Source organism: Lutjanus erythropterus, chromosome 19, assembly GCF_056507025.1.
Source record: "Lutjanus erythropterus isolate fLutEry1 chromosome 19, fLutEry1.hap2, whole genome shotgun sequence".
In the NCBI taxonomy this organism is placed as follows: domain Eukaryota; kingdom Metazoa; phylum Chordata; class Actinopteri; order Lutjaniformes; family Lutjanidae; genus Lutjanus; species Lutjanus erythropterus.
This window is the reverse complement of record NC_139335.1, coordinates 7,612,322-7,673,269: the sequence shown is the minus strand read 5'-3', so window position 1 is coordinate 7,673,269 and position 60,948 is coordinate 7,612,322. Positions and strand designations below refer to the sequence as shown.

Here is a 60,948-nt window from a genome sequence, read left to right as displayed (position 1 = left end):
TTTCATGCAGGAACTATTTTCTTTCCACGGTAATATCTACCAGAACTACTTTCTTTTTACAAGAAAAAATAAATTAAACTGCTCACAAGGTCCGCACATTATCTTGAGTAACTGAGTCATAATTTCTGGAAAGAGACATTGCCGTCGAGGTTTTCACATGTATTTGTGGTGCTTTTAGCTCCACAAGCCAAGTGAAGGGATGAGACAAAGAAATTTAGGATGACAGAATAGAAGGAGGGGGGTGAGGGGATGTAGGGATGGAGGTCATGAATGGATGGATGGGTATGATGTTGTCGGCTGGTGGCTGGAAAACAGGTGGGAACCAGGGGAGTTGAGATCCTGGGTGGGATTACTGTGTCTTTATGAGCTCTGATGATGAAAACACAGAGTTTGAGGGGAATGATATGAATCAAAGCCAAAGGGGAAGGAAATGAATGAGGTGTGCTTCAGTATTTTTGTGCAGAAATTAGATGAAGCGTGGAACCAGAGTCCATACAGAGGGTTCTACCAAGAGGCCTTTTATATTATGGCACAAAAAAAATCCTTGACAACCCCCTGATGAAAAAGTTTTCAACAATCCTTGAAGAACTCTTTCTTCTAAAAAGGTTCTTTGGGTGGGTTCTTAATGGAAACCTTCATCTTGCAAAGAACCCAATCTACCCTCTGGGTAGAACCTCAGTCCTTCAGGATGAACCCTTTTGTAACCCTTATTTCTAAGAGTGTAGTCAGATACTAGTCTTTATACATTTTATACTGTACGTCCTTGTATCTGTGGTACATCATGTAACTGATTACTAAATGCCAGAAGGTATCATTAATTTACCTGATGGAACTAGAAGCAGTTCTGGAGTTACAACAGCAGAATTAAACGGGCTCACTGAGCAGCTTTGACTTAAAAAAATGTAGTAACCCTGTGGGAAAATAAAAAAGGGAACATCCAGCTTTTATACCAATCACTCATGACCTCAAAGAGAAAATCAGCTCTCTGTTTGCGAGTTGTGAGCTGCTCTATATTTGGACTTAAAACGAGCCCCCGCCCACGACCGTGACTCCCGATTAGTCTAAATGAATCCTGGCAGAGTTGTAAAAATTGCCCCAATCATGCGCCTCAGACGCACGGGAAGGCGTGCCTCACATTGCGCTTAAATTTAAGTCTGTGCAGCGGCGAAATGCACAGTTCGCTTTGGATTTACACCCAGACAGTGCCCTCCAGACAGGAGCACAAGGTTTGTTGGATGATCCTACTCGGCTGACATTTTCACATCGATGTTTTGCTGATTCGAACCTTTTTTGGACGGAATTGTGCCACAGTGGAGCTTTCTGATGCGCATCAAGGGACGATCCAGACTCGAGCTTTAACCGTTTCCTGAATGCTTGCCTTTGCATGACATGAGCGAAATATAAACAGCTGGTGTGTCTGCGTGTGTGTTTAGAAACTGTTTGATCAACCTATGCGCTTGCAACTGGTGTGTGGAGAGCAAATGGCCATAAGGCGTCCACCTCGCAGCGCGCACAAACCCCTGTGATGTGGATCTGTCACACTTTGTCAGGCTTCTGTATGGGTGCAGCCGGATATTTCCCAGGACGCAGTTTGAGGAGTTAAAAGTTCTTTTTTATTATCATTACTGTTGTTGAACGACTCTTTCCATCACGGTTTCAATGATGACTGAGAACAATGAGATGGAGAGCGAGTCGCAGCTCCAGCGCTCTCCAAGCACCATGTCCATCCAACCGATGGCATCCAAGGCAAGTAGCACAGTTTTACCCAGAGCAGACTCACCTCACATACACTTCACACTCGAGTCTCTGTGACGAGGAGAATTAAGACACTCAGATTCAAACAGTCAACTTTGCAGAACAGTTTTCCTTCTCGTGCATGGTAAAATGACTGCAGACTGAATAAGTAAAGAGATTCTTCTGGGGTTTTTTTTTTTACCTGCAGTTGTGCTTTTTTTTTTACCTTGAAATTCTGCATTGTATTTTTCCTGTAATATTCCACCGGTTTATGTAATGCTGATGACAACACTTCACAATTGCAGTTGTACTCATCATGACTGCGTCACTAGGTGTAACCTCACACGTAAGGTCTGATGTCACTCTGTCTCCCCCTTTCTCTATGCCTCTCCAAATCCTCTTCCTGCACACACACACACAAATTGGATTTATGAAATGAGTTTTTAACCGGTTATGAAACAGTCTCAACTAATTCTGATGCCTTTATGTGACCTACATAAGCAAACGAGAGAAGATTGTTGTTGTTTTTTGTATATAGTTAATCTAAATGTCTGTCACCTGGCTGGATTCTCAGATCAGATGAGACAAGCCTGTGTTTACATTTTCCCAGGACAAATGACAGTGAGTGGTACCTTAACCAGCTAAAAAAAGAAGCAGGAGAAGATTTTATTAAAGGAGAAATTTGTAATTTATCATAAAATTTCCATGATATTTAAGAAAGAGCTGAAATGACAACAATTCTACAGTCTGGTGTCCTTTGAAATTTCTATTCTAATCCATAACTTGAGTTATTGTTCACCTGTTTCACATTTATTAGAGTTAAAATTAATGTTGAATGTTTGCCGATTGTCTGTTTTTATGTCATCAAAAAACCATTAATAATCTTTTAGAAGGAGCAGATGTTTATAGCGTTTAAACTGAGCAAAATGTTAATGGAGTTTGGCAGGCTGGGAGATCCAGTGCACTCAAACTGTCTTTTTGGAACAGTGGGCTTTTGTTTTCAGGATCTGTTTTCGCTTTAAATCGACAGACAACTGACCTCTAAAAACAGCAGATCGACTTTCAGTGTAGGACTCGTCATCGCTTGTCAGTTTTAAAATATAATTTTCTGCCTGTCTTGCGCTCCTGCAGCCTGCCTGAGCTTCCTCGAGTCTAGGATTTCAAACTCTAATATACCATCTGTGGCTCCAACTCACTATTTAAAATGCAGTACACATTTTTGGATGTGCAATGGCTACATATCGCTCCTTTCACACTACATTTTGTGGTTTAGGGTGGAGGAAACACTACCTTTTTTGTCCACAGGGGCCTCCAAAATCAACAAAATAGAAAAGTTCCTTGTAGCAGTTTTAAATATAGAGCTTACACAGAAGAATGGTCACAAGGAATGTGTATCAGATATGTGTTTGTTATTTTCTTTTCAGTGCTTACTGATGAAGTATTTTTCCCACACAGCTGCACTCACAACCTTTTCTTCTACGCTGCAGGAAAGTTTATATTGCAGTAAGCATAAATGGCCACATTTATTTATACATGCATTTTGTACCTAATATGCAGAGCTAGATCCTTTTACTGTACAGTATACAGGCCTGCCTGAGCCTCAAGTGTCCTTACAAAGTGTCCTTATGATTCCATTTAATTTGTTGACATGAATGTATAAACAAAGATTTCAAGGGCCGGCCTCCAAGTGCAGGAGCTGTGAAAGCTCTCTCAATGCCTGCTTTTTAATGGAACGCTTTCAGGACCCTTGATTCATTGGGCCCAAACACTTGATAGAAATTTCCCTCAGAAGAGTTGGAGTCTTTGTCTCAACCTCATGCCTCCTGTCGCCGCCCACACACACACTATGGACATGTTTGAAATGAAGTGACAGTCAGACGCTTCACCAGCAGATTGTCTCTGTGCTTTGTCTAAATATTTCATGTGAGAAGAAGCATGGAAGTAGGCATTGTTGTGAACCATTTTATCACCACTCTCTCTTTAGTGTGGTCCACTCCAGTTCTCCTCTCCTCACCAGCTGCTACCAAAGATATTGGACGATACTCTGTGCCAAGCAGGACTGATTGGTATTCATGTGATTCATTGGCTGCTCCGGCTTCACCACATCAAAACCTTTTATGCCACAAACTAATCAGGCCGGCCATTCAATCACCAGCCTGGTTCCTCACCTCCCCTCTGCTCTCCCATCGATTGAAGCTGGGCTGGTTGAATTCCAAGACTCTGAGTAAGAATAGATTTCACTTTAACCTCCAGCCCTCGTGCTCCTGGTGCGGCTCATAGATGTTTGATATTCAGAAGAAGGTTAATTGTATAATCTTTTCAACTTCCTCTAAGTGCTTGGGATTCAAGAGCCCTCTTCCACTGGAGGTTTGTGACATATAGGCATCTATTAAGGAATCTCATATCGAAGTTAAAGGAGCAATATGTGACAATTGCATGTCCAAGGCTGCAGGAACACTGCAGGAGTGCAAGACAAGCACAACATTATTAGCTGTTGGAAAATTCATTTTCCAGATCCATTATAAAACAAACATACAATAACACATCACAGTATAGCAAACCATAGTGTAAAACCAGTGCCACGAGTTCTGTATCCCTCCAAACACACACACATTAAAGATGCAGGGAGAAAAGATGACGTAAAATAACAGAAAATAGAAAATAGTAAAGTAGACAGTACGCTGCAGTGAAACAGCCATGGGCCACCTCTCAGGGCATAAATTATGTTTTCTTCAGGAGCACATTAATCAACCTGATTAATCCACTCAGTAATATTAAGGGGATCCTCGTGATTCCACATAGATGCAGTTGTAATGATAGCCTAACAAGACATTTTATCCTCTCGGAGGTGAGTGTCAGATCACTCAAGTCTCCCAGCATTGTGATCACACCACAGTCTAAGCTCAGAGCAAGACCGCACCGTAGGTATGAACGTCTCTAGTCTCTAGTTTACAGCGGGGGTGGAGAGGGGATAAATCGGTTTCAATGCAGCTCTGTCTCTCGGGTGTGAAATATGCTCTATTTATAAATTTGGAATTGCAGAGCTTATACCTGGTATTGACAGATATTCTCTGTGACGTCCCTGCAACATTGTAATTTGACAATCACAAGTAAAAACGACGTCTGTCGATGTAAAGTTAAGCCTGTTATCCTGAGAACAAAAGCTCACTGCTCTGAAAATAAACACTGGAGTTGGAGTTAAGTGACTGCCTGTCTTACTGCCTGCCAGACTCCATTAACATTTTGCTTAATTTAACTGTTATAAACATCTTCTCCATCTACAATATTATTAATGAGCTATTGCAACTCATAAACAGACACTTAGTCATTCAGCGACCATTCTGCATTAATTTGAACTCTAATCAATGTGAAATGGGCACACAGAAACACAAATTACAGACCAGAATAGCACAGCTGCAGTGTTGAGTTGAGAAGCCAGTATTTCAACTTAGCATGTTTCCTTAATCTCTGATGACACATCATGGTCATATTTCTCCTTTATTGTCAGCTTATCTCTGCTATGCACATGTGTGGACACATTAGATTCAAAATCTTACATGTTAGTATTCCACCCTTATCTATTTTACCCACCAAATCAAGACCATTCCTAAAATTGAAATTAAAATAAAAACGCCACAGGGTGCTTTTTTTTAAAAGGAATCTAATCAGACACATAGCCATGAGTCTATGGTGGTTTTAATTAGATAAGGAAGAAAGGGAGTGACTCTGATAACAGACAGACAGCTCAAATCCACCAGCAGCAGAATTCCCACAAAGATGGATATCAGAAATCAGGAACAGAGGAAAACAGTGCCAGAGGATTAGGAGGAAAGGAAGCATGGACTTTCTCCCCGGCTCCCAACAATGTACTGTGGTTTACTGCCAAGGCAGGGACAAAAACGTGAGTGGTAGAGCAGCACTCAGCAGCCAATAGAGTCCCTCTTTGGGCTGTTGATGCTTTGGGAGCTTTTTCTATGATGGAAGTGCACAGGTGAACCTTTTTCTCTCCAAAACGTGCAAACAGGACAGTCTGACCAGAGAGATACGAACACTTAGAATAATACCAGACATGTTTTGAGAGATTGGCCGATTTGTCATCTTTGCCCGTGGTGTGACAAGAACACCACAAATCACCCATGTGTCCCCTGTAGTGTCTTCGCCCAATCTTCTTTGCTCACTGTGAGCACTTGAGCACACACACAGCCAGCTGAGTGATAAGAGGTGACTGGCATCGCCTACAGTCTGAAAATGAGAACTTGTCGCAGCTCCAAAGCTAAATGACAAGTAATCATACGCTATACAGTCTGTGGCCAAGTCCAGCTGTTTTGTGAAGGAGATATTTCACTCTAACACATGAACACAATGTGTTGGCTGAAGGTGGGTTATTCCAGAGGTAAATTGGTTTAGAATTTTTTTTAAGTGTTTTTTTTTCTACTCTTTCTGTCACTTTTATTAGATATCCACAAGCACACAGTGTAAGCAGACAAAGGAGAGATAAAGAGAGGTCCTCGACTGGAAATGGGTGCAATCATATGCTATTAGAGCTGAGGCAATAATTTAATATCATCATTTATAGTGTTTCGGTAAATCATATTGTGATAATATGGTTGTAATGGTTATAAATTTACAAAACTGCTGTGCAATTTTATTATTCCATGCTCGCTTTAACCTTCAAAATGAGCTTTTAGTTCTGTCTGATATAATGCATAACTGTTCACTGCAACACCAGATTGAATATTATATTTGTATGTGATTTTTGCATGTGTTTGTTCGGGGCTGGACAATATATTGATATTTTATTGATAAGGAGATAGGAAACTGAATATCGTCTTAGATTTTGGATATTGTGATGTGGCATGAGTGTTGTCTTTTTCTGGTTTTAAAGGCATCATTACTCTAAAAGTGATGTCATTTTCGTCGTGTTCCACATGACTGCTGATGTTGTTAATATTGTTAATACTGATATTGAGATATTTGGTCAAAAATATTGTCATGTTTAATTTTGTCACATCACCCAGCCCTAATTTACAGCATGTTATTGAAGAGAAAACATATATATTAAGATATAAAACATGATAGGTTGTAGGTCTAGTCAATTCCAGAAGCATTTTGACCTGCACCCATTGATTAACGCCCCTTGGATATCGAACATGAAGTGCTGCCTGGCTAAAGGAGCGGGCTACAGAGGTGTGGAAACCTCCCTTCTCCACTTTCAAACTTGCAGTCTTCACTCCAAAATGACACTGACTTCACACACCGAAAGTCCCCAAATTTTGATGTCTGGAATCACGCTTCAACTTTAAGATGCCCAGAAAAATGGAAACTTGAACATCTACAATTTTATGACACCATTTGCTGAACCATGAACAAACAGCCTGTTAAACATGACAACCTATTAAATATTTATGAAGAATGCTTTATTAGAAGTTGACATGCATTTTTGAATCATGTTTGTTAATGGTGCAATGGTTCAACACGTTTTCTGTGCAGCATCACAGTCCTGCGCCGGGCTCTCTCAATCAGAGCAGATGAGTGCTGGCATAACAGCTCCAGATAGAGCACACGTCTCAATTACAGCTAATCTAATCATCTGTCAGTGCGTGAGCCTAAAAAGCATTCCCGTTAGCTTCCATTTAAACATTAGCTGAGAGCGTCATACTTCCGTGTGACGCCGCGGCCAGTTTGGGTCAACAGTACACACAGACTCCTTCATGTGCATCACAAGAATTTCTGTAACAGATCAGATGCAGATATTGATAAAGATGAACCGAGATCTTGGTTCCCTGGTTTTGACGTATGATCAAATCCCACATGTACTATTGATCCCCTGCAATTTCATGACAATGCCTGTCAAGTGCAGAGGGAACTGCTTCAATCTTCTTTCATTTATCTACCAACTTTACTTCTGACAAGCACCAAACAATGGCTTTCTTCTACAGAAAAACGCTTCTCCCAAAAGAAACATTTGGGTTTGATTTAGCTGTTTATCTCTTAACAAATTATTGATCCAAATCACAAATGACTCACAATGCCACGAAAAATGCATGACATTGCCCAGATTTACCCGCACACCTGCACCGTCAATATTCTTCAAGCGGCCACAATCACGCTGCTGCAGATTTTCACTGAGCCGCCTCAGAGGACCCGTAAAAGCCCATAATTCTCACATCTTCGATCCGTATACCGTCATCCAGTCATCGTCACATGTAGCCAAACACAAAAGTCCAAAATCAATGCTCCATAGAGGGACAGCGGGGTTTGAGCACACATAATTCAACTATGAAGCTTTTATTTCATCCGAATCTGTGGCTCTGCCTCCCTCCATCAGAATGTAATGGCCAGGCTGAGATATATATATAGGGATGCTCCAGCCTGTCCGGAGGTCAAGACCGAACAGCAGAGGCTCGATCCCACTGGGAATGTGGCCATAAACACAGCTTGAGGCCATATTATTGCTGTACTGTGGACTATTTTAAATGGTTCACCCAGTAAAAAACATCTCAAGTGGAAAAGATTGACCAGTTGCTCCAGCTGTGTCTCCGGGAATGTAAAGGTCAAAATATATAATCTCTTGAGCTGTAACAGTGGTTTTGTGAAAAGGTCATGGTGTGGGCTGCATCACCCAATTTTTGTATCTCTAAAACCAACAATCAAACAGTCGCATTACTTTGTGCAGAGAGTAGCCAGGTGTGCATAGGTGTTACCTCAGAGAGATACAGTAAGTGCTAATTCTTCTCTCCTATTTCTTATTATTCTCACTTCTGCCAAGCGCCATGTTCTCTCCTGAATAGTGCCTCTCACCTTTGTGTTGTCAACATCAAAACAGTGCAGCAGAAACTGGGGAAATATCAGCCACTTGCAACAGATGCACACCTCCGCTCCACAGTTTCAAAGTTTAAAACAGTGCCAAAGCTAGTCTTCAATAAAGTGCATGTATGTGACCTATAAATGGAATATTTTACTTCCAGCCTGTTAAAATTCTCCCAGGCTTCCTTTAAGGCTAGTCGCGCTATAAAAAAAGCGTGCACAATTAGGTTTTTTTGTCACGGCGAACGTCACCGTGTCCGACCTTGTTCTCAGTGAGGATATTTCAGACTTAAGAAGGATAACCGTGCTGTGAAAGACACAGTTTCCTGGCTTGATCCAATTCTAGGTCATCAGCGGGATACGTGGTTACAGAGGAAATGATCGTCCTCAGGTACATGATGTATTTAGGGATGCAATTATTTACACCTTCACTGTGCGGCTTCAATTATTTTGGGTAGGCGATGTGAAACAGAAAAAAGGAGACAGCTGCAATTGAACAGAAGTAAAGGGAAAAACTGAAGGTTTTATTTCAAAAGAATAAAAAATAGCAAGAACCTCAGGGAAAGAGCAAAAAATAACACATATCATAAATCTCTGAGCGAATGAGGGTAGTATAGTTAGTGTTATGTGGGTGTTGTGACGTTTTTTTTTTTAATCTTTGTATTTTGTTTTGTATGTTTGTTTCTTTTCCAAGTTTTTTTTTTATGTTCCTTGCATTTGTGGGGGTCTTTTTGTAACTTTTTTTTCTATTTTGTGTCGGAGCATTTCCAGTTGTCTTGTTAACTTTCCTGATTTTTTTAAATGTAACCTAACTGTGACCAACTTCTTGAATGGTATGTACATTAGGGATGTAATAATACCAAAAATTCCCGGTACGATAACACCATGATAAAAAAAAGTCTGCAGTATGATAGTTATTGAAAACAGAAAGAAAATACCAAATTGAAATTAATTATTAAATGATAAATCTGATGTGTACATCATTTTTGCTTGTTCACTTTTCTTTAAATTTGAAATGCTTCTTCTTTTTTCTTTCTTTCTTTAATAAAATAAAATAAAAGTAGCCAGACTTAAGCTTGTGCAAAAAATTGGCATTTATTGTCTTTTGCAGTTAATATTTAAATTATGTTTGTGTGACTGCAAAACAAAAACATTGCAGCAGTAAGTAGGATTCTTTATATAAAATAAAAAATAAAAGAAAATAATTAATCATATAATATCATCGTAGATATCTTCACAATCTAGTACAGTATTGATAAATTGTTTTGTAATATTGTGATATTTGATGTATTGTTACAACTTTAATGTACATGTGTACAGTATTCATTGTTTGACTATGGTCTGTTGAAAACTCAAATAAGTAAAGCACACTCAGTTTTGGTTATCATTACATGGAGGGTTTTGGACCGGTTTCATGTCCAAACACTTCCCCTGTTGGCTAAAGTTATTATGCCGGCAGCCTGGAAGATTCCCACTTTGAAAACGAGATAAGAGATGCATAATCACAGGCTGCTTCCATCCTTCTGTACTTTATCACACGTGCACGAACACACACAGCAAACAGTCATTCGTGCACCTCTTTCCCCCCTCTCTCTGTGATTGTTTAACGGAGGAGGAACTTTGTGTGAAATGGATTACAACCACTTCCCTCACCACAGTGCAATCCTGCACCCACATTCAGCTAACCCTGCCATGCTGTTTTGTCCTGATAACTCATCATCCACCCATTTTCACTCACCCAATCGCTGTTCACACATAACACCCCCAAGCACAACACAATGGCTGTTGGACTCCAACCTCCCCTGTCTGTTTCTGAATGAGCAACATGGTGACAAACAAATACATTTCCTCCCCTAGCCGGCGAAACACAAATACAGACAGCCAGTTATCTTCTCAGCTACTTGTAGCCTTCCAGTGTCCACTATTTCAGCAGTTCACACGTCTCTCTGTAGTGTCACATCAATAAACATCACAGCAGTGAAGGTGCTACATTAATTAATGAAGACCTTGGCCCGCTTCCGCCTCCCTCCTCGACTTACTCTCCTGCTCACGTCATTCAAATCTGTGTCACAGAGAGCGAAGAGGTACTTAATGAGATGTGAAGTGAACTTAAAAGTGTGGGTGGTTTAAAGAGATACTGGGAGATTAACTCAGTGGTAATCCTTGTAGTTTTTGAAATTCCACATGTACCTTGTAGATCCGTTCTCACTCCCAGAACATCAAATACCAACGCTTTGTCACACCCCTCAGTATCTCATACAGATGCACAAGATATCCTTTTTTGATCCTGTTTGACTTGTGCTATGACTGTCAATTTGAAATTATACAGGTCATGAAAGTTTTAGCATTGTCATAGTTTACTTTTTGTTTAAAACTGCTGTGAACTACATTTCTCACCAACTCTTAACATAACCGTCCCTTCTAATGTTATGTTACATGATGCCTAACCCTAAACCTGTATGCCTCGCGAACCACTCAAGTTACAATTTACATCCATGTTTTTGTGAGGTCAAGAGGGACCTCTGACCGCCTTAATCTAGTCAGTTCATCCTTGAGTCCAGGTGGATGCTCGTACCAAATCTGAAGATATTTTGTCCAGGTGTTTCTCAGATGCTATGTTCACAAAAATGGGGCAGATGTGAGGTCACAGTGAACTTGACCTTTGACTTTTTACCACCAAACCTAGAGTCCAAATGAACATTTGTGTCAAGTTTGAATAGATCCCATCAAAGCGTTTTTGAGATATCGTGTTCACAGGAATGGGATGGACAGACAACCCGAAAACATAATGCCTGCAACATAAAAATCAACTTGATTTTATTTTATTTGTTTTATTTTTTTCAGCTTTTTCCTTTATCCCTCCAATTTGCTGAGGCCCCTCTGGCAGCACCCACTTTGAAAATCATGGAGCTAACAGACCTGATTTTATCAACTGCTGTCTCCAAAGTCACAAATGAACTTTTAGTTTAGTAATAAGACAACCATGACATACTTTATTTTCCCCTTTGGGAAACTTACCTTGGGTTTCACTGTACTGTAAAGCCCTAATTACAGAAATAAAACTAATAAATATACAGCACAAATCAATTCAAGAACTGTCAACGGGTGCAGAATGTATTGAAACCACACACACATCCACATAACACACACAACAATCTCATCCACTTTGGACTGAATGATTCAGTCAATTTATATGACAAACATCTATAGTACATGCCGGGGGAACGTTGAAGACATACTGCACATTCCCTGCAGGTAACAACACCTTTTATGTTAACTGGCATATGACTGAATGGTAGAGCTATTTTATTTTACACTGAGGAATTCAGAATCTTCTAGCAGAGAGTGAAAAGTGGAAATCAGTCAAAGATTTGAGTCAGACTGACAGTTTTCTCACCCTGCTTGAATCATTCAAACTTATAAACCCTCTATGAGGTTCAATATAGAGAGAGTAGCACCATATTGTGCTCCCACGTCTATAATAGCAGTATATTGTGCTGCATTAGTCCACCGTTGCTCGTCTTCCTCAGTGGAATCTGGTGAAAGGACATCTGTAATAGAGATTTACAGGTAGCATATGGAGTGTGCAAACCTGCCCTCAGTTGCACACATTTTGTTTCTCATGCTCCTCCATGTGTCCCTCACAACAACATACACGCACACACACACTCAAATAGACAAACTGTTTTCATATCTTATTCCCAGACGCGCAGAGCTGTAAACAGCATGTCCCTGTAAAGTGATTATGTTCGCCGTTGAACAGAGCGAGCGTGGACAGGCAGACAGACAAAGTGTGCACACAGAGTGTCTGTTGCCTACTGATTATCTGTCTGCGTGTCTGTCTGTGTTGATCCATTCTTCCCCTATGACACGACCACGCCCTCACACTGTTCTCCCGCTGCCATTGCATGTCAGGGTAACAAATGGCCGCCTATCCCCCGGGAAACTAGCATCATCATCTGTACACAGAGCCGGAGGGAAATGTCAGGAAACATGCATTTATCTAGCCAATCAATGCTTGATGGCTACAGAGAGCAGAGCTTACAGATGTGTCCGCCGCTGATGTTACATTTCAGCTGTTGAAATGCAGCAACCATCAATTCTTTAAGGCTGTTTGGTCACTATAACTTTCAAGATCCAAGCATAGCTGTTAAAGTCAATATACATTTGAGAGGATACATGAAAATTGTAATTTGGACTAGTCAATTCATCTAAAGGTAGGAAAACACCCCAAAAAACATTACATTTAGCCCAAACTGGGAACTAAAGAGGGGATAGACAAGGGGCTAAATACACTGGAGGTTCATTAGGGGCGGATGGAAACAATTGACAACTGCAGAATAAAATGAGAAATACTAACAATGACAAAAACATGACAACAGCCTGATAAATATGTAAACTTTTCAGCAGCAGCCTGCTCTCCTTGCAGGTTAACATCCAGATGCCTTTGCTGCATTTGTTTATGTATTGCTATGGCCCAGTGGTTGAAGTAGTGGGTGTTGTACATTAAAAATGATTAATAATTAGATTAAGCGACTAGTGTATCTGGTGCTGACTAGTGAGGATGGTGACATTTAATCGACTAGACCACATTTAAATTTTCATTTGTCATTGTCATGATAAATGCGGTGATTTATCAGAGGTGATTTGTACATTCCCTAACTGTAAAAATGTGTATCCTATTCCTATACACCAAATAAATTTTTTTTCGCATTTTCATTTAAATTTTGCCTGTGGCTGATCTCTCCAGGCTAGCTATAGATGCTAAATGAAAAGGAGAAAAATACAGAATCTAATAGTTGTGGTTCCAGACAGACTTTTGTTTTGGCCAAAAAAAAAGTCTCTTTTGATAGTGAAGGTTGCTGACACGTGGAGTAGATGACACACACGTGCCTCGTTGTAACTATGCGACTTTGCCCTGGGAGGAGGGATGCATCGGCCCTGTATGTTGAGTGAAAACCTGCGGCAGGATCAATCAGGCCGGCAGACTCCATCAGATTAAGAGCCCTGAAGATAGGCTGTTGATAAATGATCATGCTGTGTAAACTGTCTTGTTTCGGTTTATCAAAATAGCCCCCCTGCCACCACTACAGAGGAGATAGCATTTCCTCCCAGCAGTCCTGAATGTACAGCCGTGGGTGTTCTCAAAGAGGAAAAGACTTATCTTGTTTAACCATGGGCCAAATGCACAAGCTGCCCCGTTAAATGTGACAGTACGAAGGATATGCTTGATTTCACTGAAGGGAACATACAGATAGCTTTGCTATTAATGTGTTCTTTCCTTATGAGGTGATATTGCATTTCATGACTCACCCTCTTTCCCCATGGTGTGCAGATCAGAGCAGAGTGTTGTGTTTATGAATGCCGGAATATTGCCTGTGCTGTCCTGAGGGTGTATTGGACATTTGTTATTGCTCCCAAATGTGGCGCAGCATTCTTGCTTATCTTGTGTTTATTCTTAGTGTACCCTCTTTCTCTGTGTCTCTGTCCATGTGTGTGTGCAGCTCGAGAGACTAAAACGCTCGCTGTCCTTCAAGACCATCATGCGCAGCAAAAGTGTGGAGAACTTCTTCCAAAGGTCCTACAGTGACGCTCGCCTGCCCCCGGATTTCATTACTGACCCGCCGCCTCCTTCTCCTCCGCTGCTGCCTGGCTCTCCCCTCGTCGGCGACCGCTCACCGTCCATTTCGCCATCTCTCAGCCCCAACCCCTCCATCTCCTCCCACTCCCCCTCTCTCAGCCTTTCCCCATCACTGCCCGCCAAGCCTCCCCGGCCTCAGATTAACCACAGTTTCCAGGACCATGTCTTTCGCAAGCCCACCAACTGCCAGCACTGCAAGCACATGATAGTGGGTAAGGTGGTCAATCTGCTCCGTGGATTCTCTTTGCTTTTTTTTTGGCTGCATTTTCACAGGATTTCTGGCCTCTCTGTCTTTGTTTGTGTGGCATCCCATAAACTGAAGAACATTTTATGGAGAGAACATCACCTATTGGATGTTAAAATTCTTATACAGGTTTTATCACCACGACAGGATTTAGGAGTCTACAACTCCTGAAAGGCTTGGTGCATAAGATTTGCAGAGTTTTACTGGCAGGAATTGAAGTTAAGTTAAGTTAAGTAAGTCTTTCATTGGTCAATCACCTTAAAATAAAGGCAGTGACACAATAAATGGTGCAAAATTGCAAATATTATGTGGTTGAAATTTCAATGTGCCTGTCTGTGCAACACAATTTTGCGAACGAATTATTAAGCTACTAAAAAAAAAATCACACCATAGCAAAAAGATGCAATCAAAAATAAACATGACCTTGTGCTCCTTTTACTTAATAAAAGAAGACAACACACCGAGTACACCCAATATTGAGAGAAAGAAAGGAGAATTTGATGAGTTTCACTGTTTTAGAAGCTGAAACTGAACTATAGCTGCCTCAGGACATATTGCAGGATGGCACCAAATTTGAAGAAGCAGAAGAATAATTTCAGAGATCCAATTGACCCGGAGCAGCAGCAGCTATCCCTGGTTAAGGTGTATTATAAGATTTAGAAACAGTTCCAGCTCCATACTCCAACAGGAGGGGGGTCAACTGGTCATAAGTTTAAACAAAGAGGTTTTCGATTATTGAAGCTTGATGTACACACCATCATCATACTGAAGCTAATTTGCTATTCCTCTTCACACATAGTCTTTGTAATCGTGGTCTCTGTACTTTTTTTCCCCTTTTATCATATAAAACAGTGTTCTGTGAAATGCCACAGTGTCCCTGATCGAAACTCCATTGTTGGTGTGAAAGTTGGCAGGAACGAAAAATATTAGTAACGTGCAAATTAATCACACGAGAAAAACAAACTGTCTACAAAAAGGCCTTAAGAAGAAGAAGCAGTGTTTTATAAATGTTGAGTTTATATTGGAGGGTGCAGGTCCTCTTCCATGAAAGATGCCATGTTGTACCACCATGTTTATAGAGTAACCCAGACTGGACAAACCAAACATCGGCTCTAAACATGCGGCTCATGCATTCTGGTCCTTTAAAGCAAAAGTTTGACATTTTGAGAAAGAAAAACACTTACTGTTTAACACTACATGACAGTTATTTTAGTTTAGCACAAACAGCTGAACACAGGAGGAAACAGTTAGACTGGCTCTGTTCAACCATAACAAAATCTACCTACCAGCACCTCGAACGCTCATCAGTGTTATATTTTTTATGTGAATAACTGAAGTATTAAAAACAACACTCTGATTTAGGAGACTAATGTGCCAAGTTGTTCCTTCACTCGGAGCAGTAACTTTCTGGAGTCTATTCTAACACACTGCTTTATAGATTAAACAGACTTGCGGTATAATGTGTTCATTAGATTAAGCTGTTTTTCCCTTTTTTGCAGCCTATTTTGCAAAGTTAAGCTATGGACTTGTATTCATCATACAGCTGTGAGAGTGGTATCAGTCGTGTGATCTAATTTTAAGAGGGAGTTGGAGCCATAGACGGTATATTAAAAAAGTAGAAATCCTTTTTAATATACTGTCAATGGTTGATGCAAGCTCTTATCACCACCTGAAACTCAGGCAGGCTGCAGGAACACTGCAGGAGTATAAGACAAGCACAATTTGACAATAACAAGTGACGATGAGTCATACATTGTAAGATGATCAGCTGTTAATAACTGTCAGTTATCTGTCAATGTAAAGCTAAGCCCTTTATCCTGAAAGCAAAAGCAAACAACTCTGAAAATACACTCTCTAGACTTTTGAGTTCAGTGGCTGCCTGTCTCACTGCCTGTCTCACGGCCTGCCAGACTCTATTAACATATTGCTCAATTTAACTGTTCTACCACTGCATCTACCACTTCTAAGGAGTTTCCCCTTTAATTAAATGCATGGTAGCATGAACATAATAGAGTCACTTGCTTCAGTGAAACAGTCCTTGAAACAGCTGAACAAATGTTGTAATATAATAATGTTTTTATAATATTTCTTCTACCCCCTTTAAGGAAAATCTGACAGTAAAATTGGACTTAATAAGCTCTCTCAGTGTTTACAGCTGTGAGAAACCATTAGATTATTAACAGGCATTGCTGTGGTGCAAATGTATGAGTGCTTTTATCCTTAATTTGCCGCTTGCATGAACTACTAGCCACTGCTAGAATTTCTGCTAAATCTACTTCCTGTCACTATGATTGATTATAGACCCCAAGCTGCCCCTCTGTTTTTGTGTCTGTGCTGGGTTTTTTGCATGCACTGTGGCTTTATTTATGTAACACATCACCTCGTTCTAGCTGAACTCCTCTGCAGTCTCCAAACACCGTGCAGTCTGTCTCCTTGTTATGCTGATGAAGAAGAATCCATTTTTTTTCTCTTCAAAGTCAAAGCAGCGTTTTCATCAAGGCATCCAATTTGGCTGATTGTTGTTTCTGCTCCATAAGAGACCTGTCGATGTGATCCCCACCTACAGCAAATCCAGGAATCTATTCATCTTTGGTTTTGAAGATAAAAAGAGACCCCTTAATCGTTAAAAACAGCCAACAATCAACAAAAGGGATTTCTCAAGTTGTAACCCTAACAAATGAGGGGAAAACACATCAATACTCAGTTTTTTTTTTATCACCGAAGTACTTGAAAACAAAGATGAAGAAGCAAGATGACTCAATGACAAATCGATTATGATTGAAATATCTCCAGCTGGTTTCCAATCTCTGCAGGTTGTTTGGGAAGTGGAGCTGTTGATTATGAAGCTGTTGTTGTCAGCTCTGCAAGCAGTGCCAGCTTGATAAACCAGGGACAGCTCTTGATAACACTCTCTACCTGAGCAGAGAGAAACCTGCTCACATGATCTGAAGGCCACTTTGCTTTGTTAGCTCTGTCTGCCTGTTGTGGATCTGCAGCCTGCTGTGTATTTCTTTTTGGGTCTGCCTCCACGTCTGCGTCCTCTGCTCTCATTCTGTCATCTCTGTCCCTCTCTGCAGGAAACTCCAAACAGGCTCTCCGGTGTAAAACGTGCAAGATGGCTGCTCACCTGTGGTGCACCTCAGAGCTATCGCAGCAGCCCTGTCATGGGAAGGTGCGAATACAGAATTTAATGTTGCCCTTTTGTATAACATTGGTAGTTTTCCTTAACATAGCCACTGACTGAATATCTTGGTTTGCTCAGCTTTTGTTTGCTCAACTGTCTTTTTATTTGATGTTTTTTCTTTGTTTGTTTTTTTATGGCTCAGATTTTGTGTTTGTGTTGCTGAACATGATTTTAGTGAAGAATTGTTATTTACCAGTATTTGCAAGAAGCATCTCTGGAAAATATTCAGCAGTTTCCTTGAAAAATCCCAGTTGCCTTGGTAGGTCAATTTCCTGTCAGTCTGCAACTGTCCTGTCAATAAAAGGCGAAAAAGAAAAAAACAATAGAAATATCCTTAAAGCAATATTATTGGATTTGGTGCCCCCAGTTTCAGAGCACAATTCACTTATACACCAATGTTGTACATATGGACAGCTGCACATGTGTATTTATTATGATTACATTGCTTATGATAAATAACTAGTGAAAACTAGTGAAAAGTTTGCTTACACAGCTAAACATCAGACAAGTATAGAAGATAACAGAAGACAAAGAAAGACAGTAAATATGACTAACTAGGTATCAAAAAAGCCAAAAAAAATACTATTACTTACTAGTCCGACACAAAGAAGGCCAGCTCGCCATCTGTCTCGCTGCCTTTTATTTCTTGACGTTCTTGCCAACAACTCCTGGTGGTCCAAAGCTCCTGGGATGATGGGATGGGTGATGTAAACTCCAAAACTCCTCCAGTGCTCTGAGTGCCCAGTTCAGGCACTGCAGCTAACTACTAAGAAATTAAAAACAGCTACATTTAGCAGCAATTTACTAGAGCTGCCTCTGACTACAGATTTTCCAAGTCGACCAGTTGTCATCAGTTCAAGCCAATAGTCAACTATAGTAGGTGCATGTTTTAAATATTGACTTAATTCTTTAGATATGTACTTTTGGGGCGTGAAGTGAGCTGCCTGTTATATGGCTCCCAGTCTAATAGGACTGTTAAGTGAGCTAACTAAATTAGCTTGTGACAGCTACAACACAGTTAGCAGCAGCGCGCCAATGGAGCTTTAAAGGAATGTCTGATAGCCACCAGCTGGTTAGCTTAGTTTAGCACAAAGACAGGAAACAAGTCTGGCTCTGTCTAAACAAATACTTATATCTGCATACCGGCAAAGCTCACTAATTGCCATTCTTATTTGTCTAATTCATACAAAAAAAAAAAAAGTTAGATTGGGAAATTTACCATTATAGGGAGGGTTTATGTGCTGGACTCTTTCTTGGCAGCAGTTACTGGGTGCCTGCCAACTGCTCCCTAGCTCAGAAAACCCAGCGTGTCATCCCTGTAAAACGACAAATACAAGGATTAAACAATCAAGATAAAATGTTTTAATTGTTGAGCTTTATATTTGCTCGTATTCAGATTCAAGTTACAACTAAAGAGGAATCAGAATCATTTTTAAATTAACAAAGAGACAAAGAGAATGAAATTGTGCCAAAATGAGAAAATGAGATTTTCTCTTCCTCAGCCCAGTCTGACCTTCCCTTTCTCTAATTTTACCAAGACATTATTAATAACCACATTATAAAAACACCTGCAACAATAGCAGTTCAGATTACAATCATGATTTGAATAACCTGAGCACTGTTGCCATGGTAATTTCACCTTAAATCCGTATGGATCACTTCAGATTTTACCTGCACTTTTCAATTAATTTGGTATGAAGTTTCACACAGGTTGAGTAAAAGCATCATTAATGTTTCATACGAGGCAGAAACAGCAGGTTGCCATGCAGTTAATGCAGTCATGAACGCACTGCTTCATATTTTTTTCAACACTACGTCACACCACACAACCATCCATTGCGTCGACACGCAGACACAAACACTGCACCAGTCATGGCCTGAGGGCAGACTCGGTCTTAATCTACCAGCCATATGTGCAGTTATGCTGACAGAACACAGATGCATATGGTGAAGGGCAGGATAGTGTTTTCACTCCATGTTTATTAAGAGATGTGGAGTGCTGCTGTGGCTGAAACAAAACCATTAATAACATCACCTTCTCTCTAGGGCCAAAAAGAATAGAATATCCACATTTATTACCCAACATGATCTTTATTATAATAATAATTATCATTATTGTATTTATATAGCACTTTAATGAGCTTAAAGTGTTTTTCAGATTAAAAGATTTGCAGGAGAAAAATTGCAAATTAGAAAACCATGTAATGAAACCATGAACAATAGAGCATATAATATCAAGGATAATATAGTCCAAGTGCAAAATGAAAGAAATGAATTCATGTATCGTAAGTAAAATTTGAATAAAAGACATAAGTTCATAAAAAGCATCTAAAAAATTAAATAAAGGTGATAACCACATACAGTGTAAAAGGAGAAGGTTCAAGCATAAGATAAAAGAACATTTAAAGGAGCATTTAAAACAGATAAAAGTGTATGTATTCACTAACCTATAATGATGAATTCTCAGATACTCTATAGTGGGCAGAAAATTTAGATTTCAGATACCTTTGGACCAATGGTAACAATTTTGCATTGTGGAACAGAGCTTTAAATGCTGTGGACACTCAACTGTTTATTCCACTGTGGGAATTTGGACCCTGGGTGAAGGACAATGGTAGAAGGTGAGTGTGGTGCACTAGGCAGCAAATTGGGAGCGAATTCAGACAGAGATTCTGTGTTTATCCTCTAGTGAGGGGCAGAGTACATTAGCATGCAGGAAGAAGCAAGACCTTTTGAGAGCCACTTGCAAAATTTTAAGAGCACTGTGTTCAAGATGCCTCATTGCGGTTTGAGAGAGGAGCACAAAGGCAGAGAGAGGCAGAGACAGGGGAATGATGAGGGCAGCGGAAGGTAAATTATCATCTGAGCAGAACCTGGACATCAAGGTATCACTTACAACCTTTGATCCGGCTTCTCTCCTCAACATAATGTGACAAAGTGAGCGGCTCATTTGCAAGTCGAGGCAGAGACAAATCAATATCTCGACTGAAACACTTACTGTGCTTAATTCAGTATGAAATTGCAGTTGTGCGGACATACACACATGCAGAATCACATGTCCACGCCTGTGTGTAAGCCTCTGTGCACACAAGGAAGTGGCTGAGTGAGTTCATTGTTCACAATTAGCGGCAAAGAGAGCTAACATTTTGCCTGGGTGGCAGAAATGAGCTCTTTTACCGCAGCGTGCGTGCACCACTTTGTGTGTCCTGATGTGTTTCTGATTCAGTAATTTTCAAATGACGCCATTAATGTCCTACAATCACCACATGGAGCCAGTTTCCCCCAGCAGTTCATCCTGTAAACTGGAAGGAATGAAAACTGAAAAAAAAACCCTGTGTTCTTTCTGCTCTCATCCATTAGTCTGGAGCGTTCAAGCGAAACTTCAGCTCGCCGATGCTCGTCAATGACCAATTGTCTGTCGTCAAGGAAGTTCAGCCAAGCCAAGGTGAGCATACCTGAGTATCTGCGTCTGTGTGTTTATGAGTGAATGCACATGTGCATCTGTTTGTGTGTGTGTCCTGTGTGCTTTTGACGTTGCTCTTGTCTAGCCTTTTGGTTTATTTTTAGATTTTGTGCGTGCTTGTGCGTGTGCTGTAATAAAACCAGAACTGTCTCCATCTCACCTGACAACCGAGGGGCATGAAGTGGAAAAATATAAAGAGGAAGAACAAATTCAGCTTCTCTTGGAGGCTGACGGACGGTCTGCACCCTGAAAGTATGTGAATAAATATTTATAAGTTCTAATGTTTATGCTTTTATATCTCTGTTTATGGTTTGCACTGTATATCCTTGGACTGATGCAGAGTATGAATTTATTGTCTGGCAGTACAGCTGGCATGTTTAACACTAGAAGTGCCAGAGTTCCTTAACTACTCGAACTGCTGCTAGAGATCATTTTGAACTTTGAACTCTATAGTTTCTCATGATAACTAAAGAGATCAATGCATTTCTTCTGTTACTCTGGTAGCTTTAAAAAATTAAAGAACACCAAAATGCAATTTTTGTAAATTTTGAATATATGTATGTCATCGCCTGTATTCACAGCAGTATTTTTCTGTCGGGTGATAAACATCAGAGATCCCATTCTAATTTTAGATTAATCTAGAATTATTCAGAGCGGCTAGCAATGTAAACATATTAGTTCAACATGAATAATAACAGATTTCCTCTATAATCAACACAAAAATTAATCATAGCTTATGAGAAAAGGCTGGAAACAAGTAAATCATAAAAACAAAATAAGTTTGAACCATTGCTGTTTGTATTACAGAAGGATACTAACACAAAATTCAGCGACTTATCGGTGCTGAGACACTGTCCCAGGTGTCCCCTACTTAACGTTGCTCAAATCCTTCAATTACTCTACCTATAAGGCCAATTTAGTCTGATAATTTATATTTTTATGTAGGCAAATTAATGGGACTCAAGACCACCTGTTATGTCTCATTGACAGAGGTGATAAAAGTTGCTCAGCAAACTAAATGCATCAAAAGTAACAATGCAACAGCGGCATGGCTAAAAAGTATCACATATATGTTAGAAAAACTACATTTTAAATGAGATACTGATACAAAAAAAGTCAGATACTGGCAGCGACGTCTTTTTATTTCAGCAAAGTTTTTGCATGTATAAATTTGACAGTTGAATTCAACAACATTTCAATGGTGCCTATTTTTCGATTAGTCAAAGTGCTCACCAGCTCTCTGTCTCACAACATCCACCTACATATGTTTCACAAAGAAAAGTTTTAAATACAAGTCACATCGTTATGAAAGTGAACAAATCTGACATTTCCTTGTCACTTTATTATGTCTTTGTAAACCTGCTGAAGGCTAAAACACAGTTGTACAAGAACAGACTGTTTTTAGACTCACTCAAAGTACCTGAATTTGTTCTTCCTTTTACCATTGTCTCTGAATGGGAGCTTCTTTTTTTTTTCTTTGCCATAGCTTTGGATGAACATCTGCGTAGGTGATGCAGTCCTTCATCTATTCTAGCATAATGTATGCCTCGCTGAATCAGGGTTAGCACCTCATGCTGTCTCTTCCTTGTACCATCCATGAATCAGGGTACAATTAACCTGCAGCTCCGTCGTCACCCCGACCTCGGCACCATGACGCCTGGGAGTCTGCCAGGGCCAGCTGAGACTGCAACCTGTCACACTCGCAATCGCACAGTGCAAAGTGTCCTCATAATTATTGCTAACAAAAGGCATGGTGAAATACTGAGCGCATGTTTAGCATTTCAATATTAGATGGCAATTTTTATGATGAACTCACTTCCAGACCCTGTAATTTCCCATCAACTGCCTTTTGGCAAACCCTTTTATTGTCTCATATTAAACCTCATTTACGAGGCTGAGAGTCTAATAGCTGCCAGAGTGAAGTACAGAACAGTTAACACCCTAAGTTGCAACCTCGCAATAACAATTAAAATCTCATGACCTATTTAACAATTAACTGAAACGATGCATCCAAGGATTTTTTTTCCCTATTTTGACAAGAATAGCAGCTCTGTTAGGTTAAAGTTAAAGGGATAGTTTGGATTATCTGAAGTGGGGTTATACGAGGTAATTATTAAACAGTATACGTGCTGCTTCCCCATCAACCTCCATCTCACTGTAGGTAATACACTGACAATGGATAAGTACCTCATACAACCCTACTTCAAACTAGAAGAGTGCCCTCTGTAGAGTGCAGATCTCCACCAGGCAACCTGGTAAGAATATTTAGATGTAACCCCTTTGTAATCATCAACATTTTGATTGCTTTATCTCATAATCAGTGTACAAATGCTTGAGCTATGGCCAAAAATGTGTTTTGGGAGGTCACAGTAACCTTTGACAACCAAAATCCTGTGCATATTTTGAAGAAATTCTCTCAAGTTATTCATGAATGGGATGACCCAAAAACATAATGCTTACGCCTGGCAGAGATGCTTACCTGAACTATCCCTGTTTTTGGTTGAATTTTGATTTCGATTCAGGCTGGTTTAGGCTCATATGAGAAAGAAGATCCCTTCTGATTGAAGTTGTTAGGGCTAAAATATCACTGGCAGTCAAACTGTGGTTGCTGCTGCGTGGTTTAGTTTATAGTTTGTCAAAATGAGTTGAAGTCACAAGAGTCATTGCTTGATAAAGGTATATGTGAAGGCAGATAAGAAGGCTCAACACATATAGAAATATATTTGTACTGAAAAGAAAGCTGAAGGTCAGAGAGTCAGTAGAAAATAATTACTTGTATAGAAGAGAGGAGTGTTGAGTCCCTGAGCTCCACTTTTTACTGTTAACTCCCCTGCAGTTAATTGCTCTTTGCAGAAATAACCTCCATCATTGAAACTGCTACAATCAATTTAAAGCACAATCAAGCTTTATCACCTCTAAATACATTCAAAGGCTGCGCCACAGACATTCCTGCTGCAGAATTTCTGCTTTTAGCATTCCTGTTTAATTTTTCATCTATTTGACGAGAGCATGGAGGCGCTTCAATATGAAGCCATTATGACTTCATCCTGCACAGACACACACTCAGAGCACGTATGGCCCTGCAGAGAGATCACTGTGCCCCCCATTCGACTCGTGCTGAGGTGGAGATAGGAGCAAAAAGTCTAAGTCGCACCAAGCACTGCCATCTACATGAAATGCAGCAATGAAGGCTTTCTGAGGATTTCCATATTTTAAATCTCATCTATTATTCCCTTTCTACTCGACTACAGCCTCAGATATATTTACAGCCATTAAAACTAAGACACATCTCTTGCCAGTAAGTAAATGTATAAATAAATCAAAGCGCGTCGATTTATTGGAATGTCTTGATGTCTCCTTAACTATTGGCTGCTGTCCTCTCTCAGATCTAAAGTGGGTCACTTTGGTCCGGGACTCACTGTGTTACTACAGTTATATTTAGACCCTCTGGTTCCTCCTGATTGGCACAGGCACAATAATAATGATGTACAGTCAGTGTAATCTCAGTGTGTCGTCCAGATTGTAGCGTGAGTGAAGCTGTGTCTTTGCGTGAATAATTTACATGTGTGTCTGTAAATAAAGTGACCATAAGTGTGTGCGTGCACGAGTTTTATGAACGTGTGTGTGTGGTTTCAGAGGCTGCGCGGATGCGTGTAGACCCCGTGTATGCCGCCTTGCGCTACGGGACGTCCTTGGCACAGATGAGCCGCTCCAGTTTTGGCAGTTTGTCAGAGTCGCCAACACGCAGCCTGGTATGACATCATCACGCAGCGGTCAGGGGGTTGAGGGCAGTTGGAGTGTAAAAGTTGTGAAGAATGTTGGTCCACTGGTCAACTCACTGACGAAGTATTGAGATCACAGATACTGCAGTACAGTGATTTTTTGACAATATACACATATTCTGAAATTTATGCCTGCAAAACATCTCAAAAAAGAGCATATATTAACAAAAAATAACAAGTTAATCAGTTTCAACTTTAAATATTTGGTCTTTGTGCTGGATTGAGTTGAATATAGGTCGAAAAGTTTTTGCAAATCATTGAAATCTGTTTTTATTTGCATTTTAAACAGCATCCCGACTTTGTTGGAATTGGGGTTGCATTAGAAATGGCTGGATAACATCAAATATTACTAAGAATTAAGCCCTAAAGGAACAGTTGAACATTTTTGGAAAATTCGTCCATTCATTTTGTGGCAGAGAGCTAGATGAGAGCATTGATACTACTCTTATGTCTGTACAGTGAATACATCAAACCAGCACTATGTCATCAAGTCGCATTTTGGGGGAAAGATCATGGTTTCATATATTGAGAGAGATAGGAAAATGCAAGTCTGTCTAACTAAACTAAAGCAGAAAGAGGGTGTTTCCCAAAACGTCTAACTTCTGCCTGAAAACTAATTTTGATGCTTTTAAAGAGAGTTTCCTGTCTTTTTGAGGTTATGCTAGTCCCCTACTTAAATCCAACTTGGCACATGATGAAGCGTTATAATTAAGCACCAGAGTATCATCTGTGAGGAGCGTGATGGATGACACTCTCAACATGTAGTTGAACCAGTGTGAAAGTGTCCCTAAACCTCCCAAAACTTTTTTTTCCACACATGACCTAACATTATGTAGGCCATGTAGGCAGTTCCATTTGCAAAACTGGGGAGAACAGAGCAGAAGAAGTTTTACTCCAACTATAAAATGCATAAAATGCTCTTTGACATTTTTTTCCTCTCTGTTTCCTTCTTTGATAAGGGGGAGGGAGGTGAGGAGAGTCAGCAGAGACAGTGCAGCATGGAGGAAGAGATAACTCAGGAGACAGGGGGTAAACACTGCTATGTGTCTGTCTGTGTGGATATGCATGCCCGTGTGCCATGCGTCCATGCCTATGTGTGGCTGTGCATAAGTTGTTTTTTACGCGTGCATGTCTGTCTGTGTGTGAGGGATTTACCGTGTGAAAAATTACACGTCTGATTGTACATATGAGGGCATGTGCTTCCTCAGAAACTTCTAAACAATTTCTCACCACCTCCAGATCCCCCTGTCAATAACACTGAGACCGAGAAGGAGGAAGAGGAGAGCAGCGGTCAGGCTCAGACTCCCGCAGAGGACAACAGTGTGAAGGTACCGCCTCTTTTTAATCTCCCTGTGCAGACAGTCACCCTTTGTTGTTATGCTCTGCACCAGCGATATCTGTCCAGTCCATGCTTATGAACACAATATCTCAAGAACACCTTGAGGGAATTATTTTAAACTTGGTATAAACATCCACTTGGACTCAAGGATGGACCGATCAGATTTTGGTGGTCAAAGATTAAGGTCACTGTGACTTAATGGTTGTCCCATTCTTGTGAACACAGTATCCTACAAACGCCTTGATGGAGTTCCCTCAAACTTGGTACAAATGTCCACTTCAACAAAAAAATACACTTAATACCTTTTGTTAAATTCCTTCAAAGTCTTCTATACATACGTTATGAATCTGAACAGATGTGGATCATACTTGCCAACCCTCCTTATTTTCCTGTATTTGTTTGCTTTCTCCCTATTTCCACAATTCTCCTCTATTTCTCCCAATTTCTGACAAACGTTCACACCTTTTTTTTCCCCTTTTCAAAGAATTCCTGTTTCTTAAGGAAGGTTGTGAAGGAAAGGAGCAGGCATTTTGTAAAATCTGCCGCATCAGTTTTCTTTGAGGGCAGGGGCCTCAAAGTTCACACTAGAGGGACAAATTATTCTGTTTTCTGTAAGATTCATGCTGTTGCAGTGTAGTTATTATTTTGTTATTTTCATACTCTAAAATGCATTAAAACAAGTCTCCGAAATTTTTTTTTAGTATTGAAATCCTACCTATTTTCAAGGTCTCAAGGTTGGCAAATATGACATGGATATAACCATGAACTGGTAATTCTAGTTTCACTCTACGAATGAGTATTTCTGTCTCACTTTCTCCCCTGTGTCTCTCTGTGTCCAGGTGCCCAAGCGCATTGAAGTTCACTCCATCCACACCTATGTAGCGCTCTACAAGTTTCTGCCTCAGGAACAGAACGACCTGGAACTACAGTGAGTAAAAACCAAACAGACTGCATGTGTGTGCATGTGAAGGATTGCTTGTGTTTTTCCCGTGTGTGTGAGTGCATGTGCTTTGTCTGTGTTTTTCGTCCCTCCCTGTGTTTTGCCCCGACTGTTGTTCCTGCAGGACTAAAATGTCCCCACCATCTGCAGAGGACGTTGCCCTTAAGGACGACTAATTATAAACTCTGAGCCCATCACTGTCCCTTTGTAGCTACTGAGCTGTGTTCCCAGCAGGAGAGCGGATAAAGACACTGAACAACTGAGAGATGAAAGAGCATAAGGAGAGATGGCATAGAGCAGAAGATTATCATACGCACACAGACCGAGAGAGGATGGGAGACGCAGGCAGAGAGAAAGTGCAAATATAGAAGTAAAAACTCTATAGGATGAAGGAGGATGAGGAAAGAGAAGAAAGGAAGGACAGAGCAGTAAAATTAGGACAGGATGTGTGTGTACGTGAAGGTGTGTCTAAGTGTGTGTGCGTGTTTGTGTGTGTTGCATGTGTGTGGATGGTTAGGGGACATTTTTCTGCAAAGGTAGAAGATCCATGGGACTGTTAAGAGCCATCTGTGCTGTGTGGCTGTGTGTGAGACTGCACAATATACTATGTGAACTAATGAAAGCATTATGTGTCTGTGTGCTGCAGAGGACACAAAATACTGATCACTGTTTTTCATTTAGAGAAGTAAAAACTATAATTTGTTTGTATTTTGGATGATCGCAGGTGTTCTGCACTCGGGAAAACTCTGGATACATTAAATCTACACACCCAGAATTAATAGATTTACAGAAAATGTGGGCACTTACTTTAAAAAACCCTGCACACCCACGCAGGTGTTTGCAGTTATTCTGGCAGTTATCAGCCATGCTTGTGATTAAAGTCACCAAATCTCCACTGCATTTAAAATCACTCTATATTTCCTCTGTAGTGCATTACATTTAGCCTCTGCCATTGTTTTTGTGTGCTGAAATTATAGATGTGAAATTTTATGCCATCACCTACAGGTGTTCTCAGGAAGAAGCAAATATTTTTTGACTGTGCTCAGTCAACATTGTGCTATAATTTGTTTTAACTTAATTTGCAAGACATTTTATTGCATGTGGACACCACAAATAAATGCATTGTGATATGCAGTACCGATAAAGACGGGATATTGTTTTTCCAACCACACAGCTCAATCAGCAGCCAGTGGCGGCTAAAATATAGGACATAGTCACTACAGTATTCATTTTGTCCACATTTTCTGACAGTTTACAGATATGGAAGAAATGGAGCAGTACCTCTGGTACTCATGAAGACAGTGTAGCAGTGAAGTCAATAGTTCAAGCGTGACACAACAAAGATTTAAAAATCCCAAAGTATAGGAAATGATGTTTGTCGTCATTAGCAAAAAGAATTCTCCGTCCACATGTCATGACGTATTTATGGCCGCACAGACCACTACCTTCCACAACACTGCCTCTGCTTTTGCCTCTTTCTCAAATGTACAAACCTCCTCCAGCATCACCGCGTTTGTTGTTGTCAGAAACTTTTGACTGTTCTTCTTTGGGGTAACTGCAATGTGACGGATGCATGGAAGTATGTGCACGGTTATGATTCAGTCCGTTATATCAGTTCGCTGGTTTGTAGTCTGTTTTGAGTCTCAAAACAGACTACAAACCAGGGAACTGATTAACATGTGTGGCACATCCTGCGCTGCCTGCATCTCTCCTCCTCCAGAGGCGTCACTCGCCTGCTTTCACGCATGTGTGACTGTGTGAGTGATTAAGGTGTACGTTGGCCCTATTACCTACAACAAAACTAACAGGAGAGTGGGGCAGATGTCAATCAAGCACAGATTATACCACAATCCTGAGGAGTTGCCTAATAGGCTAATTAAGTGAAAACACCTGGTTGTACAGTTGATGTGGGTATACAACACACCTCTTTCACATCAGGCTCGTCATAGCAGGAAAAGCACTGATGTAATTGCGGTTACAGGGTCTTGATATAGAACCTCTCCACGGCAGCCATATTGATACGAAATTTTATGGTAAACACAGGTGTTACCTATAATACTAATAAAGGTTTTGTTCCATTCAGAGCAGCAGAGCCTTTCTAGTGAGCCACCATGCAAAAGAACAGCACCCTGACTCTGTTTCACCTGAATGGAAGAGAACCTTGATTGATATCACTGGTAACATCTGTGTTTACTTTATTATTACATGTCAAAATGGCTGCCATGAAAAAGGTCTGTATGTGTGTAGGACTTTTAAAAGCGTTAAAGTTACGGTTTGTTTTGGGTTGAATTTTGGTCTTTGTCTTGCTTAAGACAAACATGGGACCATGCTTTTCCCATGTTTGTGTTTTTATCACGTGTATTGCATTATGCATCACCTATATGCCAGTATCTGGCCCAACAATGACAAAAAAGTAATTTTATTCATATTCTCGGATGTTTTTATGGTATTTCAGAGTTTGTACTGCAAAACGATTTAAAACTGTTGATGACTCATCCTGCTCAAAGGGCGTTACTAACAAACACTTTCTCGCTTATGATGCAGCTGAGCATGGAAGGAGAATACATCCGTTCACCTGAGCAGACTGGGGAATGAGCCTCACTATCCAAAAGTACAACTTTATAGCTTTATTCACTGATTTGGATGAAACTGAATAATATTTTATGGAGTCGGTATTTTTGGTTTACACTCTAATGTCCTCTGGCTGCTCGGCTTCAGCTCTCAGTGATTAAATGTGTAACACTTGGCTCTGTTGGCCACTGTAAACATCAATAAATGTCTGTGACACGGCTGTTTTATGGGAACTTTAAACTGACAGTTTGAGGGTGAAGTAAAATGATAGGATCAGGTAGCAGCTCCTCTCAAAAATAGGTACGCTTAAAGTTTAAAACCTCCTACCCGTTCGACCAGTTTTCATTTTCACTCAAAAAACACCCACACACATAATCCAAACTTTCACAATGTCATTTTAAACATCTGTTTCTGCCTCCCAGGCTGTGGGTGCACAGAAACAGGAATTACTGATGCAACATTTGATATAAGTCAAAACGTGATGATACTGACATTAAAATATGTAAATTACTACATGTTGTTAAGTTAGACCCCATCATCTCTCACTGTAGGTGTATTTTTCTGACACTGAGCAAAACTGCTGTTCCCAAAGACACCAGTTAAACTAGGCTAATCCCACTGGTCAACATATACCTGCAAAGTGCATGCGGAGACCTAAAAAAACTGGTTTGTCATTTAGGTTTTAAGTAGTTGTGCTCCTGGGAGAAATCTCAGTGAGTAGAATAATTGCTTCATATTCAACTAGAAGAGCACTCTCAGAAGAGTACAGATCCCCGCCAGGCAACAATATATGTGGCACCTACTGCCGTGCCACCACAACCGTTCTGTCAACATTAACATGACCTCTGCATACATTGACCCAAGATTTCACACTAAAGCAGTTGTTGATCACTCGTGCCCCCTAGCAGCCTGTTAAGTGAGAAGTCAGCTGTCAATGGTCATATAAAAGAGAGCAGTCAAAAAATAGAATTACTGCCTCTCAACCAGACAGGTTACAGCTTACATCCATGTCTGTCCAGACATCTCATACAATGTACGTGGTGAAGACTTTGGCCTTTGACCTCTGACCACCAAAATCCATCAACCCAGAGTCCAAGTTTGAAGACACTTCCTCCAATCATTCCTGAGATATTGCCCTCTCAGCATGAGGTCACAGCAACCTTTACCTAAGCAGGTCATCCTTGAGTCTGAGTGGTCATTTGTACCAAGTTTAAAGAAATTTCCTCAAGGTGTTCTTGAGATATTGTGCTCACAAGAATGGGATGACCTGAAAACATAACGCCTCTGGACATGGCCGTCGCTGGTGCAGCCATAAAAAAAAGTTTTTTTTAGGGGTGTTACCAAAATTATGAATCACAGAGGACCTTCAGCGTACAGTCATGAAGGTATTAAAAAAAATTAGGCTGATCGGCCCAGTAGTCCAGTAGTAAGCAAGATTAGCTTGCGCCTGGTGGGGATAATAAATGGCCATTATCAGCTGATACATATAGGTCTCACCCTACTTGGTAAGTTTATGGAACTGTGTGCAAACTTGCTGCATGTGTGTGTGTGAGAGTGATGATCATATAGGGCAGTAGTGAGAACAGACACCCAGGAGACGCAACGTACAGAAGTGCAATTGGGACAGCAGTTTTTCCCTGTGTATCTGGGACAGACTACGCTATGCATGTGTGTGTATGTGTCTGTAGAAAAGTCTCATCAAAAACTGGAAGCATCATTAGCATGCAGGCCAGGTTGGCTGCAGATCAGGCCCAGCCTGCACCACTGCAGTGAGCGCTACAGAGTCGTATTTTATGTAGACCTCATGACTCTGGTGTCAGCTGCTCTGTCACACTTTCAGAAGGACACAAAGACTCATTCACCCTTTAACCTCCACAGCTTTGTAACTGTGGCTACAACAGCTTTCTGTGGCAGTTTGAAAATGTTATCTTTTGTCCTCACATTCAACTTTTTTTCTCCCTCCTTGCTCGCCATTATTCCTGTTTCACCCCCTTCTTCTTTCCCTTACCACTCTCATCTCCCCGATCCCCTTTTCCTCTCCACCTCAATCACCTCTCCTTTCATCCCTCCTTTTTTTCATCTTCTCTCTTGTCTTATCTCCTCTAGTCCCGGTGATCGGGTGCAGGTCACTGACGACTCTAATGAAGAGTGGTGGAAGGTGGGTAATAAATCATTTGCAAATCATCTGTGTGTGTGTGTGTGTGTGTTTTTGTGTGTACCTGTGTGCATAATGTGTAGTTGAGCGTACAGAAATGTGTGCATGTATTTATTGTGTGCGTGTTAAATTCAAGTCTTTAAATCAAGTCTCTAATGCATAACACCTGCTCCAGTTTTGCCTGTCATAAACATGAAGGCAGCCACAGACAGAAATAGAATATCATTTTCTCTGAAAATTACCGAGAGTTTAACATAATGAACTTGACTAGTGTTGCAACCTCAAAGAGGTTTTTATTGAGTCTCTAATGAGCTTCACTCGCTCCCGATGGAAATAAATGTGCATCTGAGTCGTAGAAAAAGGAAGATGCACCCATACTGCAGTGAAAAACAGAGTCTGTTAATCACCTGTCAGTGGATCTGCATTTACCAGCACTTACTGTATGTAGCTGTAAGTGAAGCAGCAGTCATTGATCATCACTGCTGCTGTCCCAAGGAACCTTTAAATTATGTATAATTTGTGAATCATCTGTTCATTACTTATGTATAGCTTGTGAATCACTGCAATAAACACATCAACACCTGAGCTAGAGGGTGATAAACAGTGAAATATGCTGCATAAGAAGGTTCAGTCAACATCATCTGTTTTCTCAAGCAAACAAAATACAAAAACAAATCTGACGTTAGGGTGAAGCAATTTCTTGCTTTTTTTGCATTTCAAAACAATTATTACCTTAATCAGTGTAATTTTAATGTTCTGTCCTCTTAAGTTGCCTCTGCAGCCACAATGATTCGTCACAGACAGGAATGTGAGAAAGCGTGTTGCTCTCTGACTCACGTTGTTTCTCATTTCTCATTACTGTTCAGAATGGAGAAACCAGTGCAAACAAAAATGCCCGTTTGTTTATACTGACTTAATGGGACAATACAAGAAATTTAGTTTAAAACGTGCAAAAATGAACTAAAATAACCCACAAAAGTCTGTGTATTGTGTTGCAAAGATGTCTACTGAAGTGAGCATGCAAGGAACAACATTTGGCCCTATTTTCCTTCGTTGGAGGGCCAAAATTGAAACGTAATGGTCGACAACAGAACAGCAGACACATATTGTTATTATTAAGATGCAAAATGGTACTAAGATCCCAAGGTCCCCTAATTGACTCACTCCATGCACAAAGTGTGTCTCTGCCTGCCTGCTCAGATAATGAGAAATAATTAAAAAGTTAAAAAATTATGGGTCCTACATATTTATTTTTTGCCCTTTTGCTTTAATTGGACAGAGGAGACGAAGATAGACAGGGGCGGTGAGAGAGAGAAACGGGACGACATGCAGTGAAGACAAAAACAGTGTCAGTTGAAATAGACATTCATCTGGCAAACTTATATAGAGCCAGACACGCTGAAGCAGTGGCCACATAACTAAAACAACTACAGGGAACTTTTCTGTCCTTTCTTAACTTTGTAGTAGCTTTGAACCAGTTGTATCACTAAATCAGCACTTTGTTATCATTGACAGTCATCGTGACACCCACATGCTGCACATTTCAAATGCTGACTGATTGTACTGTTCTTTGTTTTTCAGGGCAAGAGTGGCGACAGAGTCGGCTTCTTCCCTGCCAACTTTGTGCAGAGGGTCCGGCCAGGAGAGCGGGTGTGGCGGGTCGTCCAGGGCCTCCCCGGCAACCGAGAGAGAGGACACATGGCCGTGAGGGAATCCCAGGTACACCAACTTCAACAAAATTATCATGTCGTTAACGCCTTATTCTTCTTTTTTTCCTTTTTTATTTTGCTCATTTATGTTTATACCCCCAAGCACAATGACATTTTGGGAATTTGAATCATTCGTCACCTTCTTTAGCTGGTGATGGCAAGGTTCCAGCTATCTATCTGTGGAGCCCACTTTATGCTATCCAGACTTGCAGGAGGCTCGAGCCGATCCCAGCACACAGTGGGTGAGAGGCGGGTTACGGATTGGCACCAAAATGATCCTTGTGTCTGTGTGTCGACTCAGTGTTCCATTATTTCAGGTTTTGTATTTTTATTTCTTTGATTGTGTCACAGGTACTGAAAAGAACGCAAGGGTTTTCATTGTTATTGACATTTATCAGTGTTCTGTGCACTTTTATATGCTGTAGTTTTGTGCTGTTTTGACTGAGTTTGAGCTCCAAAAAGATTTTGCTTCTTTGTGTAATATCCCTCAGGTGCACTTCTTTATTTCTAATGATAAACAAAAAACATATTGTTAGAATTGTTGTAATCCTGAGCCTTTTTGGTAAGGTTTCTCAGAATACTCATAAGTCAGAGTGTGGTTTTATTCTCCCTGGAAGAATTTTGCCATTCTACAAAATTGTACACAAAAAAACACACACAAAAAAAGATTTATTTGCAATTTCCACTTGCTTATGCAATGCCTAAAAACATCACAACATGCACCACAATATTTTAGAACAGGCATATTAGGCGGCAACAAAAAGCTTGTGAAATCCTGGAGGCGGTGATTAATGTGTCAAATTCTTTAAAATTAGAAATAGTTTTTGAGAGGTAAATCTGGTCCTATATTCCAGTATCTGTTACTTTTCAGAAAGTCAAAAAGCAGTTGTTTCCCTCTCCTCCTTTTTAGATCTGTGTGGGTAAGCTAGAAGACGGCGAGATGTTCCTGAAGGTGAGCAGTGGGAAGAAGAGAGGGCTGGTCCCAGCTGACTCCATAGAAGAGATCTGAGCCTCTGTCCTTCACAGTCCTTCCACTTCTATTTCCCTCCGGGAACCATCTTCAAACTATCATCCTCAACCCTCCCCTGTCGTCCCCTCGACACAAAGACAGCCGCAGCCTCTCCAACCTGTCCTGGATGACTCACACAGACAAGCTGGACGAAAAACACACCTACAAAGTGCTGGAACCACAACGATGAACACATGGTTTCTGGTTGAACTGGTTTACTGTCTTTGATGAGTCTTTAATATAGTGTACAGTTATGCAGCGATTCTGCTCTTAGAAAGGGACTGTTTCTCAGCAGTCTAATGTTGCTGTAGGGTTATCCTTCTGATATAAAAATCAATGTTTATGTAGACAAAGGGAGCACAAGTCAAAAATGCTTTAAATACGCCTGGTGGATGCCAGTTCACATTTAGTTTTTTCTCATCAAGAAAACGTCTGCCAACGTGGGAGGAGGCTGAGTCCTGTAATGGGAACATGATGCTTCTGTCAGTGTCCTTTTCTTGTTTCTACCCACTCATCCCTATCTGCTCATGTCAGGGTCTCTGGCCTGGGGACTGATATCAGCTTCATGTAGACTGCTGGTACACGACACGAGGCGCTCGCCAAGGACAGCCACTGCCAGCCGGAGAGAGCTGCTGCCACTCAGGCAGACCGGAGAATCAGATGAAAGGGGTGCACACGATCTGAAAACCCTCAGCAGTGTCAGGCTGAGTTAGAACGGCACTCACCAACTTTAGAGTGCAGAAATGAGAAGATTTTCAAAGGAAAATTGGAGCCTCTGGGAATCTTTTTTCACAGGAAACTCCAAAACTTTTTTTTCCCCCTGACTTTTTCAGTATAAAATAACAATGAAAATATGGTGCAAAAAAAAATCTATCCGCATCTTTTAAATTGTGGTAAAAGAGCATAAATCATTCCACAGAAACATGAACTTTTTCAAAACAAACTTTCACTTTTTAAGTACCTACAAGACAGGAACTTTAACTTCCAGGAATGAATTTTGATGTAATGTATCTTGTTGATAAGAAGCAGCAGTGATTGTCTGGGGCAGGGGTGTCAAACTCATTTTAGGTCGTGGGCCACATATAGTCCGATTTGATCTCAAGTTGGCCGGACTAATAAAACCATTCCATAATAACCTATTAATAACAATGCCTCCAATTTCCTTCCCCTTTTTTAGTGTAGAGAAGTAAAACATCCTGAAAACATGCACAGGGTTTACAAATCAGATGATGAACATCCACAGAGAGAATGCAGATCATTTGATGTAGGTTTGTATGAGCTGCTTGTTAATAGGTAAGTGTATGCTATATTTAGAATATTTTCACCGCTTTACCTTGCTGTCAGACAGCCTTATGTGGCGGGAAACTGCTGTTACATAAGCCAACTGTCGCTCTTGTTGCTGATCTAACATTGCCTTGATCTGTTAGTTTGTTATTGTGTGCATTTTAAAAGGATAATTCGGTATCACTGAACAGATTGAGGCAGCAGCAGACCTGCAACTTCCGTCTCCTGCAAGGTAAAATGACTGATTTCACCTGTGAGTTGGGTTAGTGTGGAGAAAATGATATTTTGCTTATAACAGTCATTTCCCATCAGAAAAGGCTGTCTGATTGCGAAGTACAGCCATGAAAATATTTTGAATATAATGTACTTACAACATAGTGTTAAACTGATATTGATTTTTTTTAGGTGGGCTGTTTTTTAAGTGGCTAAAATACCTCTTGTTGCTGACCTAGTCCACAGTGGTTCATTGCATGCCTGTGCTCCTCTCTGCTACACCAAACTGGGGACAGATATCTACTGTAGGCAATACACTGACTATTAATAAGTATCACATACAAACCTACATTAAGTGGTATTGTTCCAAAAATTACAATACTGGTACCAACACTCATACCCTTAAAGTGATACTGATACCAATACAGTACTTCATTCAATACCTTTTTTTTTATTTTGGTGGCATCTTGGCCCGTCCGCAGCAGTTCATTGCTTAGCTTCTGTGCTGGTACTTCTCCAATCTGGGGGCATGCCGACCAGTAACTATCCCTTTAAGAAAATTAAGTGCAATTTCAACCACATAAATCAGGAATAAGAAGAATTCAATGATTTCTCCGCAGGTTTCACACTTTGCAAAGTCATCCGATGGGCTGTATAGGACCCTTTGGCGGGCTGGTTCTGCCCATGGACCACATGTTTGACACCCCTGGTCTAGGGTTTATGTTTTGTCGTCTTACTGTTTTAAACAAACATGATGCAGGAGAAATCAAAAGGAGGAGAGGTGAAACTCTCTGCAGGAAAACCTGAGAGGGGCTCTGAGCAAGGAGAGGTGTCAAAATCTCAAGTGTAACGGTTACAAGAAGCAGGAGCCGTTCCCCTGTTCTCACATGAAAGAGGTGGTTTCTCTGTGGATCTGCTGAAGAGGCCGCAGCGGGTGTTTCCAGTGTTGCACAGCATTTTAACATGACTTCACTCGAGCTGGAACAAGCGGGGGAATAAACCGCGGCCAGTCTGCCAGAAAAAAACAACAACACAATGGGGATCTTTCTGACCGTGACAGGAAGTGTAAGTTTCACTGACAGCTCGGAGGACACACGAAAACAGAGGGAGGCGGAGGTGCAGCAAGAGGAGTGACATCAATGCTGAACCATTATGACTCAGTGTGTTCATGCAGGTACTGTTGTACCCATGGGTGCACGACGAGTCATCATTGATCAAATGTCAGCCTGTCATCTCCATCTTCCGCTCACTGTTTGGCCTCCTCTGTCCTCACTTTATTGATGTGACCGGTGGGTTATGACATGAAGTGTAGGCATTTTTTTCTTATATTTAGGTGCACTTTTGATGCTTTAGACCAATCGATCCAGTCATCCATTACTTATATAACAAATTTGCTGCCTTTCTTTCAAAGGGCACTTTGTTCCAGAGAGAGGATACACAACATGAAGAAAATCTAAGACTGAAACACAGAAATGTAATAATTTAACTCATCATACATCTTCTTTGAGTGCACAGAGATCTAGCTATTATGATCCTTCTTTAGTCTACATTTCAATATACGTGAAAGCCTTTAGAGACTGTGAGAAACAAGCTTCTTTTCTTGTAATAACAAGAATAGCACTTTATTTTGTGTCGTCTGAATAATTCTTTCCGTTGCCGTATCTCTTCATAGTGATAGCTGCCATACTTAACTTGCAACTTCACTTCACAACGGAAATCTTTGGGCTCGTCTTTGTGTGTCAGATGTTTCTAAAGTAAAAAAAAAAAAAAAAAAAAATCAAAGATGGAAAAAAAGTGAGAATTATGCAGCTGCAACCATCCCAGAGAAAAAGAGCATCAGAGCAGAACTGGATTCATGATTTTACCCATGTAAACACGCCTAGTTTTATGTAGCATCACATGTTCACACCTTTGAGATTTCAAAATGTAAAGTACGTTTTTGGATGTATCCTGAGTCCAGAGTCATTGGTTGGCCGCATACCTCAATAAAAGATCTTTACAAAACAGTCTCTGCCCTTTTCATGCATGCACACTGACTGTTGAATCCTCCTGCATGTGTAAATGCTGTTGATCACATACTGCAGGTCTGTATGACTGAAACTGCTGTTTTTCTATATCTGCAAACATTCACGGCATATTGCGCCCAAAGATAGCAGGGAGCTTCCAAATAAGGACGCTTTAAAGGCAAGTTTCGGTGGCGTACATGCATAATTCAGCATCCGCAAACACACATGCTGTGCACAGAGGAATACCAAAACGACGGTTGAAACACGGCCATAATATAAATATCACGTAATGACACTGCTGGAGGGAGAGTGATTCAGACCTTCTTATGTGTTCAGTCACACACAGCCACATAAACCAGACAACAAACAGTCCAATCCAGAAAACCAACACACATTTGTTTTTATTTGCATCAAAAATGAAAATTTACTCCTCGTTTGTCAGCACAGCAGTTTGACTAGAGCGGTCTTGGTGTTTGCAGAACAGCTGAACACTTCATCCTGTGGCCCAACAGAGAGTCCCTGAGGTCCAAAAGAATTCATATTTAGAGAATTTACACTTATTTTCAAGTCAAACACGTGCCTGTTCATTCTCTAGTTGATGTGAGTGATGACTCAGCCTGTTTTCATGTTTAAGCTTGTGTGCCAAGCTGTCACTGCTGTTGCAATGACCATTTCAAAATATTTCCAGGTCAGTTTATGCTTTTCCTGCCCACTGAAAATCTTGAAGTGGCACATCAAAACAGTGCACTCTGCAGTAACAGTCCAGGAGAGTGGTCAGAGTGTGAGGTGACAGTGATGGATGGTTTACAGCAGCTGGCTGGATATGCATTTGTTGTTTTAACGCCTCCATGCTGATGACAGCCGTGGACGTTGGGCTGTCTTTCTGTCCGTGCATGCATCACATCGGTTTGTCGCATTCTTGAGAATTATTTATTTTAAAAAGAGTTTAGTTGTAGCTACTGTAAGTATTTGGCATTTCAGCTCATAGTTTAAGTGGAGCTGTCTCTGTTTTGCATCATGTAAGCTTCTGCTGTAGAGTGTAAACATATAGTGAATTGTTACCATGTAAAGTACGGCATTAATGCTCCTCCTTATGGGGTGTAATCATAAACTCTTCTAAAAACATTGTTTTTAGGCTCTGAACAAATATGGCTTCAGAATACTTGGATTATGCTGCTGATGTTGATGTTTTTGGAGCCTTTTTTGGAATTTTGAAGAATTAGTCAACATTCTGACATGGAGCTGCTCCTGCTAACTTGCTCGTGTTTTGACATTACAGTGGATAAACAATGGCAACCATTTTCATTTTTGGCTGAACATTTTACTTTTAAGGCCAACTCTACTGGTGCGTATGTTTGATTTTTGGGTGTAAATTTGGCTTTTGTTTAACACCAGCTAAACAATAGCTGACAGAGGTGATGTTTGGCTGCATGGCCAGCTCCAGGATTTTTTTCTCTCCTGATGCTAAGGGCACCCCCAGTATGTGGGGTGCTGAGGAAAATAGTTGATCTTCATGACTTTAGAGTTATTTCATAAGGAATTTATTGTTTTCTCAGTAAACTCAGATATGGCACACAGCACATTCGATATGAATGTTGTTTTTCATTGAATGTGTACTAAAAATATTCAACAAAAGAGCTCACATGAAAGCCTAATACAACTGACCACAAAGCAATGACAAAATTGTCCTTCACATGCAAAAATGAAAGACTTCATGATTGGATAGAGCCCATGCAGCCACAATCAATAACACAATACATCCAAAATGCAATGAAACAAGAAGTGCATTCATGCATAACCAGACTCTAGCTGAAATTCTACCTAAAACCTGCATGTTAAATCTACACTCTACCTGGTAGCCTGAATGGTGACAATTAAAGTTAGGCATGTATATCAAGTAAATGAGTGATACATTCAGCAGCAACACAAACACACAGACAGACAGCAGCAATACAATTCACAAAGCTAAAGCTAACACAGCTCATGCTGCCTCCTCCCAAGACACGGGGAGGCTCAGGCAGGCTGCAGGAACACTGCAGGAGTGCAAGATAAGTGCAACATTGTAATTTGACAATAAAAAGTGACGACAGATCCTACACTGTAAGATGATCAGATGTTTATAGCTGTCATTTGTCTGTCAGTGTAAAGTTAAGCCTGTTATCTTGAAAACAAAAGCCCACTGCACACACTGGAGTTTGAGTTAAGTGGCTGTCTGTCTCACTGCCTGCCAGACTCCATTAACATGTCTTCATTTAACCGTTACAAACATCTACTCCTTCTAAACGATTATTAATGATTTCTTACAACTTATAAATAGACACTTACCTATTCAACAAACATTCGGCATTAATTTGAAATCTACTTAATGTAAAACAGATGACAAAAGAAAAAAACAGCCAGTACAGCCTGGAATAGAGATAAATTTAAAAAAATAAAAAATCTTAATTTGGATTTTAAGATTTGTATTGTGGTTGTAGCACCAGCTCACCAAAGTGTAACTCCTGTTCAGCTGGGCGATGAAGTGTCTGAGTTTTGCCACCAATAGCGGTTGCTATACCTCTATTAACACTTGACACTGCCGGCCATCTGCTGTGACTCAGAGCACTGTGAGTCCTCTCAGTCTGATGAAACTTCACCAGAGAACATTGTCGAACAGTATCATCTAATCCTCTCGTTTCATTTTTCTGGCTGGGTCTACCTCTCTCAATCATTGTCTGTCTCCTTTTCTTATTCTCACTGCACAGACATTGACAGACACTCACACTCACATCTGTTGTTCACCGTCTCGCTTAATCTGCTGGCTCGGTGTCTCTTGCTGACGTCTCACCTTCTTGCATCAGTCCGGCTCTGAGTTGCGCTTGAGAGATGCAAACAGGGAATGACTGTTTATTTTCCTTCCTCCTCTTTCCCCCCTCCTGTTTTGACATTACTTATGATTAAAGTTATTGTAAGGAGGCTCTATCTGCACTCCCCTCTCCTGATCCTATTATGGAGTAATATCTGAGGGGGTGGAAAGCTGCTCGAAGTAAAATTGCCTTTTAATAATGCCTCATTTCTGCAGGCGGCTCCGGCTCAGCTTGGCCATAACGTCGACTTTGTGAGGTAGTAAAGCGACAGGAGGGGGACAATTAAGGCCCGGTGTAAATGTGGTTATTTCTGAAATCTGGCCCAGCGTCATGACCCTGCACAGACCCTGCAGGGATTTGCTTGTGTTCCTGTATAATAAATGTCCACTATCATTATTCAGAATGTCCCCTGCTGTTATTATTACGTCTCATGACCTTTCGAGGTGCCTCCAAGCAAGTGTCACGACTAACAGCCTCTGCGCCTCCTGTCCCGGCCCAGGTGAACGGAGAGCATCAATAGAGACACGCAAAAAGAAGGAAAAGACAGAGCATCAGCTGCTCCTCTGAACATTGTGTTCCTCCTCTTTTATCTCTCATCCATGTGTTTCTTTTAGTTAACATCAAACTGCTTGGGCTGTGTTTTGTTGGAGGTTCCACTGAGGTTTAGGGACTAGAATCACAATATGAAGAACAAGAACAAATTAAAACCTAGTTTTGTTTGACAGGCCTGAGCAAAGGAGCTCACTAAAGTCAAACAGCCTCACCAGGCTTGATGAGTAATGGATTTCATAAAGAAAGGCTAACTGAAATCCATTAGACTTAGAGATAAAAAAAAAAAAAAAAGACGTAGTCAGACTACGGATACATTTAGTAACAAGTGCCAATTTGCAGCTGCTACCAGTTTTTTTTAAGTATAAGGATTAGGACTAAGTCACAAAAATGGAAAAAAGGGACTCTGCCGAGTCCAATGACGCCTGCTCCATGACAAAAAGGTTCATGAGTTGTGAAAGTACAGGGTGGGAGGCAAACCGACACCAATGAAAAATTAACTCTGCTGATGATTTATGAATAGGGTGGGGCTAACTGGCACCAATGAAACAGGAAAACTCTGCTGAGACTAGAGGTGCCTCCCACAAGTGTCCGTGACAAATGGTTCATGAATTTGGTCATGTTACGGTAATCCAATTAAATGTAATGTGCCTTTTTGTTAAAGGCCACTCCCACTGTCCCACTGCCCCATTTTGCCAGTTGGCATGAGCAGTTAATCAGCTGTCCTTTGGCTTGTGACCAACCCTTCTATGAAATCTTAGGCGAGTCTGTGAATCCATTTGGAAGTTAAGCACCTTGTTGCGATAGGCCACTCCCAGTACTACACCCCCTTTTAGCCATTTGGCATGAATCCAAACACACACACACACGCTTGACCCACATGCCAAATTTCAGCCTCCTAGAATTGGCCTCCAAAGGGTTGGAAATTTTTGTGGACTGACAACCAAGCGACACAGCTAAAAATGAGAATTATTAGCAGGATCACAATTTTAAAATACCTTTTAAAATGAAGAAAGATATTCTACCATCTGCAGTGCAAGCAGCTAATCTGACAGTCAGTTCATTATCATGCTCTCTGAGTGAAAAAAAAGTTTTGACTAGGTCGAAATCTCACCATTTTGTAGTCTTTAAATCATACATCTATGGTCAACAGTCAGCTTTTCTTCTTGCACATTGCAGTAGGTGTAATGTTGTGTCACAGGCAGCTGGAACTAAAAATAAACAGAAAAAAATCTCAGTACTCTTCATACCAGAGCTACTGATCCTCAAGGTGATGCGGCCATTCTCAACCGTCCATTCAACATTCACTGAAGCAGCATGGTCCTCTCCACTGGGAATGAATGGACTTCTGAGTGGAGGATTGGCCGAAGGATTATATCCAGCCAGCCTTGTTGTGAATTGATGCCACCAAGTGTTCTTGGTCAGAAATCAGGAAACTTCCTCTCAGGTTGAACTCAGAGCTTTCAGAAAATTTCCATTCATGAGGTTGTGAATACCACAATATGAGGCATTTATATAATCCCATCTCTTCCACACGGTAAACATGACCCCATTTGAAGATAGCAAATCACCAGAAATAGCTGCGAGTTCAATAGCACTGATTCATGTTCAGTAACTTCAAAGAGGCTGACCTCTGGATTGTTAACATGCCGTGAAAACGCTCAATAACATGATGTGCAGCACTCTCACAGATATTTCAAATATACATAAAAGTCATTTGCCCCATTGCTGAGCATTAGATTAGAAGGTTTATCCTACTGTCATGCCCATACTTTTAATATGCACAAGCAGCCAGCTAGCTTAGCTTAGCACAAAGACTTGAAACAGAGAAATGAGGGGAATTTCTCCAACTCCAACTCCAGCAATATTAAATAAATAGTACATTTTGTGAAATACTCATAATCACTGAGTCTTCCTTGCCAAGAATAGAATTAAAAGTTTGATTCTGTTCTTATGTCTGCATGCTAAATGTTAAGCTATGGCCAGCAGCCAGTTAGCATGGTTTACCTTAGCACAAAGACTGGAAACAGGGAAATAGCTAGCCTGGCTCTGTCCCTGGCTCAGAAATAAATCTGCCTTCCAGTGCCTCTAAAGCTCACTAATTAACTCATTTATTTAATTCATGCAAAGTGTCAAAACATTTCTTTTCTGAGGGAAATAGTCCAGTCGGTCTTCTCATCTAAATCTCCATAAAAAAAAATTGAAATCAGAAGAAAGAGAAAACGAAAATTAAATTAAATTGGCTTTCAAATCTCTCTCAAATGGTAAAACACCAGAAGATGATTGCTATACAACTGAATTATTTAAATGTTTCAAAGACACTCTTACACCATTCCTAATGCTGTTGTTTAAAGATATCAGAATTAAATAATTCATGCCACTAATCATGTGCCAGGCCACAATTTCTTTAATTCCTAAGCCAGGCAAGGACAGGTCATTTTAGGCCTTTTTCGTAATGATCCTTCCAAGGTGAATGGAAAGTAACATAACTTCTTTGATACATATTGATCAAGCAGTTTATAAAAGGTCACCGAGCTTCAAACAGCATGAAGAGGCTACTGCATGTCATGACGAGGGCAGGGGCTTGTCAGCATCCAGTGATTGCAGTATCGATGGATGCTGAGAAAGCTTTTGATAAAACAGAGTGGAAACTTGTTTTATGGTGGACAGACTTGCCTCTTTCCCAGTGGGGCAGATTTTAATTTTTAAAACTGAATATGTTACTAAGGCTGGCTTTTCTTATGTCATCCATACCACTGAAGTCCCCACCACCCCAAAAATAAATTATTCACTGACTTTTAATGGAGTGACAAAAAAATCCCAGGATCAGTCATTAAAAAAACTATTAAACCCAGAAAATAGAGGGATAGGGATACTAGATATCCACAAATATTACATAGCACATAATTCAAGATATCCCCTGCACTGGGCTGATAATGATGTGAGAGAGGCTGGGAGTTGGCAATGGCTTGAGAAGCAAATTTTAGAAGAGCATAACAAAGATTTATCTCTACAAACCGTATGGTATAATCCCAAAGACATTCCCAGAATGGGCAATCCATTTTTACAATACTCTTGTGAGATAGTGAAGATGCTATAAAAATGTTTGGCTTTTAATGGAATATCTTTACCTCTGTGTCCATTATGGAGCATTTTTTTGTTCACTGCTGGTGGCAAAACCCTTAAAAAGAGTCTATGGCAACTGCAGGCGGGACAAGTAATCAGAAATGTTCGATATTGTCCCTGTCAGTGACTTGAAAATATCGTATGGGCTGAGAGATTCAGAATTTCTCTCTTACCTGCAAATAAAATCTATTATGAAGTCAGTTATTTTTAAGCACATGGACATGGGACACAAGAGAGACATAGAAGACAAACTAATGGGAGCTGCAGGTAATAGAGGTGCAGCTTCAGCATTGTATAGGTTATTGTGCTCAGTTACCCCTGACAGTAACTTCCATACTTAACTACAATGAGACATGAGTGTATCCATAACTACAACACAATGGGATGCAGCACTTAGAAATAGCACTAGAATTTCAAACTGCGTCAGATACACAATTTTACAACTAAAGATAATACACAGAGCCTGCATTACACCATGCATGTTGAGGAAAATTGATCATATCTTATTCAGATAGTGCTAGCATGTACACTAATGCACTTGTTAAGCAATTTTGGTTGGATATTACTGAAAACTCGCCCCCTTGCTTGTGCATTAGGTGTGAAAATGGACATTATGCAGCAGGAAATTGCAGATAGTATTATAAAAGCGGATCATCTCGGTGGACTGTAACTGGACACAACATAAACCAAAGTGTTTCAGTGTGGAGAACTGGCGTAAGGACTTTATGGGTTTGCTATCAATGGAACAGTCTGTTCTAGTTCTCCGAAACAATGATAGACCTGATGAAGTTGATGGTCCCTGGAACTTTATTGGACTTTATGTTGAGAAAGCATAAATAGACTGTATTAATGAGTCTTTGAAACCTACAGTGGCTGCGAATGGCCATGGCTTTCTCAAAATCAGAACCATGATTTTTGATAAGAAATGCAATAATCAGTATCAGAAAATTCAAAAACTAATAATACCCAAATCTAATTCCTCATTTGCACAAGGGGCAGCATTGTAAACTACACTACCATAAATTACAGTTACAATGAGTAGTGTCTCAAGTGGAAAGTCTCACATACAGTATGTTTACCTTCTTTAAATCCTGAGCAAAACAGATTGGAATCCACCACCTCACACCTACCAACACACACACACACGCACACACGCACACACACACACACACACACACACACACACACACACACACACACACACACACACACACACACAGTCACACACAGAGGCTCCCCTCCATAGTGTTTGGTGTCTTTTTATAAGTATGCAATTTTCACACTTTCTGTTTCTAGTGGGAGGAAGCGAGCGATTATCGGAGCAAAGCAAATAACGACAAAAGCAGCTGTCAGGGGATTCCATCTGCAAAAATAGAGCTGATTAAATGAATAGTTGTTCTAAGTATAGCAGGTAATCACAGGTTTCTAAAACACAGACACACACACAAACACACACACACACACAGACCTGTCACTGATACTGGCTGACAGAGGCATAAAGAATTATTCCTTCAGCTGTGAGTACAACATACCATTTGCCTTTCTTCACCCACACAGGAACAAATAATCTGTCCTTGACATCAAGATACAAAAGCAAATATAGAGTATGAGCAGACAGAGAAATGGAGACAAAAAGCAATTTGTATCACTGTCACATGTGTGTAGTTACAGATGACACAGGGGTGCGATTGAATTTTATCATCTCATTCTTGTTTTTCATGCCCACTATTCCAGTTAGGCTCCAGCTTCCTCTCCCTGTGCCGCACATAACAGAAGCGAAGATAAAAACGTCATAAAGGGTTGACAATTGCCAACACTGCAGTCGTGTTTAATAAAACAAACCTCAAAGACGCACAATGACAAGCTGGAGGCTGAGGTGCATCAAGAGCACACAGTCCATAAAGAATTCATTTGGAGCAGCAACAAAGTCCAGGCCGCCTTAACTGAGGCCACTGACCGTCTTTTTCTCTCACTCACCGCTTCAAAAGAAAGCTGGTAGAAGACATGATACCTCTGTCCTTCCAGCAGCGTGGGCGTTGTATCAGGGATTAAGGGTGCTGTGTGACAAAGCAGCGGAGAGCCATCAGGAGGATTAACAAAGTTTTGGGGGAGATTGGATCACTGGTCAACTTCGCTTTTAAGAGAGAAGAAGAATATAAACATCATCATTCATGTGTCTGTTACATTGTTTGCTCTGCTGCTCTCAATGCTTACAGTTGAGCATACATCATGAGCAACTGCTGGTATAACTATCTGAAAAATGAGAAAATGAGATTGAAAATCTATCTGCTCCAAAGCTTAAATATAACACCATATCCCAGGGGCCGAATCTATAAAACTCTGTGTATATTTAGATATAGATATCTGAGTACACACAAAACAGGAAACATGCATTGCATTCTTTTTGTCAGATTTGTAAAACCCCATGCACATCTGTTCCCACATGTTTTTTTCCTCAAACATCTCAATCATCTTGAAATTGTGAAGACATGCACGAGTCCTCTGACCATCCCCTCAATTTACTATAAATGGTCTGAAACACGCTCAACTACCTGCAGCGTGAGGTTTAACAAGGAGGCATCAGGTCTGACGCACTCATTCCTCTCCACCAGATTTTGCAACATAGCACATGCATATTTAGCATATTTTGCTGGCTGATACAGTGGTCTAACACCTGATGCTTCCAAGCACAACCATCACTCTTTTAAATCCCAATGAAAGCAACGCTCCACCACAGAGTGTGCATGTCTGTGCACCACATTATTGCGCCTCTGCTGTCCATGTAGGGGGTTTGTTACTGGCGTAAGTAACCATGGCTTCAATACAAACTCATCTTAAGTATAAAATGTGTGCATTTTAATGGTTTACATTGTGTGAACAGGAAACAGCACAATTATCAAAGATCAGTAATTAATCACACTTAAACCTTCTGCTTCAGCTCAGTTGCACAATTCCAAGAGGACAGCTCTTGGAAACTGAAAGCGGCCCATCATCATCATCATCCTCATCATCATCATGGGGCAGAAAATCAGTACATTCTCTGAACGCTCAGTCTCGCCCAAATTGTGCATATGGTATACCATCCAGCTGAGCCAAAGTGACATTATATCATTTGGCACACCTTTTATACATGGCTACACCCTTTATATAGTTGAATTTCAATGACCTGTTAATTGGTCAGACTGCAATAATACAGGATAATATTCCTTTATTATATAAAGACCATTATCCCTTTAATTATAGTAATGCATAGTGACTAACATATTTAGACAGAAATTAGGGTTTTTCCAAAAAAGGTTAACCACTCACGCATCACTATGTAGTCATAGTGAAAGTATTTTTTTAACTGTACATTACATTCTGAAATGATGTAGCCAAAGAAAAAAAGGTTTAAATAAGATGTTACCAAAATTCACACTTTTATTATCCTTTTTTTTACAACATCACACTACTGAAACTCACAAGACTGTGTATAGGGTATGCATGTTATGAAAGATGTGTACTGGTGCAGACATTCTCACCGCCCGAGGATTTTCATACATTCCAGAGCCAGCATGGAGAGTGGAGTAAATACACTTTTCATGTGTACAAATTTGGCCCCGGGTCTGCACATCTACTCCTGGCAAGACGCTTGGCCACTGAATTGGACATTTCATTATTTGTTTCCTGATTTTTGAGGATCCTGAACCCAGCGAGATGGAAAATTTACAGAGTGATTTGGACAATGATGGGGAAAAATGCAATCAGGCGCTTTCCCGCTCTGAGTTGAAGATTTTTCAACTTGTGGCATTCAGGGTGCATTAGCAGTGCACAAAACTCTTCCTGCCTGTAGAAAACAACTGGAAAACGACACCTCTCACTGCCAAAACTGCACTCTGTTTAATTGTCTGTTAGTCAGCTATTAGGGGGCACCCCAAATCTAATTGCAACACGTGCATGATATTGGTGTCTTTATTAATTAACAGGTACAGACCAGAAGGATCATTTTCCTGAATACTCGATTTATTCTTGTACTAAGACTCTTGTTTCCTGTCATCTCTCAGGAGACTGGCTGTGAATGTTTCTTCACAGCAGAGCAAAGGCTGCAGCTGTCAACAATGAATCCTGCAAGCAGAGGGACAGGGTGGACAGGCAGACAGACAGGTGGCTGGGAAGGTCAGTCACTCTGTGACCGGACGGGAGTCAGAGGTTATCACAGTTATGATGATTGGAAGTGACTGAAAGGCAAGGAGAGAGACGGGCGGGGCGGCTCATGGCTTCAGCGTCCCTCCGTGGAAAATAATACCAGGAGACGTTGTGCTGACTATGATTCAGCACTCAGTCAGTAATGATGCTCCTGATTCATCAGTCTTCTTCAGTGTCTCGTGCTCCCAGAGTGCTCTGCCCCTGATCAGCGCTGATTAGAGGTAGACTAACATGGACGCCACACTCCTGTGAATCACTGATTGCCCTACATTTGTTTAAAACATTCTCCCTGTAATTAAAGTCGACTGTGACCCTGCATCGCCCCATGAACGCACAGACACACACACAAACTCACATACACACACTACATGATATGCTTTATTAATGAAACATGAGCTCCACCAGCCCCACTGAGCCCCTATCCTTCTTTTTCTTGTTGCTCCTCTCTGTCTCCCTGAGAGTTTGCAGCCAGAGGCATCGCTAGTGGTTAAGCGCCGGTCTACGAGCTGGAGCTGCTGCCACACGCACACATGCACGCACACACAGGAGCTTGTTAGAGTGAACAACTCACGTCATCCTTCTCTCTACACAGCTGACCTTTACTTTAGTCAGCAGATAGATGAAATGAAACTGTGAGCGCCTGGTGATGAAGAAGAACAAGAAGCACTTCTGTTTCTCTCTCTCACACACATGCACACACACAATCACACACACAATGAAAATGCCTATTTGCCATTTACATTAAAACCATCAGAACTGTTCTTCATTTAGTCGGCAAGTTCATCTCCATTCTTTCCACTTTCACAGTAATTTAAAGGTATAATATGAATCATCACCCCCCAAAAAAGGTACAGATTTATACAAACATAATCCCTTTCAATCATCATTATTGTCTCATTATTGTCTCATTATTTTGCAGTGCTCAGGATGTTCAGGATGACACCAAAATGTCAGTCATTTTTTAAGTTAAATTTTAAGTAATAGCCTGACTCACCAGATGTACGCCCTGGGTATAAACCTGCTATTGGTCACTCTGTGTCGCAGGATCTGCTATCTACAGTCCCAAGAAACAACAGCAACTTCCAAGTTAGCAACCTACACGCTAAAAACTGCAAATTAGCCCCTGGGTCACTAATGGTAGTGGAACTAGATAGCGTACACAAAGATGGCGCCCATTCAGTCCAGTGAGAGTTGCTTGCCTGGTGCATACGCCAAAAAAAAAAAAAAAAATTCCAGCCTCCATGTTTGGATTTCATTGAAAATTTGAGGATGTCAAGGGCTACTTTTAACTGCATCTGTCAGCACCTCTCCACAAGACTGAACTCTGCATATGCAATTTTGGAACAACATTTGGATGCACCTGTTCATAGAGATTAGCTGAACTCAACTTCAACTTCATTCTTGCATCTTAAGTTGTTAACTGGGCCGTAAACGACGACCATGAAGAGGAAGTCCCTGGCTACACCAGCATCCCTGAAACACTGACTGTTTTCCACAGAGGCTAAACTGTCGTCAGACGATAGCTGGTGGGAAAGCGAGCATTAATCTCTTCAAAGGTATCAGCATTTGCAACATGAAACTGCATAATGTCACTTAAATAGTTTGTGATTTGTCAGGATTAAACTAACAAGATGAAACGTGTTAATTAGTGAGCTGGACAAGAAAGCAAATGTAATTCCCTTGAGATTTTGAGCTGAACAGTTCTTGACTTTGGTGTTGTTTTGTTGTTTTGATATTTATTTGATTTGGAATATATCAGAATTTCTGTATAATATTCCCATCTGAGCTTTTATATTATTTCTTTTTAAAAAAGTAATTAAACAATGCTATACTCTACGTATAGCACTACGTGACAATAAAGAAATTTATATTTGCTGCATTAGACCATTGTGAAATGAAAATAGATTTATCAGCCCCAAAGGTACAATCTGAGACACGTCTCTGTATTCTTCTCCTTTCCAACAGTTACTTCTGTCTCTTTCATGTTTTTTGTATTCTTGTTGTGTATGTAGCTTCCACTTCATTTGATCCCCACTGAATTGGTTTTGCTACTACGATGACTCAATTTCCCCACAGGGATCAATAAAATTTCTGTCATGTGAACTGCATATAAAACAGACTTCTCTCAGGCTGCTGGTTCATGTCATTGTAACCTCTTTCTCCTCTCATGTAAACTGATTATTCAGGGTGACAAGGCTCTTAATTGAACACTGGCCCACCCGCTGCTCTGTGTGCATTTTCCTTTACAATAATTAAACTGCAGATTAAAATCAATCAGTGACCTGTTGCATGCGAGACAGGCAAACACAGAGACACTCAAACGTCAGCTAATGAAAAATTAACAAAACCAGGGCAGAGATGCGGAGTGTATCAAAATCAATTAAATCAGGTTCTCATTATTTGGCAGTTTTGATAAATTATTATAATGGCCAGAAATTTTGGCAGGTCATTTTAAAACAAGGTTGTAAAACAAGGTAACTGTCACATTTCCTGATTGCTCGCTTGCAGCACTTTTAATTATCGCTGGAGCTTGACAGGAGCACAAGGCACTTATTGGAAGCCAAGGTTTGATTGATGAAGCAGCAAACACGGTGAATATGAGGAAATAAGGACAACATTGGATGTTGCGATGCGGATGCATCAACAGAAGGAAGTGCAATCAGGCCTAGATTGTCATCTCTGGTTATCAAGTCTCATCTCAGATCAGTGGCTGAGAAAATCACATCTAATTTGATCAAAATGACTGATAGTCTGCCAGGATAAATCATGTCACCGTCTCATATTGAGAGACTCTTTTTGCGCTCCTAACTGTATTATGCAAATCCTTGTCACAGTGAAGGAACAATGTGGGTTTTCTTAACCTGCACCATCAATCCATTCCTGCCTGTGGACATGTGACTCACCGCAATTCAGAGCCACTTTAATCTGGTGCTGCAGAGCTACCTGCAGAGCACTATATAATCTGCACCATACCAAGACACAGAGCGATTTGTTACGCACAAAAGATAAATAACCACCGTCACTGCCTCTGTCTGAGACAGAGAAAAACGCTCACCTTATTATGCCCTTATCATGAATTCATGTTTGCACAATTTCTCCTACAGACGGGAAGAGAAACTGCAAGGATTACAAATTGCAGACGCAGACAAAGGAAGTAGTTGGAAATTTGCGAGTGAATATTTTGCCATGAAAATTACCCTGACAGAAGACAAAGAGAGAGCCAGAAGACAAACAGCAGAGAAGCAAAGGAGAGCTTTGATGTACGATGTGACATGATTTAATGATCGAGAAAAGATGATAAACAGCCTACTGCTGATAGTAGGTCACAGAGGGACGTTTACAATAAGACGATGACAGGAAAAACAAGATCTCCTGTCTCATGCCAGAAGACCAAATGTACCTGACAAAACAGTTAATTAAGCAGTGGTCCAGCAGAGGGAATAACTTGTCCTCTGATTTAACAGCTCATCGTCAAAGGAGTCTTAAAACAAACACTATCAATCTACGCCCTTTTGGATGACTTTCAGCGTCCTCACCCAAACTGATATCACGCCAAAGCGTGTAATAGACCCGCCGGCCACTGCTGCGCCTGCTCTAGTTTCCTAGGAACTGGGACCTCCTGCTTGGAGCCAATTTTGTAAACCAAATGAATTTGTGTAGTCAAATTTTTCTATCGTAAACAAAGATAAAGACTTATGTATGTCTGAAGCTCATTTATATGTTTGTCATAGGTTCCCTTCCAGACTGTTCGAACATTCATAAAGGGATATACAAACCATCCAGAGCAGTGGCTCTCAAATACTGGTCCAGGGACCCAGAGATGTACTGTGTATTATGAGTATTCAGTGCTGACATGGTGCAAATACTTTTAATGCATGTCTGATATCTCTCTTGTGTTGTTTTTGTACATAACTACACTAAGTGTAAAAAAAAAAGTGCTTAAAAAAAGGCTACGTCTAATTACTTTGAGGGATATACATGAGGGGGACCCTGTTATATTTTCTATCTTATAAAGGATCCTTGACAAAAAAATTGAAAGCCTCTGATCTAAAGTTAAAAGCTAAAAGCTAAAAGCTATGTGAGGTAAGAGGCAATTACAAGACTGTCTGAGCACACTCATATGCATTACGTTTGCCCAAAGGTCTGTGCTGAGGACTGTGGAAAGTGTAGGGTTAATTTGAAAGGTCATGTTGGTCTCTCGGCAGGTTGGAGTGGATTTTCTTATAGAATAATGCAGCAGGTAAAATTTATCTGACATTCAATGGATTCATTTCACTGTTCAATCAAAACTGGACCACCAGTTTCTCATTTGTGTGTAAATATAAAGCTTCAGAGGTTAAATTAAAAGCTAAAATTTCATCCCCTAAAGTCCCAATCTGTTTTTTTAGCTGTGCTTGCAGCGTGGCTCGAGGGATGGCGACGTCAGTCTGTTGTTCAGTTGATCCAGACTGAAATATCACTATTGGGCGGATTATCATACCAACGTTCATGTTCCCTTCAGGATGACTGGTAATAACTTTTGTGATCTCCTGACTTTTAAGAGGTCGAAATTCAATTTTGCCACAACTTTGCTCCATAACTAAATGCATTCAAAATTAATGGCATCCCCACTTTGTATTTTGTGATAATGTAAGAATACTGAAATGAAAACCGGAGACATTTCTAGTTCAGCAGTCAATATACTACATCATTAAAATATCCCGTGTTATCATCTATGAAATAAGAAGACCTGAAAAGGGGTTAGGGTTAGGGTTAGGGTTAGGGGTCCCTGCTCTAGCTTTCTATCAGCTAGGGGTCCACCAAAGCAAAATAATATTTTGCTTTGAAAGACGGACCAGGCAAAGATTTATTTCATATATAAAAGCTAAGGATGTTCACGATCAGTTTGTCTGCAGGCATTGTGATCCTTTTTGGTCTGAAAATGTGAAACATTTAGTGAGTTGCTGTCATGTTTTGTAGGTTAATGTGCAATGTTCTTATTGCATGGCAGACACATTTCACCAGTATTTAAGAGACTGTGATTAACAGCTTCAAATGGCTCTTAATACACAGTTGTTTTTTTCTGACAAGGTTTAACATTATCAATTAATAAATCCTGCTCAATTTTAGCTGCTTTCTGAGTGTTTTCTTACTGTTAGACTAGTCTAAATTAAAATTTGTGTTTAAACGACAGGGAAATTAGTCACCAAGAACATCCCTAATTAAAACACTGGATATTTTAATGATATATTTACCGCTGAACAGGAAACACCCCTTTTTCACTTCAGAAAACTGGTCACTTTAATATAGTCTTATGTCAGATCTGGACATTTTAGAGACATTGATGTCCACTAGTTGGTGACACATGGTTTATTTTTGGCACAACACTTAACACGTTAAAGCTTCCTTACATGGTGTGAATTGTCAAAGAGCTGCAGTTCCAGACACCCTGGTGCATGCAGAGGAGCTGAGCTGTTTACACCTGAGCAGAGGACTCCTCATTTTATGCTTGTTTGCTAATCCTGTCAGTTTAGCCGGCACGTAGTCATGTTACAGGCGTATGAAAATCTCTCTTCAAACAGGGCCATGGGAAACGGGAGAAAAGGGAGGGGAGAAGAGGTTTTGGGTCATCTATTCTGGAGGAAGCTGGCTAAATCAGGGCATGACGGCTGTATGGTTAACCTACTTCAATTTATCTCCTTGTTTCGGGATTTTCTGAAGCACAGCATTTCTCCTTCTGTGACTGCCCGATTTTTTTTCCTGTATGTTCTGTGAATGAGACTGGAAAGGAGAAATGTGGGTCACTAAATTGGAAAAAGCCTCCTGTGTGGAACGAGGGATCCTGTTTTATTGTTAAACTGGTGAAAAAACAGGAACACCAACACCACAAGCCATCTCTGAAATTATCCCAGAAATAACAACAGCATTAGCACCTAAAAGCTTCAAAAGTATATAGTGCTACTATAATAAATCATATTATTGTACCTGCTTTCCTGGGATCAGAGTGATCATGTCATGCACTCATGTTTTTATGGCATCTAACAATTGTTCCTACGGAGGCTGATGCTGCTATTTTAACTTGTTTGCACAACAGCATCTCTCGAATGTGTGTAATGCAAGGTTTTTTATAGTTGGACCACTACAAGGCACTAAACATCTACCTTGTTTTGTGGCAGATCTATCAAAATATTGCAGAGGTGGTGCTCCTGTTTTACCATTTGTTGTGCTGGTGGTGCTAAAAACAAAAAGTGCTGTGATTTACTGTGGTTGAAACATTAGTTGAGTCATTTTGTTGCCCGTCAAGCCACTCAGTGCAGTACTTACTCCTGCAGGTCGTGACAATTTTATCGAGAAGCTGTCGTCAGTTGGGTAAAAATTGATTCCCCACAGGATCAAGGTGATTCAGATGTTTTACAGGTGCATTTTTTGCCCTTTGACGGGCAAACAATCAGGGAAATGTTGCAACTTTTTTTTTTGCAATGTGTTGTAGGCATCAAAGTCAGAGTGAAAAACAATAAAGTTAAGTCGGCTTGAACATTAAACAGCTTGTTTGAGTAACCGAGTCATGATTTCTGGAAAGAGACATTGCTGTTTTTGCTGACAATGCTGAGGTTTTGTTAAATAATTTTGTTTAAATTGTTTCTCTCTGCTCCTGCTTTGTCCCTGGCATTAGTTGATTTTCAAGAAGATTAAGATTATAGATGACCCTTTGGAAATATCAAACTTTACTGACAGTTTAGGACGTATAAAACAAGGTGAATTCACCAGCACTGAATAAAATCCATTTTTTCAGATCTCGAAGAAATAAAACTCGAAGACTTCCTGTTTCTTTAGGGCCATGAAAAACTTTACAAAGCACGAATAGAAAAAATTCAGATCTTCCCTTCACCTATTAAATATTTCTGTAGAGATCATCAGAACGTAGAATGAATGTGGAATGAGTGTCCCTGCCTCCCTCGCTGTTGCACCATTGTTGTGAGTTTTCCTTTGTGCTCTGTGATGCACATGTTGCAAAAATCTAGCTCAGCCTTTTACACCAAAGGTCATGCTCACCATGTGGATAATTGGCATGGCCTTTCCAGAGAGCTAGAGGGTGATGGTGAAGTTGTGGTTAACCGTATGTGATTCAGTTTGATAGTGTTGATGGTGTGAGTCCAGCACTTAGCTCCTATGACACAAGGCAGCGTCAGCGCTCTCATGGGACTACGTGGCACCAGTGGAAAACAATTATCAACTCTGCAGTCAACAAGGAACATCTAATCACTCAAGTACTTTCCACACCTGCTGAACACCTGCAAACACAGACTCATTTGTTCTAAAAAACCCCACTGACAAGACAAGGAAGAGAACAAGATTTTTTTGTTTACTGTGTTGCATCACCATAGAAACAAGTCCATCCTTTCAAATTCCTGCCCAGCGGAGATGTGCTGACTTTGAAAGCCTTGCTACACATCCAAAGCAATATCACAATCTTGAGAGGCACTCAGTGTCTGATTGACGCTTTCTGTAAAAGACATTTTACAAAAGAATAAGATATGTAACACAGGCAAGATGATAATGGATGTAACAGACACTGCCAGCAGTTGAGGCATGTGTCTCTGCTGTGTGAAGCTGTGCGCAGGACTTCACGTTTGTCAGAGCTTTCAGGTCAGCTGTTGTAGGACAGGTTAATGTATGAGACCTAAAGAGGCAGAGCAGCAGCTCGTGAAGGAACGAAGGAAGCCCGAGGCTGCGAAGCCAAGAGAATGACCTTCGGCAGAGCAAGGAAAAACCCAGCGGTTACTGAAGATACTGTCCGAACTCAAACTGACAGGCTGTTACAGAGCTCAGCTGAAGATTTGAAATGGACTCTGTCTTGCTCCACTGGACCACGGAATAAAATGAACTGTTTAGCACAAAAAGGGGCAATTTAACAGAACAGAACTTGAAACAAAAAGGAACCTTTCACACTCTGACACCCTCTGAATTTAAACTGTTATATTTTTTGTCACAGTTTAATTTCTGACTTATACATGAACACCAGAACAAGTATTTAAATATCAGCTACTGCTTTTCATCCCTAATTTAAATGGCAGCAAATGTGACACGCAGCCTTACTCTTACATGCTTGTTTAATGCTGGATGTCTTTGAGACGAAGGTGACAAAGACTGAAGAACATGTCTGGCATGCACGGCGTGCAGAGTGCGTTTAGGTGACAAACTCACGATTTGACAGATGAAAACATCTAAAGGGAATTAAATTTTATACCAAGATGGAGCAAAAATTTGCAGATTGTGCAGTCTTTCTGTGCACATTTCACTTTCCTGGATCTATTTCTTATTTCTTGATAAAAGATAAGCATGATGAAGGAAAACTGTCTAATGTGACCAGTGAACAGGTATCAACAGCTGGGCAAAAAATGCTGAAATTTGATATAAATATGTAAAGTAGAAATCTAATAAAAATGTGTCAGTGTTGTAGGCAGAAGTAGTCAGTAATAGTAAGTATTTTCTGTTCAGTTATTTATGTAAAATAAATGAATTGCACAGTCACTAAATATGGGAAGGTCAGCACAAAGGTATTGGTGTTTACAAAAAGGCTTTTGCATTTTCACCAAAGGTGGCAGCCAATAACTCAAAGTGGCCCTCCTTTGACTGAGACATGCAGGGAAAATCCTGTTGATGTTTGGTCATGGCTCCAAAGCTGCAACATTAGTCAATTAATCAATTAATCAGTGGACAGGAAATTACTCTGAATCTATTTGGATAATTGATTAAGTACTCATGTCTCTCTCTCAAAATTGAAAAGCACCTCATCTGGTTTTAGCTGCTTCACTGTGATGATTTACTCATTTCCTCTGTTCTCCATCAGTGTAAACAAATGATCTGCATTCTGGATGCAAGATTAATGAAGATGTTCCCTTCAGTGAAGTAGTACTCAAATTATTTACTAAAGTAAAAGCATAAATAACATGGTCTAAGAGTATTCAAAAGTCCCAGATTCAAAAAGTATCAAACTTATAAGAACTCCATATCAAGATCTCATCTCTGAGATCAATTAGTCACAAACTACTTGGATCACTGATAAATCTGGTCATTTTAGGCAAAAACTCGAAAACACTAGGCTATCTGTTTCAGACTTCTCAAATGTGCTCCTTTTCTCTGTTCTGTAAACAAACTGTGTGTGTTTTGGACTGGAAGACATTTGAAGATGTCAGCCTAGATTTCATGAAACTAAAGAAATTCTTTTCACTTTCTTCTGGCGTTTAATTTGTAACCCAGTCGTGTGTGCTGCTACCTCTTGTTTACACAGTTACATAAAGGCCACCAGGCTTTTGTAGGCTGTTGAAACCTCACCTCCTCCATGTCTTCTTCTGCAATGCCCTCTATGATTATAATCATTTTAACATAAACAATGAGCTTTCCCTGACCCTTACCGAGTGTTTCCTGTCCCTAAACCTACCCATGTTTTAATCACAGTGTTGTCATTTAATAAAATATAATTAGTTTGTGCAAGGTATACAAAGAAGAAACAAAGCAAAGAAATAATTTACAGCATGCTGCCGTTAGACAATCAATACAGTTAGCTGATAATAAGCCTGACCTGCCACTGATAGTGATCAATACAAAGCACACATTTGCTCCCTCAAGTCTAATAATGGCAGTGCCGCTGCTCTGTTTGCGCCTATGCTGTCAGGTTCATTTTATTGTTGCCTTAATGAGATTGAAGTTCATGTCTAACATTTCAAGTGAATACCAAGAAAATGAAAAATGTCTGATGCCAGTTTTATGGCATCTTCATTACCAAAGAACACAGAAACCCACCATGGAGATGTTAACACCATAAAGTCTTTTGGACTAAGTGGTCAGATTTACTCACATTACACGCTCATTATTCCCTTTAGTCTTAATGTTCATGAAGTTAAAATCTAAACTGCAACAGCTCAACCTCAGCTGAACAGATTTGACAGCTGATACTCATCTACTTTGTGTTGAAAAGTCTCATCCACCCCCAAGTGACATGCTTTCTGTGACTCAGCGATTACTCATGTGCAGGCCTTTGTTCATATTTAATGAGCTCCAACGTGTTCAGCAAATGTCAACCAATATGTGAAGCCAAAGCAAGCACAAAAGATGGGCTAAATGTTGGAGAACAGCTGTTTTGAATGTGCCAACAATGAGATGCTCTGTCCATTGCAATTAAATGAGACGTAACAAACAAATCTTAGTTTGGATATGATGGTTCTGCAGCAGCTGCTCCTGATGGGCAGACCTCCAGCAGTGTTGTCTATCTAAACACTCAATAGGAGGTGAAACAGAATTAAAACATGCAGTACCACCTTTGATCAAAATGAAACTCATTTTATTGGGTCAAAAGTGTAATTTTACAAAATAAGCATTTCAATTAAAGACCCGTTGTCTTCAGGAACTAGAATTCAATCTTTGAAATTCTAATTGACATTCATATAATTACATAGAAATCAAAATATTTTAATGTATGTCAGCTACATTAATAAAACCAAAGAGACCCATTTTCAATTTCTCAAAAATTAAAGAAAAACAGTCCGACTCAGAACCTGATTTCAGGAAGTTCAAACTTAACAGTCAAAATGTACAGCTAGGCTGGCTGGATTTTTTTATTTAACCTTTTACTGGTGCGACCTCCGGCTTTTCCACCAACGGACGGGGCTTTTTGATGCCAAACAGATTGCGCAGGTTGACTTCTGGGTCCACATAATGAGGGATCTTGCGTTCATTGAAGAGGCCTGAGAGGTTGGTTTCCACTTTGGCTCGTCGGGGGAACCGCATGCGCAAGGTGAAGAGCCGACTCAGGTTTTCCTCCACGAGGGGCAGATGGTGTCCATCCAAACGTTTCTGCCAGGACTTCTTCGGCCGCTGACGTTTCTGTTGGCATAAGAAAAAAACACGTAGGATTTTCATACTGGCTGTGCAGCAACCTATTCTTTTAAAAGACTGAAGGAGAACTTTGATACGCCCCCCCCAACTCTCTTAAGCTGACTTCCCTTCAGTTGTTCAGAAGCACAAAGAAGTCTGCTTTCAACAGGTTTAAAGAGAAATCCAAAATCAATAGTCCCCCCTGGTCAGAGAGCTTTAGTTCACTGCTGTGTGCTGGCTTTAGTCCATTTGCACTGTGAGGTACAGACGTCAGACTTACCTTCAGAGTGGTGGCGCCGGTTTCATGACGAAGCAGGTGTCTGGTCATGCTCTCCTGTGGAATGGAACGAAGCCATAATGTAATACACAAGTTTGTACAAGACAATGGCAGCAAAATGTCAATATTTTTAATACTCAATGATTAGAATTACATCACAGTTGTATTTGGCAGCTTTTGTCAGAAATTACACATGCTTGGTGTAAACTGTCAATTGGAATATTGATGGACAGTTCAGCCCCAAATTTTTTTTTTCCCCCCTCTTACCTGTAATGCTATTTATCCGTCTAGACAGTTTTGGTGTATTGTTGCTGAGTTTTGGAGATTATCTGCCATACAGATGTCTGCCTTCTCTCCAGTACAATGGAAATAAATGGCACTCAGCTCGTGGTGTTCCAAGAGAAAATAAAACATTTGAAAAACTCCACTGATTTCTCGTTCAGGAAATCACGACCTGGTTACTATAGATAACTGAAAGACCTTCGTATGAGCAGTTTCATGTCGGAACATTTCTTTTCATGGTAGAATCTATGAAATTGCTCGTGACAAGGTCTGTGGATTATCTTGAGTAACCGGGTTTTCTGGAAAGGGACTTTGCTGTTGAGTTTCAAATGTAGTTTTTGCTGTTTCGGGCATCACAAGCTGAGTGCCATCTAGTTTTGTTGTATTGGAGAGAGGGCTCCATGGCCGATATCAAAACCCCTTGCAACTCACACCAAAACTATCTAGATGGTTTAATAGCACTACAGGTAGGACATAAAATAGGCATTTTTTGTTTTTGGGGTGAACTGTCCCTTTAAATTGCAGTTTTGCGCGACAAGTCACACAAGGGAATTAAAGTCTCCTGTGTCTTTGAATGCTAAAAAAAATATACACTCACATGAACCAGTCATAAGACATGTTACTTACCCGCATAGCGAACATGCGGGGGCAGTCAGGGAAGGAGCATTTGTATTTGAGGAGCTCAAGGTGAACCTTGCGGATGTGGTGCTGCAGGTTAAAGGTGGTGGAGAAGTAGGCCTGGCAGTCG

General features: G+C 40.5%; 2 protein-coding genes across 2 annotated transcripts in view; one reads left to right on the top strand and one right to left on the bottom strand.

The window, feature by feature from the left end:
• Positions 1-1,119: 1,119 nt before the first annotated feature.
• Positions 1,120-35,713, top strand: LOC146309212 (SH3 and cysteine-rich domain-containing protein 2-like). Its single transcript, XM_084744323.1, has 11 exons — positions 1,120-1,746; positions 14,046-14,394; positions 17,504-17,598; positions 20,971-21,055; positions 24,710-24,825; positions 25,815-25,884; positions 26,095-26,183; positions 27,034-27,122; positions 31,812-31,863; positions 33,442-33,579; positions 34,480-35,713. Exons 1-11 carry the CDS (start codon positions 1,660-1,662, stop codon positions 34,576-34,578), a joined length of 1,269 nt encoding a protein of 422 aa, XP_084600449.1. The 5' UTR covers positions 1,120-1,659; the 3' UTR covers positions 34,579-35,713.
• Positions 35,714-59,306: 23,593 nt separating this feature from the next.
• Positions 59,307-60,948, bottom strand: part of 42sp43 (P43 5S RNA-binding protein) — a 4,510-nt gene continuing 2,868 nt past the window's right edge. The window contains exons 7-9 of the mRNA XM_084744332.1: positions 60,828-60,948; positions 59,922-59,975; positions 59,307-59,650 (exon numbers count right to left, since the gene is read on the bottom strand). The exon at positions 60,828-60,948 is cut by the window's right edge and continues 109 nt beyond it. Of these exons, the coding sequence (XP_084600458.1) occupies positions 59,387-59,650; positions 59,922-59,975; positions 60,828-60,948 (439 nt within the window). The 3' untranslated portion in view covers positions 59,307-59,386. The remainder of the gene's footprint in view (positions 59,651-59,921; positions 59,976-60,827) is intronic.

What these genes read in the sequence shown, in the direction of transcription:
- LOC146309212 (XM_084744323.1), top strand. Translation starts at nt 1,660, where the DNA reads ATGATGACTGAGAACAATGAGATGGAGAGCGAGTCGCAGCTCCAGCGC. An exon ending in GGAAGTTCAGCCAAGCCAAG is followed by an intron (nt 21,056 to 24,709) that starts GTGAGCATACCT and finishes GTGTGGTTTCAG; the next exon opens with AGGCTGCGCGGATGCGTGTA. An exon ending in AGTCGCCAACACGCAGCCTG is followed by an intron (nt 24,826 to 25,814) that starts GTATGACATCAT and finishes TTCTTTGATAAG; the next exon opens with GGGGAGGGAGGTGAGGAGAG.